This window comes from Triturus cristatus, chromosome 1_2 (genome assembly GCF_964204655.1).
Source record: "Triturus cristatus chromosome 1_2, aTriCri1.1, whole genome shotgun sequence".
In the NCBI taxonomy this organism is placed as follows: domain Eukaryota; kingdom Metazoa; phylum Chordata; class Amphibia; order Caudata; family Salamandridae; genus Triturus; species Triturus cristatus.
The window spans coordinates 1,041,223,707-1,041,295,795 of record NC_140580.1 but is presented as its reverse complement, the minus strand read 5'-3'; positions in this window follow the sequence as shown (position 1 = coordinate 1,041,295,795).

Genomic DNA, 72,089 nt, shown 5'->3' with positions numbered 1-72,089 from the left:
GTGCAGAGTCCCGGCGGTGTGAGCGCGCTAAGGTTCACCCTACCGTGGACTACTGTGTGAAAAATATGTATACAGTGAAAATCAGCCAGGAGATATCATGGTGGAGAGAAACGAGTTTATTTAAGAGGCATATCCTTTTGAAGCCTCAGGGATCCCGGGAGGGGGTGGGAGCAATATGGCACACCGCCCTCGCTGCTCGGCACCCGTAGTGAACCTACAGCGCCTCTTGCACCCGGGTCCAAGAGGCGCTGTAGGTTCACTACGGGTGCCGAGCAGCGAGGGCGGTGTGCCATATTGCTCCCACCCCCTCCCGGGATCCCTGAGGCTTCAAAAGGATATGCCTCTTAAATAAACTCGTTTCTCTCCACCATGATATCTCCTGGCGGATTTTCACTGTATACATATTTTTCACACAGTAGTCCACGGTAGGGTGAACCTTAGCGCGCTCACACCGCCGGGACTCTGCACGTCCACTCTGGTCCTGATGAAAGCCTGTTGAACATACATTTAGGTAGAAACATGTTGACCGCCAATGAGTGAAACCGGTCTTCTATTTTTTGACCTTCACTCTGTTTTTTAATAATTCCAATTAGCAAAACTAATAAATTCACTTTTTGACTCAATTGGAAGTTTTTAAATTCACTGTCACCTCACACGAACCCCGCTCCGCAGTAACCTGGCGTTGCAGCACACTGGGATGGCATTCGGCCATACCCAGTGGAGCCCGATGATGAAGCATGTCACCAACCAGGTTGGCGAGTGAGGGCTTTATACAAAACCTGCATAATCTGTGTAGATGTTTTTTTTTTTTTTTTTTTTCTCAACAACATAAGTGTTTGTTTTGAGCTTGTAGATCTATGCTCTTCTGACCTAAAAAAAGCCCCTTGTGTTTTCTACACTGACTTTGTTGTTTCTGAGTCCATTCCCTTGAGGGGAGTAGTCGTGTTGTTTTCCCTTGCTCTCTCGTTGTTTTCTTAACTAATTGGTACTAAACAAGTCAATTAACAAAATATATGGGGGCGTGGCTTGGAGTCCGACAGGCATGGCGGTGCTCCGATGAGGCTCCCGGACCGGAGCAGGTGAAATGCGCACAGGGGGACTCTTGCGCGAAGCTGCCTGGATGACCCGACGGCGGAATGATGCCTCACCACATTGCGCCTTCTCCGACCGTATATCCGGCAATTTAGACGCCAATGTCTTCACTTTAAACGCGTCTGGGAGGTCGTGTTTTGACGGCCGCCATTTTGTTTTTTCAAACGCTACGCAAGCGTTTTTCTTCTTTCAGAAGCGGCGATTTTATCATTTAATATCAACCACTTTTGACCCCCTCTTGCTCTGGAAGTGTAATTACTTTTATCAGCTGGGGTCTGTAAGGCGCTATAACCCAGTTTTACCTCATTCTCTCATAAGCACTGAGGTGATGTGGTTTCTGCCGCTATTTTGTGCCCAGCTTTCAATCTATGGGAGATAATTTTTTCTCAGCATTACTAAGAGGCGTACCAGCTCTATTGTCAAAGCATTAAGAGGTCCTGCATAATTTACCTCTACTTTGCACTGCTTTCACGCTCTTTGACTAGGATTTAGGTATCACGCATTACCTCTTCAAACAGTTTAATTGCTCATTTTGTGATGGTGTCTGAACTGGCTCTAGGTATTCCAAGGATCCTATTAATTTTTTAACAGTTTTTTCCTCATCATTCACTTTGAAGGCGCTGTCTCATTTAGCTGCACAGTTTCTCATTTTGGTCCTTTCCTCCTCTTTGCTAACTCTTTCATTGTTAATATTATTTATGCTCTCTGGACTTTGGATGTTGCAGTTTGATGGACAGAACAAAAGGTAACCTCTCTGTGAATCCGAAATCAAAGCGTATTTTCATTAAAAACTCAAAAAAAAATTCTGAGCTATCTAATTTGGAAGATTTGGGGGTTCTCAGCATAGATCAGTGTAACACAGGTATGGAGCCCACACAGGTACCAACAGGAAAGTCCAATGCCAAACGCTTAAAAAAAGACCCTCCCTCACCAACTAAACCGGCTTCCCCAGTCTCGATGGAACTTCTACTCCAGGAAATAAGGGCCCTAAGACCCTTTGTAGAAGAAACAAACGCCAAACTACAAATCCTCTCAGATAATTGGATGCAGCTGGACACTAGACTCACAACAGTGGAACAGAATGTGCCCTCTTTTCAAGATACTACTAAATGCGTTACCTTCTTACATGCTCAAGTTTCAACATTACAAAAACAAGTCGAGGACCTTGAAAATAGGAATAGGAGAAATAACTTGTGCATCTTTAATCTGGCTGAAGGAGTTGAAGGTACAGATCCTATTGCTTTCTTTCAATCCTTTCTACCCAAGATTCTTCATTTACCAGAAGGTACCACACTGAATATACAGCGCGCTCACAGATTGGGTCGTATTCACACTAATTTCTTATCTTCACAGAGACCGAGAGGTGTCATTTTGTACTTCTTAGAGTACACTGATTTATTAAAAGTTTTTTGACAGCTGCCAAGGCTATTCAAAAAATCTCTTGGTCTGGTGCTACTTTATTTTTTGCACAAGATTACTCAAAACCTACTGCTTTAAGACGTAAAGCCTTCCTCAACATGAGACCAGCCCTTCGTTCCATGGGTGCCAGATATGGACTTTTCCATCCGTGCCTTTTTAAAGTAACCTATAATAATAAGACTACTTCATACAAGGACCCAGTACGTCTGCAAAGCTTCATCAATGCGAATCAGATGGACCACATGGACTCTTCAAGACCATCCTCATCACATGTTACCTGACTGGCCTACGTTTCTTATTTGAGCTGTCATTTTCTCGTTGAATGCAGGATCTGTGTTGTTATATATTTTTACTGGTTATGCATTCTAGTATTTCCATGACAATGCTACTTAATGCTATAAGATTTTACCTTTTTCATGTTTTTGGGCCCGATTCACAGAACTAACTTAAGACAAAGTCCTAAACTTACTACCATTTTCATATTCACAGAAGGCACTTACTCATTTTGGTATTCACAGAAGACACTTACTCACTTCGGTATTCACAGAAGTTAGGAGTCCTAACTTTAGGACTCCTAAACGCCTTCTGTGAATACCAAAAGTATTAAAATTAGGATTTTTCTCAGTTTAGGAGTCCTAAAGTTAGGAGTCCTAACTTTCCTACTACTAAACTGAGAAAAATCCTAATTTTAAGGCTTTCGGTATTCACAGAAGGCATTTAGGAGTCCTAAAGTTAGGAGTCCTAACTATACTACTACTAAACTGAGAAAAATCCTAATTTTAAGGCTTTCAGTATTCACAGAAGGCATTTAGGTGTCCTAAAGTTAGGACTCTTAACTTCTGTGAATACCGAAATGAGTAAGTGCCTTCTGTGAATACCAAAATGAGTAAGTGCTTTCTGTGAATACCAAAATGGTAGTAAGTTTAGGATTTTGTCTTAAGTTAGTTCTGTGAATCGGGCCCTATGTCTTAACATATAAGCTAAAGTTAATCCTTACATCTTATTTCTCTTTTGCTTCCACAGTTGCGTCTATGTTTTGGCGTGTTCCCTCCCCGGTCCGGTCCAGTTCTCACTGGACGTCTCGTCTGCTTCATGTGGTTTCACCTACCCCTACCTTCTTGTTCCCTTAGAGTAGGTATGTTGTTCGTTTTGTTTTTGGTTTTATGTTTCGTCTTACAATTCTTCTCTCTGTTTAAATCTTTGGATGTCTGTTTTCTCTTCATTCTTGCCTTTACTCTTTTATTAACAATTCTTTCTGTTTACATATTTCTGATTCCTCTTTTACCAATATTTTCCTACTATTTGATTTCTAACCTTGTCTATCTTTTCAATGCCTCACCTAAGTCCTGTTTCTGGCTTCAGATATCTGTTCCTCTTAATGTTCTTTGGCTTAGGTTCTACCTATCTAATCACTTATCTTATTTCCACCTATGAATTATCATACTTGATTGTTTTGCATCGGACTTTTGTTATGATTTCATGTACCATTTCATAGTTGAACTTCCATGTCACTAAAACTAATTTCTTGGAATGTAAGGGGATTCAATTCTCCCATTAAGAGACAGAGAGTTTTAACTCATCTTGCCAAACTGAGTGCTGATATCGTTTTTCTTCAAGAAACTCACCTTACGGAGGCTGAATCCTTGAAATTAAAAAAAAGGGTGGGTAGGGGAATTTTTTTTTTCTCAAGGAGATGATAAACGAAACAGAGTTATGATATTATGTCATAAATCCATTCCAGTTATGTTTATTTCACAAAATTCAGATGAGGAAGGCAGATAGTTAATTGTTAAACTGTTATTGAGAGGTGCTCCAGTCTCTTTTCTTAATGTCTATGCTCCCACTGGAGGAGATGCTTCCTTTTGGCCTACTTTAGCTAAACATATTTCTCAATGCATTGAGGATAATTTTATTTTAGCAGGTGACTGTAATCAAGTGCTAGACCCTTTCCTAGATAGGAATTCCAAAGTATCTTTTGTTCCCAATAGACCCCACAAATCCTTCGTTCACACTATTAACTAATATAAACTTATAGATGCTTGGTGCCTATGTAATCCAGTCACCAGAGAATATACTTTTTATTCCCCAGCCCATCAAACTCAGTCAAGGATTGATTATATATTTGTCTCCCACAATATATCACAATCTCTTTCGTATGCTGATATAGGCCCCATTCTTTTATCCGACCATGCCCCTGTCTCAATTGGCCTAGATATATTACTCAAGATTAATTCTCCCAAAAGATGGCGATTTAATAATACTCTTCTCTTAGACCCAAAATTCACAACCTCTTTTGCTGCATTTTTTGACGACTACTTTGCAATAAACCAGGATGAGTCCTTGTTTTTCTCTACTATTTGGTACGCTTTTAAGGCTTCAGCTAGAGACTTCATCATTAGATTTGTTGCAAAGAAATGGAAAAATGCGCTTAAACTCACTAATGATCTCCTCAATGACATTAAGAAACTGGAGCACTCTTACTATATTTCACAATCACAAGAAAATTTAACAGCTCTTATAAAGGCTAAGTTACAATTTAACAAAAGCTCAACTAACAATGCCTCTTTGTATCTTTTAAAGTCTAGCGCAAAATTCTATGGTGGCAAGAACAAGGCAGGGAAAATATTAGCTAATTATTTAAAAGTTCAACAAAACAAATTGAATATTGATTCTGTTTATGATTATCAATCTGTTTTAAAATTCAAGGACACCGAAATTTTAAATGAATTTTCTCTCTTTTACCAATCATAGTACACTTCTGAAACTCAGCCATCTGATCAATTACTGTCATAGTTTTTCTCAACTATCCAAAATCCCCAGCACGATCCACCGGATTTGTCTTCCCTAGAAGCTGAATTAACACAACAAGAACTCTTAAAAGCCCTCTGAACCCTTAAGAAAGAGAAAGCACCAGGCCCATATGGTTTTACTGTTGAGTTTTATCTTTATTTTTCTAAACTTCTTTTACCCAAATTGTACACCCTATTACACTTTTTTTACTATGCAAACAGTTCTATAGGTTCCTTCTCAGAAGCCCACATTTGCTTTATTCCTAAGGAAGGTAAAGACCCCAAATATTGTAAAAACTACAGACCCATCTCCCTGGTTAACATTGATTACAAAATATTTTCTAAAGCACTAGCCTTACGTTTGGATTCCCATTTACCCTCTTTGCTGGGGAAAGAACAGTCTGGCTTTGTTAACCCCTTCCCTGCTCATGACGGAACCACTCCGTCATGCTGCGGCCGTTGGCCACCGCTCCGCCCACGCGGCGCTAATTCCCCGCCTGTGCGGGCAATTAGCGCAGTGGGCGGAGACGTGACGGAACCACTCCATCATGAGCACAGCTCAACCGTGGCTCGTGACGGAGCGGTTCCGTCACGAGCACAGCGCCACCGCGCTGCCCCCAAACCCCCCCCAGTGCCGCGGCGGAATTCCTGCCGCGACGAAGGGGTTAAAGGACGGGTTATAACAGATAATACACGCTTGTTCTTCAATGTCTTATCCAAGTCTTCTCATCTAAAACACTTGCTAGCAGCAATAGCTTTGGATGCAGAAAAAGCTTTTGATAGAGTTGAATGGAAATATCTGTTCTATACTCTTAGATGGTTTGGTTTTGGTCCGAATTTGATAACTTTAGTATCTCTCCTTTACTCCAATCCTTGTGTAGCAGTTTGTGCTAATGGCTTGATTTCACCCTTTTTCAAATTAGGTAGGGGTGTGCGCCAAGGATGCCACCTTTCTCCATTTTTATTCAATTTGGCCTTAGAACCTTTCTTATCTAAATTACGTATCAGTTCCTGCTTTTTTAGCAGAAGTACAGTCATACTCCCTTATATCTGGTTATAAATTGAACCAATGATAAGTGCGAAATTCTACCCTTGACCAAATACACTTTTAAAATGGAGTTCTCTGCTTCTAAATTCATTTGGAGTTCCCATCATATTAAGTATCTAGCTTTACACTTTACTTCCTCAGTATCAGATACAATAACACTATGCATGAATAAATGTATTCAAAAACTTTCAGAGTTAACTGCTAAATGGCACCCCTTATATCTATCCTGGTGGGGCCGTTTAGACACCATAAAGATGACGCTAACACCCATAGTACTATACACGATTTCCAATATTCCAATCCTTATCACTGCTAAGCTTTTTAAGAAAGTTAATTCTATTCTTTCCTCTTTTTTGTGGAGTAATAAGAAACCTCGAAAGTCTATTTTTAAGTTATCATGCCCCAAGATAGAAGGTGGAGTCAATTATCCTGATTTTCAAGCCTCCCAGAAGGCTTTCCTTTTGCGCCAAGCTTCACTTTGGTTGCTTGACTCCACGGACGACTGCCCTTTATGGACCGCTATTGAACAACTCTTTCTATCCCCCTTTTCCTTTCATGAATACCTTTCCTTCTCATGTAAGCCACAATCTCTCTCTACCCCTATAATAAAACATACCTCCAAACTTCACAACTCCCCCTATTCACCTTACCAGAGACTTTTTCCTTGCATCAACGATTTGGCATAATAGGAATTTAACTATCCGAGGTAAGCCTTTTTATTGGAAGACATGGAGACAAAAAGGACTAATATGGATTCGCCAGTTATTTTCGAATTCAAATTTTATACCTTTCCACATACTTAGCCAATCTTTTAGTTTACCCTCCTCCTTCATTCACAAATATAACCTGCTTAGGTTAACGATTATGGAGGTATTCACTAAACTTCCCATTGCACATGACACTCCTGTCATTCTAGACTCCTCTTCACGACTCTGTACTTTATTAAAAACATCACCTAAAGCATCTATCATCTATAGATATTTACAAGATTCAGCTGTTGATAGATAAAAATCCAAAATAGAAGAGGGCTGGGAACGAGACTTTACAACTGAATGGCCATTATCCCTTTGGAAAAAAATATGGATTAAGATACGCAAGTCATCAAGGGCAGCCAACACAACGCAAACACTGTTCTTTGTTTATTACAGGCTCCTACTAACACCGGCTATTTTGAATAAAAGATTTCCAAATACACCAGATACGTGTTGGACGTCTATGGAATCAAAGGCTGATCTATTTCACATGTTAATTTCTTGTTCACATGTTTGTACTTTCTGGCAATGAGTATGGTCTCAAATTAATCTCATCTTTGATACTAAGTTTTCTTTTTCCTTTACTCATGTTTTCTTGGGAAGTCTTTCTTCTGTTTGGGAGAATGCTACATTCAATGTCAAGATTATCGATTTATTGTTAACAATTGCTTTTCAGCAAATCACTGTTAATTTGCAAGACTCTAAAAAATTTCCTATAAAGCATGGTGGTATGCGGTCTGCCATAATCATAGATTGGATACCACTTTTGTATACCCCCTACGTATGGCAATGAAACGTTTGGACGTGTGGTTACCAGTTACATTGTACTTCGATGCATGTGCCAAAAAAGCTTCTAAACCTATGCCATCCCAACAGGAAGTTTTGAAACCACCTTGACACCCCTAACATGTTCCTAATTTGCTTGTACTCTATTGGCGCTCATATTTTATTTAGTTTGTTTGATTTTTTCTCTCTTATTGAAAGTCTGTTTCATATACTTTTATTGTACTAGATTTGTGACGTATTGTTATGATCTTAATGCTTTGTATCGCATACAGACATCTTTTATTTCTTTAATAAAAATGTCTGAACTTAAAAAAAAATATATATTTATGATCTTCTCGAAGGGGAATTCCAAGCCCTCAAAAAGGTGAATGTATGTAGGAAACAGCCCCCTAGAGCAAGCCCATGCCTTCGACTGTCTGGGTAGTCACTTAACTTCAAAACTAAACTGGGTGCCACATATCGAAAAGGCTAAAATATCATTCGAATAACAAACGGCCCACCTAACCACAATTCACAAAAAAACAGTGACAAGGAAAGTGGCCCCAGCACTAGAAATTTACAACAGCAAAATACTGGGTGGAGCCATCTATGGTGCCGAATTATGGGGTATTGGAAATACAAATTCACTCGCGGTTGGAGAGAATCGATTTCTTTGCCCAATGTTGAACCTTCCCTCTAGAACCCCCTTGGCTCCCATGCTCCTGGACCTGGGCCGAAAACTGCTATTGCATAAGTTGGGCTATAAGCAGTTCAGTTTTTTGCACTGCCTGTGGTTGGTAAATGAGCTCACTCCATATAGAGCAGAGGCGATCGATCTCCTGAAGCGACCCCAGGTTAACTTTATCCTGTGGTTCAGCTCTCTGAAGAATTTACTGGAGAGTATTGGGATGGAGGAATTTTGGTACACTCCCGAAAGATTGTGTCTTATCCCAATGTGTAGGGTCAAAGAGATATATTGGGATAATATTATGGTGAAGGAGATGGCCAAACCAGTGGGCACCTTGAGCCTGGATTTTATCAATTTTAAATTTGCCCCATTTTACGAGGAAACAATTGACACAATTGTACCACAACTGGCATGTAAATTGTTATCCAATTTCGTTTTAAAACCCTACCCACCAAACTGTTTTGTAAAAAGTGGAGTAACAAAGCCACCACAGATAATCAGTGTCCTGCATGTAAGACATGCCCAGAATCAATAGTCCACTTGCTATTTTTTTGCCCCCAATATAGAGCTTGCAGGGCAAATGGAATGTGCCATTGTGTAAACTGATTGGACCTGGTCATTACCTAGAGGTTATGAGAATCTTAGCTACCGACACTCGCAGGGTGGTTGTTTTTGGCATGGCCAAACTTTGAAATGCAATATGTATCCAACATTCTAAATGTATTACAAAGTTTTTTATCTCTGTACAACATACTTTGGGCCATTTTATGGAAACTGTTTTTTTCCCTTTAAATTGTTTTTAATCATTGTTTTATATTGCACTTAGTAAATTGTCTCTTTTATTGCTTGTACTGTTTTTTATATCGTATGGCACCTTGCATTTTATAAGATCCGTGTGATCAAAAATAAAGTTGATGATGATGATTTGGTACACCTGGGCCAATCTGAGTTCATACCCCACACGGTCACTCGTCATAACATTCAGCGAATGTATAATGCATTGGCTAAGGCTGGGGGAGCTGGAGATGCTTCTTCTTTCAGCTGACATAGACAAAGCCTTCGATTCTGTTAATTGGACATATTTATTTCTTCTCCTACGTGCCTTCATTTTGGCCCACTTACTGTAAACATCCCTAAAGGCATCAGTACGGTTAGCCAAGGCTAGGTTTAGTACTTTCCCCATATGACGGGGAATAAGACAGGGTTGCCCCCTGTCTCCCTTGCTATTCGCTGTCGCTATAGAACCTCTGCCAGTAAAGGTGAGGATGGACACACTCGTCCGGTAATTTGAGTTGGGTTGCGGTCAGTCACACAGAATTACTTTATGTGCATCTTGTACTTTGTTAAAAGATCAGACATGACAGATCCTCAACTGTTACAGATAATGAGGGTTTTTGGGGAGGACTGGAGAACTCAAACCTTTATTTCAATTCCGCTAAATCCACCATCTACACAGCAGGGCCAGGTCTACAAAGACTTGACTGGGCAACAGATATTTGAGTGTTCTCAGATGGATTATGATACCTTGGGGTCTATGCCTCAAAAAAACCTACGTTAGCTTGGAATTCAAATATAAAACCACGTATCACGCATCTGAAAAGAATACATCTCTTTACATCAAATGCACTACAATGCATTCCATTACAACGCGGTTGTTACAATGACCGCGTTATTACAACGCAAACCATTACATCGCAAGCCGTTACAATGACTTGCTGTAGGGGGGCGCGCTGGACTTAGGAATAGTATCATTTACTATTCCTCCTCCAGTTTGTGCATCAGCAGGGAAGGTGCTGGATTTATAATCCCCCTGCAGCATGTCGTTGTAACGACTTGCGATGAGATGGTTCGCGTTGTAACAGCATGGTCGTTGTAACAACCGCGTTGTAATGGAATGCGTTGTAGCGCATTCGATGTAAACGATGTCTCTGATCTGAAAGATGACATCAAAATTTGAACCGGTCTTCCACTGTCACTGGCAGTATGATCGGCAATCTTCAAAATAATCTCATTGCCCATGTTTCTTTATCAGTTGCAAAATTTCTCACTCACCACTCCACGGCAGCGGTTTCCGAGCCTGAATTTAATTCTTAGCTCTTTCTTGTGGGACATGCGGCAGGGGGGCTCTTTGTAAATGTTTTCAGTCCACATACTGTGGGAGCATTGCAGCAACAGATGTCAAGTCCTTTTATTAGGAGCCCCACCTTAAAAAATGAGTGGTGGTCAGATACCCTTGGAGACCCCGCTTATGCTCTAGACAGTGTGGCAATGGGAAAAGACTTCATTACAAACTTACTTATATGGAGGGGGAAAGGTGTTTCTCTCCCCCCAGTGACGAAAGTGGTCTTGGATATGTGATGACTGACTCTCCGACAAATTAAATGGGTGGCAGATTAACGGCGCTGAGTCCGCTTTGGTGTGGAAATATGCTCCCCCAGGTGGTATCTTATCGGGATATCATCATTGGGAGATATTATGTGGGGTAAAACCATGTAGTCCTAACAGATGCTTCAGACCAAGTTCCAGCTGCATTGTAGCCAGTTTCATAAGTTTCGCCAACTCCGTCATGCGCTAGGCCCTTATCAAAAAACCTTAACAGACCTTCCTGAATTTAATTAGTAGAAGGTAAATTACTTATTAGGGTGACCACAAAATCTCTAAGATCTACCAGACCCTGATTTCTAACAAACCAGGTATCTTTGGGGCCCTGCGGGTGGCATGGGAAGCTGATGTAGGTGAATCAGACCACAAGGACTGGACTGGGGCGCTGGACTCTTCCAGGGGAGCGGCAATTGCAGCAAGACTCTGATTCATTCAATTCAATACTTCCACAGGGCTTACTTGACATGACAACGGCTGTGGTGAATGGGGGTGATCGCCCCCCAAAATGCCTCTGCTGTGGAGAAGAGGAAGGTACATTTGTCCATACAGTGTAGAGCTGTTTCGAGTTGGAGAGATTCGGGCGGGGGTTGGGCCTGGCCCACAAATTCTGTTTAACCCATGATTGGCCCTTCTCCAGCTTATGGATGATATGGATGGGGATAGATAAGGGACCTCTCTTCTGTTCCTGGGACTGACACTCGATAAACACGATATAGCAAAAGAGTGGAATTCAGTTGCCCCTCTGTCCTTATCGGTTTGGAAGAAGGGTATGGACCACTGTATGGGACTGGAGAGAGCGGTCTACACGGCCAGGGGCTGCACCCAACACCCCAAGATGTGGAATAAATGGGAATTGAATTGGCATCAATTCACAAAAACCGCCAGCTTCTGTATGATGAAATGTGAACATTTCCCAGCCTGAAATAATCCGTACTATACCGTTATATCGATAATTGCAGATGCTGTATCTGGGATGTGCTTCATTTACCTTCTGTACTGTTCTTGTGCAGGATGGGGTGGGTGGGCTGAAACCAAAAGGACTGTTATATTTTATCTTGATGGGCCTCATATTTTATCTTGATGGGCCTCATCAGCCATGTTGTACTATATACCTATATTTCAATAACCTTTGTTTACAAAAAAAAAGAGAGGAAAAAAGTCACTACCTGTGGAGTTCTGTAAGCACAAGATGTCCACTAATTTATGTGTTGAGACTAAATTGAGCATTGCCTTGTAAGCAATTGGAGACCTATAAAAAAGCTGATTGTCTATCAAGAATAATGTCCATGGGAAAATTTAAGTCATGCACTAAACATGTTTCACCGACTGAGGTAAGGCGTTACATTTGGAGCTGATGTTATGTCAAAATCGGGGATTGTCATTGTTAGGCGCATAGATAATAACAGGGTAGAGCTTGCCGTCACCATGAGAAAGCTTGGTTATAGTTCACCTGCCTTTGTTGTCCTGTTCTACTGAGATAATTTAAAAATCAGACAATTTTGTGAAGAGTGTAATTACACTATTCTGTCTTTTAACTTGCGGGGGAACAAGCTAAACCAGAGATCAGCCAGAACGCTGGGAAAGGGAATGTTTGTGACCAATTTTGATTTCTTGTAGTAATTCTCTCCTGAGGCTCAGCTGGGAGTATTCTATCTTTTGCTGCTATTTGCGATGTTTGCACCGATTTCTTGTTTTTTAAAATAAACGAAGGCGTTTTTAACTTAGTGAACTTACTTTGTTTATGCTCTCCTGTGCTTGCTGTATCTTCCCGCAATCGCGAGTGCTGCCTTGGCCTTCCCGTGGTGTGAGCGCGGGTCCGCCATCTTGGGCAGGCTCGGGGTTGGCGGGCTGGTCTTCTGGCACTCAAAGATTATTTAATCATGCACTGGCGCGAGCGCGCTCAGTGTGATTCTCTCCTGAGGCTCAGCCGGGAGTATACTATCTTTTGCTGCTATTTGCGATGTTTGCACCGATTTCTTGTTTTTTAAAATAAACTAAGGCGTTTTTAACTTAGTGAACTTACTTTGTTTATGCTCTCCTGTGCTTGCTGTATCTTCCCGCAATCGCAAGTGCTGCCTTGGCCTTCCCGTGGTGTGAGCGCGGGTCCGCCATCTTGGGCAGGCTCGGGGTTGGCGGGCTAGTCTTCTGGCACTCAAAGATTATTTAATCACGCACTGGCGCGTGCACGCTCAGTGTGATTCCCTCCTGAGGCTCAGCAGGGAGTATTGTATCTTTTGCTGCTATTTGCGATGTTTGCACCGATTTCTTGTTTTTTAAAATAAACGAAGGCGTTTTTAACTAGTGAACTTACTTTGTTTATGCTCTCCTGTGCTTGCTGTATCTTCCCGCAATCGCGAGTGCTGCCTTGGCCTTCCCGTGATGTGAGCGCGGGTCTGCCATCTTGGGCAAGCTCGGGGTTGGCGGGCTAGTCTTCTGGCACTCAAAGATTATTTAATCACGCACTGGCGCGAGCGCGTTCAGTGTGATTCTCTCCTGAGTCTCAGCTGGGAGTATTCTATCTTTTGCTGCTATTTGTGATGTTTGCACCGATTTCTTGTTTTTTAAAATAAACGAAGGCGTTTTTAACTTAGTGAACTTACTTTGTTTATGCTCTCCTGTGCTTGCTGTATCTTCCCGCAATCGCGAGTGCTGCCTTGGCCTTCCCGTGGTGTGAGCGCAGGTCCGCCATCTTGGGCAGGCTCAGGGTTGGCGGGCTAGTCTTCTGGCACTCAAAGATTATTTAATCACGCAGTGACGCGAGCGCTCTCAGTATGATTCTCTCCTTAGGCTCAGCCGGGAGTATTCTATCTTTTGCTGCTATTTGCGATGTTTGCACCGATTTCTTGTTTTTTAAAATAAACGAAGGCGTTTTTAACTTAGTGAACTTACTTTGTTTATGCTCTCCTGTGCTTGCTGTATCTTCCCGCAATCACGAGTGCTGCCTTGGCCTTCCCGTGGAGTGATTGCGGGTCCGCCATCTTGGGCAGGCTCGGGGTTGGTGGGCTAGTCCTCTGGCACTCAAAGATTATTTAATCACGCAATGGAGCGAGCGCGCCGGCGGCACGCCGAAGGCACGCCAAAGGCAAGCCCGTCTGCGCCCATCCGCGATTCGTCTGCGATCAGCGCCAGCCCCCCTGGTCAAGGAAAGTCAGGTATTCCTTTTCAATTACAATATGATAGTACTTTTTAAAAAGGGTCAACTTCCAAACCAATCCTACTAATGGGGCTTATCCCTGCCTCTGTATTAATCTTGAGGGTGAGCCTACGAAGCATCTTAAGGGATGCCCAGGTTGTGGTACTAAAATTCCAGAGCTTTTGTATTAAACCATAGACCCTTTCAAAACACAAGTAAAACCAAATAGGGAGTTGAATACGTCTATTTGGAAATGCGTCCTAATGAATGTGAGATCACTAACCAAACATAGTTTGGAGTGTGCATCATTTATAGAGGATGAATGCATAAAGATTGCTTTCATCACAGAATCTTGGACAGATAGTGCTTCAGGCCCGGATCTAGTTAAAGCCACGCCGCTTAACTATGTATGTTATACCTTAAATATGGAAGAGGAGGTGGTTTAGCTGTCATTTACGATTCTTCGTTGGCAGCTACTTTTAATCCAGGAGGGGTGGAGGGCTGCGAGGTTTTGGACTTCTCCTTTCACCTCTCACCTCAGTACATCTTCCAAGGCTCTTTGATTTATAGACCACAAGGCCCTAGAAGTGGTTTTTGTATCCAGGCAGGAAAACTGGCGGAAAGTAGTATTACCGCTAGCTCTTACACTATTTTAGGTGATTTTAACTTTCATCTGGAAGCCTCCTCAGACTAAGATACAGCCAAATTGCTAGATCTAATGAACGGCAACAATTTAGTGCAAATGATGATTGGTGCGACCCATCAGGCAGGACCCATACTTGATGGTATCTTTTCCAACAACTCACAATTGCAGGTTTCGTCTATTCTCCTGTTACTTTGGTCTGACCATAAGGCGGTTCTTTTTAACTTTATTATTTCCGAGCGACACTTACAAAAACCAATGGAAAAAAAACTGATGATAAGAGCATGGAATAAGGTATCAGCTGGAGATCTCTCTAAGGTCCTTAATAATACCTTAGTTACGCCTCCTAGTATTCTTGACAAGGCCACACGTTTTTACTCTAGCCGGTTAGAAGATGCTGGTCAAAAACTAGCTCCGAATAAAATGTGTCATTTTACAAGACAAGCGCCATCCGCCCCTTGGTATTCACAGGATTTGAGGGACCAAAAACTGATCTGTAAGCATCTTGAGAGAAAATGGAGAAAGAACTATACAGATCGAGACAAGGAGGAATATAAACATGGACTTGCTAAGTACAAACAGCTGATCCACAATGCTAAGGCAATTTTCTTCTCTACGAAGATTAATACAGCTAAAAACTCAGCAAGGGAATTATTTAACACAGTTACTAACCTGGCTAATCCGGGGGCCACTATTATTACACCTAGTCAGGGACTTTGTGACAAATTGGCAAACTTTTTTTATGAGAAAGTGAATGTCATTTTCTCCTCCTTCTCTCATGTCAAACCTGTGATGACACTGAACAATGTGGAGGACTTTATACTAGAAAACAAGGTTCATCTGGATCAATTTGTTCAGCTTACAACTACTGACACTCTTAATCTTATGATGTGGGTCAAATCCGGCTCCCCTTTAGATCCCTGCCCTACATCTATAATAAAACTAGCGGCAGAACCGATTTCTCAAGTCCTTACTCCCATCTTTAATACTATGTACAAAGAAGGTTACTTCCCATTAGAATGGAAAAAAACCTCCATCCTGCCTCTTTAAAAAAAAACAAATTTAGATGTAAAAGATTCCAACAGATCCAGGCCTATATCTAGACTACCGATACCGGCCAAAATTGTTGAGAGAAATCTAAATATGCAACTTAGTTTGTATCTGGAGGCAGTACAAGCTCTGGATCCCACTCAGCAAGGCTTCAGAAGCGGCCATAGCACGGAATCGGCTCTTCTTAAATCTACTGAAGAGATCCGAACCATTTTAGATAAAGGAGGCAAGGCTGCTCTCATCATGTTAGATCTTTCAGCAGCATTTGACACGGTCCACCACGATTTGCTGATGGACCGGCTGCAGGAGATCGGAGTTCAGGGCTCTGCTTGGAGACTCCTGAAATCCTTTCTCACTAATCGGAGTCAGTCAGTGTCTGTAGGGGAATTCTCATCTGAATCCTTTTCTCTACCTTGTGGGGTCCCACAGGGATCATCTTTAAGCCCGACCCTGTTTAATGTAAATGTGTCCTCCCTGGCGCCACTCATTCAATCTTTTGGGTTCAGTTTGACTAGTTATGCTGACGACACTCAAATTGTGGTTTCTCTACAAACTGATGAGTGGCGTAGTACGGCCAGTCGATTTAGGGACTTTATGAGCGCCGTAGGGAATTGGATGGCCAGAAACTACCTTAAATTGAACTCCAGTAAGACGGAAGTGGTCTGCTTTGGCAATGGCCCTACGTTTTGGACCCCTGATTGGTGGCCAGACACCTTGGGCCCGCTTCCCGCACATAGCAAGAAGGTAGAAAACCTGGGAGTTTGGGTGGATCACAAGCTTAGCTTTAGTGACCAAGTAAATTCAGCGTCTTCTGCCACGTCTTTTGCGTTAAGGTCCTGTAAGACAATTTGCCCGCTCCTACCTGTAGAGTGTCATCAAACAGTAGTCACGGCACTTACTATGTGTAGGCTGGATTATTGTAACAGTCTGTATCTTAATATCCAGGAGGGAATAATGAATAGATTACAACTCTTGCAGAATGCCGCCACTAGGCTACTATCAGGTATCCCTAAATATGCTTCAATCTCCAAGGAGATACGGAGACTTCATTGGCTACCAGTTAGAAAGCGTACTCAGTTTAAGGCCTTGTGTTTGGTCCACAAGGCGATTCATGGATCAGCGTATTTAAAAAAGCAGCTATTCTGGTGCACTCCCGCTAGATCGCTTAGGTCATCGGCAGCTAAACAGGTTTATGTTTCTTTGGTAAAAAAAGCCTCTTGGGGTGGCAGAAGCTTTGTAGTTAATGCAGCCAAAGGCTGGAATAATCTCCCTCCACACATTAGAGGACTGGCCAATCTGTCGGCTTTTCGCAAAGCTCTAAAAACGTGGCTGTTTACAGAATAATTCTCCTCTTTGATGTTGAGTCTCTGGGAGATTTCACATAGCGCCAGGACACCCTCGGGTAACAGCAGCGCTTAATAAATGTTATAAATAAATAGATTATATATAAATTAAATAAATAAAATGATTTCCCCTTTAAGTCCAGTACAGTAGTCTAGTATCTTTTACATTTTACTGAGTGGTTTAAGCCCTTGACATTAAGAGAAACAACCTCAGGGCACCGTTTTAAAGAGAAATATTGATTCCAAGTATTAATTGGGTAACTGTCACCCACAAAAAAGGGCCATGTAGAGGAAGCGTCAATGCTGAAAAAAGAAAGGCCCATGTCGCAAAGGGTAAACTAAAAAAGTGAAGAAAAAAAGAGTAGAGAAACAACAGGAGCATAAAGGAAAACACAAACAAGAACACACACCCAGAGGTCACCTCTGAAAACAGAGATAACATTTCACGAAGACGAAGTACTAAGCTAGGAGGCTGGGGGACCATGCACGTAGCGGATGCGGCGCAGAGCGAGCCACCGTGCCAAAAATCTATTAAAGACAAATTAAAACTTGAACTCACCAATAAATTGGGGGCAGGATAAAGGATAGAGAGGCTCAGCACCTATACAGCAATACTCTGCCACTGCAAACATGAAACATACAGAAGGCATCAAAGAGCTACAAAGGAGTAGCGAAAATAACAGACAAGCATGGGTAGGGTCATCTATACACAAACCCTTAGTGCACAAAAGAAAATTACATGAATATGGGCATCCAATTTTTCCACATTCAATTACAAAAGAGAGCGGTAACCAACTAGAATTCACCATATAAAACATACATCACACAAAAAGACAACGAGCTAATCATTAAACTACACATAGCTTATCTCCAAACCATAACAGATTTATGATATCCCCACAAATGACAAATTAAAGAAAAGAAATCACAGCATTAATGAGTGCAAAGGCAATGACCCTTGCACAAATAAAAACTATACACTAGTAAAACCCAGCAAGTGTCAAAGTTGAGGGAAATGCACAGAGCCAGCAGTGCCATTCTTCTCCATTTGACTCTCAGAGGTATTGTCCAAGAAGGTGACAAGTTCTGCTGGCTCATCAAAGATTTGCAATTTGCCTTTGATGATGATCCTGCAATGGGAGGGACCAGCAAATGAAAATGGGATATTCCTTTCAGTGCTAGAAAGCTCTTTCTCCTTATCACCTTGTCTTTTGGGAGGTCTTGAGAAATAGAGATCTTAGGGGCATATTTACAAGGGATTTATCTCTGCTTTTTTGGCTTACAATCAGCGCCTTATTTACAAGAGGGTGCTAACATGGATAATCGCATGTTAGCACCTTTTTTTCCAACGCCTTACTTTGTATCTCCAATGAGATGCAAAGTGGGCATTACTGGGCGTATCCAAGATGGATTACCTTGCAAATATCGCTGATGTTTACATTGCGATATTTACAAGGCAACCCACATGATTTTAGCACATATTAAATTTTGGCGAAAACTGCAGTTTTTGCCAAAATCTAACGCCTGCTAAAATCCTGACTGAGCCATCCCTAACATAGGGGGTGGATTATGCTGATACGACCCTGTGGGTCGTATCAGCAAGGTTATCGCCCTTTTGCAGTGAACATCGCTGGAAAGCCAGCGATGTTCCCTGCAAAAGGGCGATAACCTCGCTATCTTTGGAATTTTTATCGCCCTGGAGTAACGCGTTGTTAATAACGTGCTACCAGGGCGATAAATACCAGAGATAGCCTGCGTTAATATAATTATCGCTAAGTACGGCCAGCGATAATTATCGCTGGCCGTTGTTAATATGCCCCCTAGTCCCTTGCTATAAGATCCCCCTGGATTTCCTCACATGTGCAAGAATGAAGTCCTCATGCTGGACACTTAAAGGTTTAAAGACTACTGGGTGTGGGGTTATAGATTGTTTACATTGGAAGGGAGTTATCTGGCAGGCGCGTTCTATTTCAAAGTCTTTATGAAATGATATTTTGAGAGTATTTGGGGCCCGGGAATCCAAGAACTCAATCATAGATGGAGCTTTGTCCTCCACTCCTTCAGGAAGGCCCATTACTATAAGAAAACCACATCTATTACGATCTTCCATGTCGGAGACGTCTATCTTGAGAGAGGATACAACCTGATCAACCCTTTGGAGTTGTTTTCCATGAGCCATTGCACGATCCTCTGTATTGCCTATTCTGCACTCAGCATAGTTAAGCCTGAAAGTAAGGTCTTTCATGTCCATACTGATAGCCACCACCTCCTCTTGCAGAAGTTCCGTAATAGTTTTAGTACTTTGCACAATATCATGCACTGCATTAAGTTTAGATAGGATGGCATCCATTGTTGCAGAGTCTCCAGCTTTACCCTTGATAATGGCTTCAGGGAGTGGAGGGACCTGTTTAGTGCATTTTAATTTCCCCTTAATGTCTTTGTCTTTATGGTCTCTAGACTCAGCCATGATGTTTAATTGGAGTGAAAGGAAGAGATACATATAGTAGATAGGATTATAATGGGGGAACACCGGTGCACTGCCCTGGGTACGAGACACAATGGAGTAGCTGTAGTTTATATCATACCATGTTCGCAAATCATGTGTAACTCATACCCTTCATTTGTAAGCCATCAAAGAGGGTATATGTTGATTGATAAGTCAGATAGGGCCAAGTGTACAAAAAAGTCAGTTTGCGATTTCCTAATTGTGACTTTTTGCAATTCGCAATTAGGAAATTAGACCCATGTTAAAATGTGGCTGAGACACATTTTGCAATTCCCAGTGGGTCGCAAATAGACCTACCTCATTACTATTCATTAGGTATGTCTAGCTTTCTGATCCATTGTGAATAACCTGCACTCACAGGGATGGTGGCCAGCAGACCACCATGTCTGTGATGGCTTCTTAAATAAAGATAATTTTTGTAATGCAGCCCATTTTTCTTAAAGGAAAATGGGATGCATTTCAGAAATGAAAATGAAAAGCTACCTTTTCACTTTTTAGGAGTAGGCAGTGGTCTGTGGGACCACTGATAGCTCTTACAAATAGTTGGTGCCCCCATTCACAAAAGACAAGGGGTCCCTTGGGGAGCCCTTCCAATTTCCAAATGATATACCTTCAACTTTAAGTTTGGCAACCATATTCCCAGTCGCAAAACATTTCTGCATACCAGTGTGACTCGCTATTGGGAAGGGATGCCATTAACACACCTCTTCCTGATAGCGACTCGCAAAACCTATATTGCAAGTCGGTAATGGTTTACCGACTCACAAAATAGGGTCGGTACATGGGAAAAAAGCATTGGCTGTTTGCGACCGGTGCTTTGTACACCCGGCCCATAGTGTGCTCACAAAAGAAAAAAGCACTCCTGAAAGACACGTGGCATGTGGGAGCAATATTGGTGGCTTCTATAGACAGAGTCCAAAGGCATCAAACATGAGGGGCATGAGGTATATTAAAAATTCCTCTTGGACTTGTTTTGAGTCCAAATGCATCAAATGTGAGCGGCATGAGAGGTATTAACAATTCCTCAGAAAGCATGGTCATGAAACAGAGATGTACGTGCAGCTTGTGCGTGGTTAGAGGCAGTCAGCCATGTCAGATAAAGAGTAGCATGCGGTGCATTTTAAGCACTTCAGCGTGAGAGTTTCAGAGATAACAAGGTGGGCATGGGGTGAATCTAGAAAGTCTATGACTCACTCGGTCCAAAAATGAGCAGAAAAACAGCTCATGCGATCTTTCCCACAATCATCGGTAAATGTTGAACCCTGGGCCAGCACAGCACAAATGTCAAGCTCCAATTCAGCTCTCCGATCGATCAGCACCTTCCAAATGACAGCATCGCGGATGTTAGTGGCTCTGGTGTGGTGGTGGCTCTACAGAGCTCACAGGAGAGACGACATGCAGTGTGGCTCTCAAACCCCTCCCCTTTGCAAATCAGCCTTGACTCTGCTGCAGTTCCAGTGGTACAGCCCGAACTGCCAAGCCATGTCCTCCCTGAACTGGCACAAAAGCAATCCTGTGGGCTCATCAGGCGGGTATAGCTAGATTTCAGCGACACAGTGTGCACAGGACCCACATCTTGGAATACCCATCCCACTTGGGGTGACACACTAAAGTATCCAAAAAAATGGTGGATGGAATGCTTGACGTGATCTCAGCCACTGGCAATCACTCTGGCCGAATCCCAATCCATCATTATTTTGCACACCAAATCACCTCAATTTGAACCCATCTATATGCAAATCAGTCTGGACCCTGCTCGAATAGAATCCGTCCTGCCCAAACTGCCACTTAAGATCTTCCCTGAACAGGAACCCAATCAGCCCAGGACCAGTTTCACTATAGTTATGGGCTCATCAGCCAGGTACTGCTTGGTTCCAGTGATATCCCCAGTTGGCGCTTTGTGCTTTTTGGCACTATTTCCACTGAAATCTTTAAACTTGCATATCTCCAGCTCTACTGATTGCATTTGGTCCATTTTATGTATTAAAATATCTCTATTTTTCTGATTCTGGGATAGGGACCTTTTGTTGTATGTTATCACTGTAGTACTGTTTGAAGTGTTGCTCAAATACTTTTACACATTGCCTCTAAGTTAAGCCTGACAGCTCTGTGCCAAGCTAACCGAGAGTTGAGCAGAGGTTAATTTAAGGTTTGCTTGTGGCTTCACCCTAACAAGGAATGTGGTTCTTGCTTGAGTAGGTTTTCACCCCCCTCAACCAGTAACCAATTTTCTTGCAGATTCTAACTAAAGAAAATTTAGTTATAATGAGCCACACCTGCATTAAAATGGATAGAGAAACAGATTAGGATCACAGGGTGTCAAATGTAATATACACAGAATGGCAGTATTAACACAACTATTAACCATCACACGCATACAAGTTTGACTATTCGGCCTATTCCAGGTCCCAAAGCTATAAGAATGGCTTGATCAGCAGTCAAGTCATTTGCAATGGATATTGAATGAATAAATAACTATTGTTGCGCTCATTCTCAAAATTAGACCGACAATGCCACCATATGGCAAAGTGCCAGTGCCAGGCACTGGAAACCAGCGGCTCAAATTAAGCACTGCACAGGACTCCTCGTGAAAATAATGGAAAGAATGTGATTAAGGCAGAGCCAAATAGCTAGAAAGTGTTTCCACTTATTCAGAGGTGCCCACACCACTTACTCATAGTAGAGTCAAGGTGCAAGTTTAAATTATGCATTGTGCACCTGGCATTCTTTGTCTAAATAACTTGCTTTCTCTTTATGATCTGGCACCTCATTACCTCTCGATAGAATCTTATGATTGATCTCCACTTCCTTGAACCACGAAGAAGTCTTCAGAAGAGGACAGTACAGAAGCATATCATGGAGGCCTCAGGCACTATAGTCGCAAACAACCTCAATCCACACATGAGCAGAAACTGCAGCATCAAATTTCAAAACAATATTGAAAGACAGTGGAATTTTTGTTTTTAACTAATATTTGTCCACTGGTGAGCATAATTTTGCCTTTTTTATGTTCTGGGGAGACAGGTATGTATAAAAGCCGTAATGTTACCTAAGTACTGGCTACAGCCGCTGTAACATTTTAACCATTAATGTGCATTGTGTTCAGATTTCTCTATGCAATATGTTTATTGTTATCTTTGTTCTTAGTCCCTGCCCTTTCCTGTAGAAGTCTCATTTCTACTTACATGTTTACAGGTACCGCTTTGCCAACGGTTATAGGTCCGGAATGTTATATTATTTAATGTTATGTCAATCTATCAATATACTTTATTCGGTTAAAATGCATAAATATAAAAGTTGCATGTGCAAAAAAACCCACCAATGTTAAAATACAAGACAGAAATCACAGACTAAACAAAGGTGAGTAATGTCTGAGGCTCGCTGGTATAGCACCAAACACGTCAATTATAGGATGATATGAGCAGAACCTAATATAAAATAAGATGATAAAACAGAAGTATGTTAACATTTATCATATGCATAAGTAGTGAACAGACAACAACTTCAGGGGTCTGCCATGTGAGTCCAGCTAGTTAAGAAGGTCAAATCACTTATGTTTGAATCTCCAGAAATAGCAAGGGATGCATTAAAACAAGGACACTTCTTTGGAATTATAACATTTAAAAATGTTGACCGTAGCAATCAAGAGTCAGTGGTGTAGACAACACCATAAGATAGGTTAACATAGCCCTACGTTGTTTAAATGTGCCATCCTTTGGTAAAATAATAAAGAAGAAGGCGTCTGGACTAAGTATAAGATGTGCAAACAAGCATTAAGGGGCAGAATTACAGGGAACTTGCATCAGTGCCGAATGTCCTTGCGCCACTATGAATGCGCTGTATTTACAATACAGTGCTCCATGGCGCAAGGATTAACAGATGCGACGCATCTGTTGGTGCAAAAGTGACGCATTGCTGGAGTTGCTCATGAAAGTGACGCAACTCCAGCAATGCGCCACAATATATGGGTGAGTCCCATTCAAAAAGCCCTGCATCATTCTTTACACCTGGTTTGAGCAGGCGTAGGGATTTTGACGCAGTGAAGGCATAGAGCGACGCAGTGAAATCTTGTAGATTTCACTGCGTCAGTTCTACATGGCTTTTTGCGTGGGAACGCCCACCCTGCATATATTATACCTGATGCAGGTATAATATGACACAGGGCTTTACAACGTGACGCATCTCTCTACATAAGTCACGTTGTAAATGGGCAGCAACATTTACGCTGCAGCTGCGTCGGCTGTGCAAAAGTCATGCAAGGGGCTTGTAATTCTGCCCCTAAGTGCTTAGGCGGGAAATTATTGCACTTGTAAAAAGTGCCCAGTATTGCAAAATCTATACCTAGCGGATGTGTTCATCATATCCTTTGTTTATAATCATAAAAAAAGGACTCGCTTTTGGGACCTTCTAAGTATTTAGTTATGCAGCACAATATCCTTGGTGCAACCACATCAACTGTTGCGTGGCTAAACACTTATAAGGTCCCAAAGGCGAGACCTATTGGCTATGCCAATGCTTGGTGTGGTTGTGTGTTTGGTTGTGTGTGTGGTTGTGTGTGGTTGTGTGTGTGTGTGTGGTTGTGTGTGTGTGGTTGTGTGTGTGTGGTTGTGTGTGTGTGTTGTTGTGTGTGTGGTTGTGTGTGTTGTATGTGTGGTTGTGGTAGTGAGTGTGGTTGTGTGTGTGGTTGTGGTTGTGTGTGTGGTTGTGTGTGTGTGGTTGTGGTTGTGTGTGTGTGTGGTTGTGTGTGTGTGGTTGTGTGTGTGGTTGTGGGTGTGGTTGGGTGTGGTTGTTTGTGTGTGGTTGTGGGTGTGGTTATGTGTGGGTGGTTGTTTGTGTGGTTGTGTGTGTGTGTGTGTGGTTGTGGTTGTGTGTGTAGTTGTCTGTGTGTGTGTGTGGTTGTGTGTGTTTGTGTGTGGTTGGGTGTGTATGTGTGTGGTTGTATGTGTGGTTGTGTGTGTGTGGTTATGTGTGTGGTTGTGTGTGTGGTTGTGTGTGTGGTTGTGTGTTTGGGTGTGGTTGGGCAGGGTTGTGTGTGTGTGGTTGTGGGTGTGGTTGTGTGGTTGTGTGTGTGGTTGTGTGTGGTTGTGTGTGTGTGTGTGTGGTTGTGTGTGTGGTTGTGTGTGTGGGGTTGTGTGTGGTTGTGTGTGGTTGTGTGTGTGTGGTTGTGTGTGTGTGATTGTGTGTGTGGTTGTGTGTGTGGTTGTGTGTGTGTGGTTGTGGGTGTGGTTGTGTGTGGGTGTGTGTGGTTGTGTGTATGTGTGTGGTTGTGTGTGTGTGGTTGTGTGTGTGTGTGTGGTTGTATGTGTGGTTGTGTGTGGTTGTGTGTGTGTGGTTGTGGTTGTGTGTGTGTGGTTGTGTGTGTTGTTCTGTGTGACAGTACTACTAAAAGCATCTCAAAATAAAGGAAAACAAACATCGAGTTTGTGGAAAGAGAAAGCACGTTGTAAGTCAAACGGGCGCAGCAAAGCATTAACACAACAACAAAACAAACAAAATCACTTAGTGAAGACTGAGTGCTGATAATGGATACACACAGCCCATCATCTTAAGAGTTCGATTGCAGCCAATGTGCACTCAAACCTGCCCCCTCCTTTTGAGTTGCACCCCATATTTCATGAGTTGTAACTGCTGCACCCACCATAGCGCTTTGAGATCTAAAGCGCTACATAGGTCTAATCGATTAACCAGTCACCAACATGCTGTGCTTTTAAAGAGAATGTGCCAAAAGTTTCCGGCTTCCTCATCATATCCTCATGAAAGCGCCAATGAAAGGACTCCCTGAATGGTGCAACGGATATGAAGCAGCCGCTGCAATCAGAAATAAACACTGTGAACGTTATCCAGTTTCACAGTAACATTTCCTTAATGTTCTTTAAGTCACAAAACAGTAATACTAAAAGCATCGAGTTTGTGGAAAGAGAAAGCACATTGTAAGTCAAACGGGCGCAGCAAAGCATTAACACAACAACATGGTCTTTGATGTTTAATGTTCTTTGAATGAAAACATCAAAGGGGCGCCACGAAAGTGATCGCGGGCAAAAGTGAAAGTGATCGCGGGCGCTTAATGAGCATGACGAGGTTTGCCAGCGTCTGTTCCTAAGCGCGCACCCGCGCTCATGCACTGTAGCTCTAGGCTGGCCATGGTAGCATTTTTTGAGCCCTCACAAAAAGTCTCGCCAGACCAGTGGCTGCACTGGTCAGGTGAGACCTGAAAGCCACTGCTCCTATACACACATATGAATGCTATCGGTTACAAAAGAACAAAAACAGTGTTACAGACCTTTGGATAGAGAATGTAGGCATTGTCACCACTCTACCATCTACTACTCTGTTTCTACGTGGAAAGCCTGATTGTTACTGGTGTACTGTGCTCCAGGGATGTTGTCTCTCTGTGGAAGTCTGATTGTTACCGGTGTGCTGTGCTCCAAGGTTGTTGTCTCTCTGCGAAAGCCTGATTGTTACTGGTGTGCTGTGGTCCAGGTTTGTTGTCTCTCTGTGAAAGTCTGATTGTTACTGGTGTGCTGTGCTCCAGGGATGTTGTCTCTCTGCAAAAGCCTCATTGTTACTGGTGTGCTGTGCTCCAGGTTTGTTGTCTCTCTCTGGAAGTCTGATTGTTACTCTTGTACGTTTCTCCAAGTGTGTTGTCTCTCTGTGGAAGTCTGATTGTTACTGGTGTGCTGTGCTCCTGGTTTGTTGTCACTCTGTGGAAGTCAATTTGTTACTGGTGTGCTCTGCTCCAGGGTTGTTGTCTCTCTATGGAAGCCTGATTGTTACTGGTGTGCTGTGCTCCAGGTTTGTTGTTTCTCTGTGAAAGTCTGATTCATACTGGTGTGCTGTGCTCCAGGTTTGCTGTCTCTCTGTGGAAGTCTGATTGTTTATCTTGTACGTTTCTCCAAGTTTGTTGTCTTTCTGTGGAAGTCTGATTGTTACTTGTGTGCTGTGCTCCAGGTTTGTTTTCTCTCTGTGGAGGTCCGATTGTTACTGGTGTGCTGTGCTCCAGGGTTGTTGTGCCTCTGCGGAAGCCTGATTGTTACTGCTGTACCGTGCTCCAAGGTTGTTTTCTCTCTGCGGACGCCTGGTTGTTACTGGTGTACTGTGCTCCAGGTTTGTTGTCTCTCTGCGGAAGCCTGATTGTTACTGGTGTACTGTGCTCCAGGTTTGTTGTATCTCTGTGAACGCCTGATTGTTACTGGTGTACTGTCCTCCAGGTTTGTTGTCTCTCTGCGGAAGCCTGATTGTTACTGGTGTACTGTGCTCCAGGGTTATTGTCTCTCTGCGGTAGCCTGGTTGTTACTGGTGTACTGTGCTCCAGGGTTGTTGTCTCTCTGCGGAAGCCTGATTGTTACTGGTGTGCTGTGCTCCAGGGTTGTTGTCTCTGTGCAGAAGCCTGATTGTTACTGGTGTGCTGTGCTCCAGGGTTGTTGTCTCTCTGTGGAAGCCTGATTGTTACTGGTGTGCTGTGCTCCAGGGTTGTTGTCTCTCTGTGGAAGTCTGATTGTTACTGGTGTGCTGCACTCCAGGTTTGTTGCCTCTCTGTGGAAGTCTGATTGTTACGCTTGTACGTTTCTCCAAGTTTGTTGTCTCTCTGTGGAGGTCCGATTGTTACTGGTGTACTGTTCTCCAGGGTTGTTGTCTCTCTGTGGAAATTTGATAGTTATCGGTGTGCTGTCTTTAAGAACATCTTTTGGTGAGTCTCATTGTTACCAATGTGATGTCACACAGTCCCTCTCATTGTTACTCATGACTTGCCCTCATCCCCTCACAGTAGATGCATCATTTTGAACCTTTCCATGTCTTCTAATTCATCTCCATGGAAGCCCCAATGTTCAATGTACCGTCTCCAAGTCCATCTCTCTGTAGAAGTCTATTGTTACACGCACAGTCTACCCAGATCCTGTTCTAAATCTTTCAGTAGGACTGATTTTTATTTTTATTTTACCAGCTTTTCCTTTCTCATAACTTCTTTTTGCATAATTTGAATATAGAGAGGAATCTATTAAACATAGCTCAGGTTGTTTATTGTAATCAACAATCATAAATATTCTCTCCTGCTGCTGCTTTCCAATTCCTGCTACCTCTGCTGTGGTTCACACTACACCTGAATGTTATATTAATGGGACATGGGTTATTTTACTGTGCATTGCCGGGCCATTAATCTCCAGGACCGAAAAGCCGCTGAAGACTCAGCCATTTTTAATTTCCAGTGTGACATGCAGGAGGAATGGGGACCCACTCTCCCATGTTCTGAAAATGCTCAGATACCACAATGACTTTTGGCCCACCTAACCTCTGTGGCCCATGCCCGATTGATTCTTCATCTACAACCAGTCCTTGATATTAAACCTCTATGACGGGTCAGTGAGCAGACCGTATGCCATTGAAACAGGCATTGATCTGAAGGGCATGAGCTTGAATACCCCAAAGGCTGACTGATAAATGTTCCCCTCCCCTTCACACTCTACGCCATGGAGAGCTCGACCAGCATGGCTGCTGTTTGGTTTTTATCACGCCTCTGTATCACTTGAATAAGTGTTTATTTCAATTTTGCTCTCCGCATCCCCTCGTTGCTAGAAATTAGATGCATGACACTAAGGAACCACTGCATGCACCAAGAGCATATGTTTGGGGAAAGATCGATAGACACAAGAAGCTAGACTGTATACGATTGAGCACATAAATGACCAACCCAAGGGCAATGTCTCACTAATAGTGAGTTGTGATGGCAAGCGATGAAACAGATAGTGTTAGAAACAGTCTTGTTTCAAAGTGGACGCCTCTGAGCTGGTAAATTGTGACTGTGAGGACATAAGGCATCATTGGTGAGAGCACTCAAGAACTGTCCTTGATGGCGTGTCCAGCCCTGTTTTCACCCTGGCGGGCATTTTTAAGTCGAGCCTGGGCAGCACATGCGCTGCTATGCAAGGCACGCTATATTGGAGTATGTACTTGAAGCCCCGCCCACTCCCTGCCCATATTAGTCTTTGGCTTGTGTCATTGTCCTTCACAAATGCTGGACTCTGATTGGTTAATCGGTTTGTTACTCCCTCCTTAATACCGCCTTGTCTTCAATTTTAACCTCCCATGAGAACTGGCCCTTTTACCTCTGTGTTGTTACACTGTATGTCTTATTTAGTCTGCAAGCACTATTTTCTTTAATGCATTTCTCCTACTGCAGGCACGAAATGCTTCCCTGCAACTTTCAGTGTGCCATGCGCTTTACAGTCGGTCACTTGCACAAGTTTTATATACATGGGCACCGCTCCGTGGTTCAGTACAGCACCCACTTTGATGTTTTTTTTAAATGTAATTACTATGGCACCCGCTTCACGTACATTGTGTGTTTATGCAATGCTTGTTTTATTTGTTTCTTGTGAAACCCATTTGTAATGGGCACAAGCAGATCGCCAGACGTGATGCACCAAGGGCTGAGGCTCAGACGTCGGCGTGGGCCTCATCACAGGAACAGTTAGTACATTTTTTTCACTAGGATGCTCCGCTACCAAACCTTGGAGACCACTATTCCACTGCGTCTGCCTCTATCTAGGTAGGTGCAAATTAGCCTGTTCCCAGACTGCTAGATGAAATCTCTGAGACGGGCTAGTCAGAGGTATTTCCTTTCTCCCCCTCTTCCATTTTACTGGCCTCAAGCTCTGGTTGCTTTCATTTAGAGGAGCAGAACTGTATTATACTGTCCTCCTGGACCTTGTATGAACTTAAACTGCGTTTTGTAATCTGCTGAGTTTGGTGTTTGCTGAGGTAAGTCCAGCTAGTGTGGCTTACTTAATGCCTGCACATAACAGGGAGTTACAAACATGGCTTCCTCATTTTCCAGCATTCCTGCTTTGCAATGCAATAGGTCTTGCATCTGCGAAACTTTGAGCTATTGGTGTTGCATATGTTTTTTTGTTTTTTCCCTTTGGTTAAAAATATCCCAGTAGTAGCATAAGTATTAAAGAAAAATCCAATAAGCGATGAAAGGGTGCCACAGGCTGTTACAAGGTGTCCTGTGGAGTTGTAAAGGGCACTCTATTAGCCACATAAGGTATTGCACCCTTAATGCAATTATAAATAGAAGAATTGCAGCTGAGCATAGGTTTCCATTTGTTTTTTATTGGAAGCAAGATTTTTGCTAGCTTGTGTTTCAAAAAGGCAACATTTAAATAAACAACAATGGTGCATTTCTAAACACACGCTAACAAAAATCTCACTTCCAATAAAAATAAATGGAAACGTATGCTGAGCTGCAATATTTCTCTTTATAATTACAGTATCTTGTGTGGCAAATAAAGGTGTCTTTAGAACACCACATGGACACCTAGTAACAGCCTGTGGTACTACACACATTCCTTGCTTCGTGGAAGACATTTTAGCACTTATGCTACTGTTGGGATATTTTTTAACCAAAAAAGTTAAATAACAAAACATTAGCAATTGCAACACCAATAGCTCAATCAGCTTATTAAATTCCCACTGAATCCCAATACATTCATGAATTCCAGGAGTAGGTGGCCCTCTTAAGTGTAGCAAAGACTTACGCATGCCAAAGGAAACACAACCTTCTTAACACAAATGAAATATGACAGCACAGCAGGACTTCTGTGAAGAAGCTACCTGTGATACACATGTATAACACAGAGATTCCGACATAAAGACATGGTGTGTCTGAAAGAATACATTCTTATATTTATCACACAAGAGAGGGGAACGCCAAAAGAATTAAAAGTCTTTTCAAAACACCGTGACATTAATCAGAACAGAGGTCTAAATGGGATCAGGTCTCTTTCACTTTATTTTCAAGAAGAGATACTTGTATACCCTGCTGTGATACATGCACATTACAAAGGAAGAGGAAAAAACACAGAATACAGAATGGTCTCATGACTTATTGCTATTCTGCAGAGTATATGTTCACCACAGGGTGAAAGCTGCTTTCCCGGAACTGACAGCACATGCTAGAAAAAAAAAGAAAAGTAGGTAATTAAGAAGAGAAACTGAATCAAAGTAACATTATAAAACAAAGTAAAGTCCATGAAGATTTACAACATTTCTTTCCACCACCCTTCTTCTTTTAGTCACGAGGTGAACCAAAAAAGTTGAAGAGATGGGTTACGAATTCCACTATTTTGGTAGCCCTTGGAGGTCAGGTATTTTCAGCACAGAACCCATTTGCAATGTTGCTTCATTGGCGACCGAGGGGCAGATTATATTTGACCACCTACCTGAATACGTACATGTATCTGTGGATGGTTCATAATATATTAATACATATGAGCAATAAAAGGACTGGAGAATCATTGTTTATTGCCTCAAACTCCAATTAATATAGTATTGCTGTTATTATCTAAAAGTCATATTTTACATATTTGATCAACTGTTCAGTGGAACCACTATGTCTTTGCATAATCCCTTTCAGTGGCAGTCACCTTAAGGTTGGCTTGTCAAAGCACCTATGTTGTGTGATGCACTGTTCCTCAGATAGCAATAAATAGAGAAGATGAACAGACAATGCTCCAGACAGGGGATGGTTCCTCTCAGTTCCTTATGCTGAGTGTGAGTTTATCAGATACAGTGAACAGTCTGACTCCATTGGATCTACTTTGGCTGCACCCATGAACGTCACAATACTTCAAAATATATGTGCAGAAGCGCCAGCCCAAGCAGTGTCTTACACTTTCAAGGGGCGCTAGTTATTAAAAGGTGAGCAGTACCTTCCCCATTTACCTTTTCCTGCTCCAGGATGTAACTGAATAGGACATCGTTGATGAACAAGCTGCACCTTCCACTGGTGGGTGTAGGCGAAGGAAGCAGGTGGGGCTGTCTTGAGGGGGCATGGAGAATGTAGGTGGTCTGAGTAGGTATGCTGGCGGGCTAGGCAAGAAAAGACTTGTGTGTTGTCAGGCAGACTTGGTCGGTAATGACTCATGCGTGGGAAGTGCAGTGAGGGGATGCTGTGAGCATTCCTGAGGGGCAGCAATAGCAGTTTTAAGTGTTGCAAATTTACACACTGCTCCACAGCAGGTAGAGTATCTCAATATCCTTTAAAGTAAATGAGTGCGATGGCCTCCCCAGCTCTGGTAGAAAGGATCACTCCTTCACGACTTCGTAGAGTATCTCAATATCCATGAAAGTAAATGAGTGCGATGGCCTCCCCAGCTCTGGTAGAAAGGATCACTCCTTCACGACTTAGTAGAGTATCTCAATATACATGAAAGTAAATGAGTGCGATGGCCTCCCCAGCTCTGGTAGAAAGGATCACTCCTTCACGACTTCGTAGAGTATCTCAATATCCATGAAAGTAAATGAGTGTGATGGCCTCCCCAGCTCTGGTAGAAAGGATCACTCCTTCACGACTTCGTAGAGTATCTCAATATACATGAAAGTAAATGAGTGCGATGGCCTCCCCAGCTCTGGTAGAAAGGATCACTCCTTCACGACTTCGTAGAGTATCTCAATATCCATGAAAGTAAATGAGTGCGATGGCTTCCCCAGCTCTGGTAGAAAGGATCACTCCTTCACGACTTCGTAGAGTATCTCAATATCCATGAATGTAAATGAGTGTAATGGCCTCCCCAGCTCTGGTAGAAAGGATCACTCCTTCACGACTTCGTAGAGTATCTCAATATCCATGAAAGTAAATGAGTGCGATGGCTTCCCCAGCTCTGGTAGAAAGGATCACTCCTTCACGACTTCGTAGAGTATCTCAATATCCGTGAAAGTAAATGAGTGCAATGGCCTCCCCAGCTCTGGTAGAAAGGATCACTCCTTCACGACAGAAGGACAATAGTTGTCTCATTTTATTGGTCCTTACAATCAGAATTTGTTTCTAGAGACAATATTACAACAGGGCACATTGAGCCAAGCTCAGCCTTTCATAACCGTAACCTCTAGTCATATTAATCAAATTATTATGACATCAAGCCTCCAACACTAAACTTTTCCTATGCTGATCAACAGCCCATTTTACTTTAGTGTAAAGGGTCCTACATGATATGAAAGTTGACTTAGGGTTGACAAATTCCCACATCACATTTCCTCATAAATCAAAAATGGTGCTGTTCTCTGTATTCTACTAGGGTTTCTCTCTCGCCGTCTAGAAATCCCATCTGCCAGCCAGAATAGTAGCAGCGACTTACTTTTTGGCCTTAGAGCCCTTTGTCCACCATTGTTCCTTCAAGAACAAACTGGACCAGTAGCGGTCCGTGGAGGGAGTTCGGTGGGGCAGAAGGGCGGGGCGGGGGAGGGGCAGGGTGGGGAAATGTAAACACCGGAATATGGATGAACGGAGGTAAGTACACATTTAAATAAATAAAACGAATTCCTTTGCGCGCGCTGCATCGCAAAATGCTCCATCCTGCCCCTCCCCGGCCCCGCCTCTCTGCCTCACCGAACTCCCTTCACGGACCGCTACTGAACTGGACTCATTTTGTTTGGGGCTTCCTGATTGTAGCTCTTGGAGTAAGCGAATCCATATATAGACGTCGCTGTACAGTGGTGGTCCAACCATGGGCGTGAGTAAAGAAACTGGATGAATCAAATTAATTCCAGACTCATCAGCTGCATATTAAGTTACAAATCCCTTTTAATTTAGTTGTAAGTAGGGAAAGATATGGGAAGCTGTAGAATGATACATCTAATACCTTATGGACATTTTACGAATAAGGATTTAATGTATTTGTGTGTCCATACGCTGACAGACCCAGGGAAAACGCAGAACAAGGTACATGGAGTGAAATGGGCATTTTTCTCCTAAGGCTAAGATGCTTACAAAGTGGCATGATATGTTATTGGGCTTAATGTACCCTTCTACTGAAAACACCACCATCAAGTACAAGGAGCATATCTAGCAGTAAGTATCATTCTTGTTATCTGAGAGACTGTTCTGTTTTTTGTTAATTGTAACAGATGTATAAAGGCAAAAATGTGCTCGTAGCTTCACGGTAAGGCTAAAACCAGTTAGAATTTTTTTTTTTCTCTCGAGTAAAGACAGATGGTATTGTTAGGCACTATTTTTTTTATCTCTCTCTGAGCAGTGATTTACTGTGCAAAGCATAAAGGTGAAAATGATGGTTAGGCGGAGTGAAAAAGAAGCTGCAAGCACAGCACTGAAGCTGGACTGGTTTGAAAGACTGGTTGGGCTCTATCAGGAGAGAGGACGTGAGCGCCTTGCCAGGAAACATTCTGCAGGTTTACGAAACCCAAAGCCTACATTGTACCTGCTCTCTAGTTGCAAGCCCAGGCTGTTACAAATTGAAAACCAAAATAAAATTTAGCAAAAGATTCAAATAATCTCTGCACTGCATGAGGCCTCCACTAGGACATGCATGTGAGCATGGGTGAGTCGGGGCAGCCCATTCTGCTCTCAAAGCAGCCCCCAGCATGAAACCCATTGGGGAAACGCCAGATGCCAGAGGGATGGAGTGGCCATCCTCGCCCCGAAACCAGGCTGACCGAAGTCAAGTGAAGTGTTCATGGCCCATCAAGGACAGACTGCACACAGGAAGCTTCACTTTCCTAATTCACCCGGTTGCATCTCGTCTCATCTCATCACCTTGGTGGCAATAGTTGCCTGGGATAAGCTTTCATTGGGTTTGAGCTATTTCCATCAGAAGTGATAGGAACACAACCACCTATGTAGACTGAGAGGCTAAGACAGAAAGTGCAACCCAAAAGGTAACAAAGTAAGGACCGGTTGCACCATACATCTGATTTTCAAACTTTTTTTTTTTTTTTTTTTTAAAGCAATGCAACATTTGCAAGATTACTCCTTCAAACGAGCTTTGGCAAAGCCAGTAGGTCTGAGGTTGGCTGCCATCCTTTTGACTTTGTCAGTGCTGGCTTTGTTTTGTCATGGTATTTGTAAAACTTTGTTTATGGGGAGATGTTGAGCCTGTGTCAATACAAAGAAATTTGGCTAAACGCAGACATATGTTTTTGCTCTCAGAAATTAGGCATTACAATAGACGTCATTGGTCCTGAAGACAACTACTTTATGTGTGGATTGGCTCCTTGTGAAAGAGCAGAATGCCATCACTCGCCGTGATGTTAGCCAGTGAATGAAGTGGGCTCACCCACTTCCCTCTGATGTATGCTGTAGTGGGTGGCACAAAAAAGTGAAGAACACAACAGACCAAGGGGCATATCATCAAGGCCCCGTGATAAAATTATCGCCGCTTTAGCGTCCGTTTTCGGACGAAAAGCATCGATAATTTTATCGCACTATCAGCAAGGACACGCTAACGCGCGTTTCCATGCCTCAACGCCATTTACCTTAACGCCCACCTTTGCATCTCTAATGAGATGCAAAGTGGGCGTTCCTGACCAAAATAACGTGAGAAATGTCGCTAATCGACATTTCTCCAATTATCAAGCTGCACGCTAACCTGCATAGTGATAAGAAAAGTAGCGCTAACCGCGCTTATCGCTACTTTCCTTATGCCTGCTTTCAATCTGACTTAGCCATTATATCCAATGGAAGATGGATATTATGGCTAAGTCTGCCCTGCCCTATCAACAAGCTATCGCCCATGTTTGTGCGATTATCGCTGGATTTCCAGCGATAATAGCACATTTTGCAGCTAGCGCTTGGATTTTTATCACATTGGAGATAAGCGTTGCTGATAGCACGCTATCTCTGCGATAAAATCCAGCGATAGCCGGCGATAATTATCCTCGCGCTAAGCGCGCTTAGCGATAATTATCGCCGGCTGCTGCTGATATGCCCCCAATTGTTGAAGAAGGTTGGCTGAAAGCTCCTATAAGTAAGATTCATTTTAGGTCTGGCCTAAAAATGTGTATTTGAATAAAAGAAACACCTAAACACTTTTATTTGAGTGCAATCCTACAAGCTAAACCCGAATTTAAAGGGTGCTAGAATTTCTGATGCAGTAATATTGTTCCCTGAGTGGAAATGTAATTCTCCCGGCAGATCCAGAGGGGTTTTAGTAATTTCGCATTACTCTTGTAACACGGAATTACTGATAAATTCCGCCACTCGGTTGGTGTGATTAACTACTTTAAACTAAGTAGTAGTTTAAACCACTGCATACTCAGCGCCCTGGCATACTCTGCAGTGATTAACGATCTTAATCACTGCGGGGTATGCAAGGGCCCCATAGTTATGCAGCGGTTTCTCACATGATGGGAAGAGGAAGCAGTCCATCTACGTTTAGAAACCACTGCATATCAATTGGCACCCTAACATACTCTGCAGTGATTAAGAGTTGTATTCACTGCAGAGTGTGCAAGGGTGCCAAGTAATTTTTAGTGGTGTCTAAACAAGGTGGGAAGAGGGAGCAGTCCCTCTACATATAGAAATCACTGCATACCACTTGGCGCCGACAAAAACTCTGCAGTGATCAAAATTTCAACAACTGCAGTTTATACAAGGGACTGAGTGGCATGCAGTGGTTTCTAAACACGGTGAGAACAGGTGCTATTTTCTTAGGCAAAATGATCCTCGCATACGTTTTCGGACACGAGGGTGCATTTTGCACATAGAAAATAGCACCAAAAGCCCAAACTGCTGGTCGTGGAATTCCATGAAATCTTGCAGAATTTTTGGGTAAATCTGCATGATTCGGCTGAATGCAACTCCGCAAATTCCACCCACCCCTAGTAATATTGCATTTGGCTAGGGTGAAGTGTCCATTATCCTTGTTACATGAAATTCTCAAAATTATTTCATTAAGCCACACTGCGTAATTATGCACCATTCACTGCCAAAATGTAACTCAAATGCACCGAAACCTCATGCATGAACACAATGTGAGTGATTGCTTTTTGTGCAATGTGTTTTTTTTTTGCACCTTTCAAGCTAAAACAAAGTGCCCAAGGACAACTTTGAAGTTTGATTAATCATGCATAATTTCACATCATTTTCCTGAAATCTTGATTTATTACATCATAAATGCAAATCCTGCTAGTTTTCCACACGCCTATTGTGCACATGACATTACTGATACCATGAGCATCTGTAATATCAGTTACGGAAACTACCAATGAATTCTAAGATGCCATATTGATAGGAGTTAACTAAAAAATCGGTGTTATTGTACCAATTTCTGTAGGTTATGCTGCATTCTCTGGACAGTTTACCGAGGTACAATATGTCAGGTGACCAAAAAAGAGGTACATTTGAACATAACAATGCTGCATGCAAAACTTCCACGTTACCTGGAATACAGATTCGAGCAGAAACAGAAGTATGACCTTAAATCAGGAATTTTTAGTAACTCAGAATAACAAAATAAATACAAAGTTGCAGTTACATGTTCTGTGTGAGGGAAAATTTCTATTAAGCAAAAACAGAACTATCCATATTTTGGAAATGGTGAGCAGAATGAAGTGCAAACAGCAGGAACACGCCTCGCTAAGGGCATACTGCGTAAATAGCTATTTGTATTATCATGGTGCCATCTTTGAGGCATGCCTATTCAGAAAGAGGATGCAGTATAGACATGAATGAAAGGTCATTAGGGGTCCCAGCCTTCCCTTCGGCCGCTGATGTCAGTGGTTGTTAGACCTGTCAGCCTTAGGGTCGTCAACCCCCAAACTTTTTGCCTTACTCCTCCATATTTTTCTGATTTCGTCTTGGTTGGCCGTAGGACTCTGTGCACTTCACCACTGCTAACCAGTGCTTAAGTGTGTGTGCTGACTCATCAAAACATGGTAACATTAGCTTATCCCAAATTGATACATTTAAAGTAGTTATAAGTCCCTAGTAGAGTGGCAGGCACTACATGTACTCAGGGCATGTAAATTAAATGCTACTAGAGGCTCTGCAGCACTTGTTGTGCCACCCATGTAAGTAGCCTCACAAATCTGGCTCGGGTCTGCCATTGCAGCCAGTGTGAGCAGTTTTAAACTGCCATTCTGACCTGACAAGATAAACCTTTGGCAGGCCCAAACCTTCCTTTTTTAATACATATAAGTCATCCCTAGTGTAAGCCCTGGACAACCAGGGGGCAGAGTGCAATGTATTTAAAAAGTAGGACATGTACTTTTACCTTTTACATGTCTTGATAGTAAAACACTGTTAAATTATAGTTTTTCACTATTGCAAAGCCTACCTCTCCCTTGGGATAATATTGGAGTTACCCTATTATATTTAATAAACTGTAATGTCCAAATAGGAACAGTAAACAGTTCATGTTTGGTATCTTTGGAAATGTAATGAAAAATACTCTTGCCTTTCAATTTTAAAAATGCAACTTTTAGTAAGCTGGCATTTTGTTGACATAGCCATTTAGTGCCAGCAGCTTGTCTCTGGGTCACATGACTGCGCGTATTTGGCAGTTGGACTTTGTGTATTCCTCCTAAACAGCCAGCCATACACAATGGAAAGCTTAGGTGTGCCTGAATGGGCATCACTGTCAGGACGGGAGGGCGGAGTTAGGTACAGCCCCACTTACAATTGAATAGGTTGTGCTCTGAGTTCACTCAAAGGATTGCATACCCCTTTACCTAGCCTAGAGCCAAGGCAGGGGTGGCAGGAAACTGTGCACTTCAAAGGGAAACCTCTAGAAGCTTTTCCCACTTCGGATCAGGCATCAGATATAAAAAGTGGACCTCAGACGCTAACTCTTCAGTGCACTTCTGGACCTGTGGAAGACTCTGCTAGGAAGATGGACTGTTGTGCTGCTGAAAGGACTGCCATTCTGCTGGAATACCGACCTGATGGACTGCTGCCTGCTGTGCTGACCTGTGACCTGCAGTGTTCTTGGCTGGATGAGAAGGTCTAAATCTGCAACCTGAACCCAGGACCACCAGTGTAACTCCAAGGACAAGTCGTTTGTAACAAGCATCTGGACTATACAACTGTGAGTAAGTTCAACTCTGGCAAGTTGTGCCAGCCCAGTTCAGGACCCTTGGAAGTGGGCCTAAAGGTGCTCTGCCCGCCCTTCTGTGAATCCAGCAAAACTGACGCATCACCTGTGCTGTGCAGCTCAACCCCGAGCACAACTGACACATTGCCTCTGCTAGTAGGATCATCTTAACCGCCACTGTGTGACTTGACGACGACGCACAACTAAGCATCTCAATCCTTGCAGTCTCTTTGGAACCAGCCTGTCTGCAACGCTTCCCGGATGCAGGACTGTGCATTGCAAGCTTGCCTCCATGATGCCATTGTCGATGATGACATATCGCAACCTCGCAGCTCCCTTTAAGCAGCCCAATGCAACACCAATGCAAGACCTCGCAACACTCTGCAATTAGGATTTAAGGTACTCTTATTCTGCTGCCTGACTGTGTACCTGTAGCTGGCCTGCGCCCTATTGCGGTTGGACTGAACTTATGATTTTGTCAGAGTCTGGCATGACCAGATATCTACAGTTGGCACTTTTTCGTTTTGGAGCTGTTTTCAATCAAATCTTTAAAACAGTATATATCTGGTTTTACTGATTGGATTTTTGTTTTTTTGGGCGTTTTTTAGTCACTAGAAATTACTCTATTTTCTAATCTTGTGTGGGATCCTTTTCGTGGTGTATTTTCACTTTGTTACTGTTTGACATGTTGCACACATACTTTACACATTGCCTCTAAATTAAGCCTGATTGGTCTGTGCCAAGCTGCCAGAGGTCTGAGTACAACTTAATTTAGGGTTTGCTTGTGACTTCAATCTGACAAGGATTGTCGTCTGTGCTTGAGTAGGGTTTCACCCCCTCAACCAACCACCCAATTTCTTACAGTGTTGAAGAAGGGTGATACAAACTCTCTTTTCTGTCTGAAGTGCCCAGTCCTTGCCTTTTCCTGATTATCTTAGCAACAGATAATATACTGCTGAGGTTTGAAATGTGGCAGTTGTGATTCACCTAGTGATGTCAAATAGTGGATGATGTCACTTCTGCACAAGGGTGCAGTGGCATCCATGGGCTGCACTTATCTGGCAAGCGGAGGAATCTGTGTATCTCTTATTTAGTGAGACGCTTTGAAACCTAGACTGAAAGAATGCTAATGCTTTTTCTTGGCAGTGCTGGAGAGACATTACTTGGAAGCATCCCCTCAGGGTGTTATCTGTGAATCTTGCATTCATGTTCGCATCTTTTCATTGGGAACAATTTGACTTTTGTCTCAGTGGAGGTAGTAAATATTGCCTTTGTCATTTTTCTTTTCTGCCTATTTCTGTATCGTATTTTTTCACTTGTCCCAGACACGATCATCGTTCACCTTCTGCTATCACTGCAGAGCTTTATTCGAATGTGTGAGGAAGGATGTGGGAGGATACACGGGATACATTCAGAGTACGCCACGAAGGTCACTGACAGAACCTGTTCATGAAAGGCAACTAATAAAGCTTTTTTTTCTTTATTTTCTTTTTTAGATGTTTGCAAAAAAGAATTTCTTATGGACGAGCCACAGAGTAAATAAAAACTTGACCGAAAGGTATCAGAGCATTTTGCATGAGGACAGTTACTACTGCATGCAAGCAGTTTACATGAGAACACTAAGGGGTATATTCACAAGAACGTGTGATAACTACCACAAGAGTAGCTTAATGCAACTCTCAACATCGCAGCCCATCACGGGAAAATAACCCAGTGACAACGTGAAATTCACAAGAAGGCGGTACCATGCAATAGTCTGCCTAAACTGCGGATACAACCACCTCGATGGAGATAAAAACACAAACCACCACACACAAAAAACCTGCGATGGGCCAAAGCACGATGAGGAAATCAGCGATAAGCAGCGCCAGGCCTGCAACACACACCTGGCAGGTGGGACAAATCACCATAAAAGTAGAAAAAACACCCAAACACAAACTGACCAACACCCAAGCACCATGGAGGCAGCGGAGCAGGTGCAGAGGACAAGCGCAACACCACAAGCACTCCGGACGACCAGCCAGGGACCTCATGGAAGGGCAAGGACAAGAAGAAGAGGAAGACGAAGTTCAGTCCGCAGGCGAACAGGATCATAGTCACGGAGGTGATGGAACACCATCAACAACTGTTCGTCACCTCCAATGTGTCATTGGGCACCAAAACTGGAATATGGCGGGACATCGTGGACAAGGTGAATGTCATCGGAGAGCGCAAGAGGACAATGGACGAGGTCAAGAGTCGATGGAATTACATCAAGAGAAAGAACAAGAAGAAACTCACAGCCAGCCAGAAGGCAGCAATGCAGAATGGAGGTGGGGGCCCAGCACCACAGCTCGTGCTGGATGACATGGAGGAGCTGGTGTCAATAGTCATCAGTGTAGATACTGTGGCTGCAGTTGGGAGACTGGACACTGCTCGACAGGACACAACGCAACACAACCGCAACAGGGTGACTGACCACCAGGTACTGGGGGGACGGGTGGAGATGGCCACAATGGCACACATGCACAATTAAGCAGAGCAAAGTGCACACCCTCAAGGACTCTGGCTCATTGCCCAGATCTATAGACTGTCACAATGTACAATGCCATGCTGTATGAATGTCAACATGTACCATGCGGCTACATACATGTGGACACATTTCAACACACCTTCTCCCCTTAACATTACAGGGCCACCGTCAACACCCCCTGCAGAGCAGTCCCTGCCACTCTTCACTGATGATGAGGAGGACAACCCCAGCATCAACGCACAAGCCCTCCTAGACATCATTGACATCATCCACAACACACCTCCAGGATCAGGGCTGACCAGCTGCATCGAGGAGACCCCACCCACCACCCAACCCACCCAGCAGGAGGCACTCACGGCCCCAGCAGTCTCCCAAGACCCCCAGGAACAACATACGGCCTTCCAACGCCGTGTGCTGGAGGCCCAGAGGGCCGCAGGTGCGGGTGAGGTTCGACCTCATGGCCACCAAACTGGACGCCATCCATGGGTGTCTAGGCCCACTCCATGGTCTCCAACAAGCCCTGACTGACATCGCTCCAGTTCTGACGTGGAGAAAAGTACACCTGTCTGCTCAGAGGGGCAACAGAGATACCAGTCGTGAGCTGGCACACATGTGGAGTCTCATGGAGGACATGGTGCGGATGGAGGAGGAAAGGATGGCAGCCACCGCTGTACATCATTGAAATGTAGCTGTGATCTACCATGCCCTGCAGATCATCATCATGGTATTGCTACCACAAGGCGTGGTGCAGATGAATGCTACTGCGCCCACACCATCCACATTTCCTCCCCCTGGTGTGCCAATGCCTCACAGTGCGGTTGACGTATCCACTCAGGCACCTGATGTGTCAGTGGCACACAGTGCCTCAGCCGGTACTGCAACACTCACAGGTGGGGCAGAGCACACACCCAGGGATGAGGACGTGGATGGGTTTGTGATCAAGAGGCACTAGCATTAATTTCCACCACCCGGCCTGTTTCTGCTTGGTGCAGCACATGGCCTCATGACCGTCCACTGACCCCCGATACACTCCGATGCACTCACCTTGGACAGCGACATGGACTGCCATATCCTGTTTGATGACCAATAACACGGTGACCAGACTGAGGACTGTACCCTTCCTCTTCTGCAGTACTTGCCATCCCCGGACCGACTCTGGCTGGCCCTCCATGGGCCCATGTTGTGTAGTGTTCTCGGCATTGCCCTTGACCGCTCCAGCTGCAGAACTGCACTGGATGTGCAATAAACATCCAGTGACGCACTGCTGTGTCATCTCTTTCATCATTCATGTATGAATGTGTGGATGAATGTAGGGACAGTGATTTCCCTTGTGTCAATGATGCTCATCCTGTGGGATGCAAGTCAGAGCGTGCTACATTGCTTATTGTGTACCGGGTCCCATGAACAATACAACAGGGACACACGCATCAGTCACTTCCATGTCCGGACATGGACTGAACCACGCCCAGAGCCCACGAGTCATTTTTGCAGGCCCTGCGCTGGTCCGGCATACAGCAGGCCAGACCACTCCACTTACACTCCAAGGAGGGCCCTCATTGCTACCCGTCGCAGGCGTACACGCTGGTGGTGAGCAGGTCACTGGTCTAGCTGTCCACATGTTACAGCCACCCCCTGAGGGCAGGTTTGCACGCACACCACACCCATCCAGCACAGGCGTCACAGGCCATGTGACTCTGCCAACATCAGGGGCCGATGATGTCACATTCTCCTCTGCCGGTGGTGACTGGATGACGGACGCTCCACGGTTCTCAATCATAAAGGGCACATGAGTTGTTGAACACAGGGTTAGTGGCACCCGAGGCCTTGCGGCCATCATGGGCCTACCACCACATGGCGTTGACTGGCGTTGCACAGGGTTAGTGACACCCAGAGCATTGCAGCCGACACAGGCACCCCACCACGGGACGATGACTTTGGGTGCACTTTGGGTGCACAGTGGCACCTTAAGCTGCTGAGCGGGTGTGCAGCCTGCGATGATGCCCCGTCCCAGCGGTCCGGACAGCTCAGGTTTTGTGTGCCCTGCTGGACTGTAGTGTAGGTTAGAGCCAGCTGGCAGCGCGGGCCTATCGCCATGTGGCTTCGCTTCCAGGATCCCAGAGTTAGTGGCACCCATTGGGCTGAGCGGGTGTGCAGCCTGCGATGATGCCGGGTGCAATGGTATGTCGTATTCCATGAGTAATGAAGACCGGGCACCAAACATGAGACCTGGTGGCCTGCGGAGCGGGGCTGCATGGTGTTGAGGGTGCCATGTCCATGGTCCCTGGGCTTGTGGCTTGCAGCGGCATGTGGTGGGACCGCCTGTCTACACGCTGGTGGCAGAAGGTGAGCAGTGAGGCCTGGGTGTGCATGGGCGGGCATGCTCTGTGGTCGGCGGAAGGGGCTGGGGTGCCTCTGCCTGGGTGTGCATGGGCAGGCATGCTCCGATGGGCAGAGGGAGGGGCTGGGGTGCCTCTGCCTGGGTGTGCATGGGCGGGCAGGCAATGTTGTCTTGTGCAATTGTGTGTACTGTGCCAATCATGTATCTGGACTCTGTTTCAGATGACGGGTCTGTCTCAGATGTGTGACCTGGTGGACTGCTATACATACTGGCAAGTGGTTGGAGACACACCGGTGGCAGCAGGTGAGCAGTGTGGCCTGGGTGAGCAGGGGCGGCACTCTCTCTCGCTCTCCCCCTCTCTTCTTCTCTCTCTGTCTCTCCCCCTCTCTTCTTCTCTCTCTCTCTCTCCCTCCCCCTCTCTTCTTATCTCTCTCTCTCCCTCTCTTCCTCTCTCTCTCCTTCGCTCTCTCTCTGAACCTTTAATGTGCGGAGGACACACCTTCTCATCATGATTTTTGTCTTGCAGGCTGTGACCTATGGATTGACCCGAGGGGAGCCGCCATGTTTCTTCATTTCATTTCAGTGTTCATGTTAATAAAGTTTCATTTGTTGCTTCGAAAGTGAATGTGCGATGCTCATTTTTGTGTTGACACATGCATGTCACCAGTTGTGATTGTGCAACATAAAGTGGATTATTTTGGACGTGTTTAGGTGTAGCTGATTTGCAATGCCTTTTGTCGGGGGTGCTAGGGAGGGGGGATCCTGGGGGTGGTGGCGGCAGTGGTTGTTGCCCGGGTGCATCTGTTGCCCTCCCGATGTGGCTGTGGGCTATGCTCCTCTTTAGTGGTGCAGGCTGTGGTCCGACTTTGCACCAGGTCAGAGCAGGTGTTATTTTCCTGCTGCTAACGTGCCTTATCGCCTGTTTTGTGTTCTTATCGCAGTTCTGGTTGGTCGTTGTGAATGTTGTGGAGTGGTGTTATCGTGGCTTTTGGCACTGTAAAGTCTACTCTGCATCTCATTAGCGATAGTTGCGGGGGGTCATCGGTGGCGATGTTTTTTGCGGCTGCTATCGCAGGTAAACTGGTGATGTGGGCAGTTTACACCAGCTTCTGATTGGGGCGATAAGTTTATCGCTACTTTGGCTGCGATAAAGTGCTGATAACTCGGCGATAGATCCTTGTGAATATCCCCCTTAATAGTTTACATTTACAAGCTAACATGAGAACGATTCAAATGTTTCGTGAGACCAGAATAAAAACTAGCACAAATACATGCATTAAGAAGAATAGAGAATGAAGAATAAGGACAACCCAAATACATTCGAGACAAGAATCATCAAGGAGTGACTGTATCCCGAACAAGTAACCATACCTCCAAAGTGGCGCTAATGTGGCCGAGGTACACAAAGCACAGCCTAAAATATGAGGCCCTTGGTTTCTTGGGAGCAGTACCCTTAATATGCCCAGCTTACAGCAGAAAAGACTTGGTAGTTTTAAAAGACAAGAAGGGTGGTGTGGACAGATGAGGTGAAGGGTTTTTTGGGAGGGTATTGTGGGGAGGGAGACCTGGAACAAGATGATGGCATTGGTTAGAAGATGCTGGGTGAGTTGGTTTTAGATGTCTGTCTAACATAGTTTAATACCTCGATATCAGCTGCTTGGTCTGTTGACTATTTCCTGTAGGCAAGAAATCATGTTAACAAGCATCACTTGAACATTTTTTAATAGTGGTGAATCCAGAGGGTTGCCAAGAATGTCAAATTTACACATTTTAACTGTACCTTCCCTTTGGCTTTTGCTGATAGTTATTCTAAGAATGTTTTTTTTAATTACACACTAATCTTAATGAGTTTTATAAATAACTATAATTCTACAATTTTGGTCATCACTAAATATGAATGAATGAATGAGGGAATTCATGAATGAATAATTTACAGTGTGCACAGCTGTCTAACCAATGTACTGGTGCTACATATGCTGTATAAGGAGACAGATACAACGCTAGTTACCGTTGCTGGAATAACAAGGTTTTCAGTTGTTTGTTAAAGGTCTGTTCTTAGGGGGAACATACAAATTTCAAGTGGAAGGGTGTTCCCGGGTCTAGAGACAAAGAGAAGAAAGACTCCCCCCACACCCCTAGCCAAGCTCGTCGTATTGTCAGGACTAACAGTAACCACTCATTAGAGGATCTGATTGATCTTGTGGGATGGTATGCTCGAATTTTGTCGACGGGTACGGTCTGCTCCAGATTCTCGCTATGGCAAGGATCAGTTCTCTTCTGCAATATTGTACCTTTGCATGAATGTGTCACAATTTTTCGATTGAAAGTCTTACCGTTGCTCAGATGCTTGCTTGCTTTTTTATGCGTTCAATGGTTTTTACCTGTCCGGTGATGTAGAGAATACTCAACGAGAGACCTGGATTGCTTCTCTCTCTGAGGAAATATGCTGGCCTCTACTGGGGACGATCAGAAGACTTTCAGAAAGATAGGAAGCAAATCGAAACACAAGGATAACAAGCGATTGGTTCAGAGAGTGACCGCTGTTTAAAAATGTGCATATCCAAGATGGCGGCCGAGATTTGGACACATGCTCAAGATCTTGCTCCAAACTTTCTCAGATGAGATGTCGCTTCAACAAAAGAAAATGTGCTTATCAGCGAGCGCCCTGTGTAAGAGAAGAACTTTATTGTAACAATATTTACTTACCTTGAGTGTCTTTAAAAGTAAAAAAATAACCAAGTTGGTTCCACTTAGGCTTTTACTAAATGGTTCGCAAGTAAGGGCTGAGCACATGCTTACCAGAGACTTATGTGTGCCAATTGTAATCATATACCTTTATCGGTCTAGCTGTAGCGATCTTGTGAGATGGACCATTCCTTCTAATATCTTCAAGATCTAAGGCCCAGATTTACTAACATTTGTCGCAACACAGCGAGACCACTTGTTACACTACGCTTTATGAAATGGAGACAGCAGGAATGCACCATACTTGCTAAAATATGGCGCATTTCTGCTCTCGCTCTTTTTTCTGGTGCATTGAGTGCTGCCTAGCTCCAATGCAGGCACCCTTGTGCCAAAGTGCAAGGATGTCTGCGTTACAGGTACAGTTGTTTGTGTGCAGGAAGGGGCACCTTCTTTCACAAAAACAATCCACAGAGGCATTTTCCTCTTTTATGTGTACTGCAGAATGCAGTACACGTAGAAAGAGGCACTTACCAGGAGAAATTATATTTCTCCTTGTTACGGCTCTGTTGGGATGGTGGACCATTTTAATGCATTCCCAGCTTTACTATGCTTAGTAAATCTATAAATGCACAAAAATCAATGGGTGGATGCGTGGGAACGCCCACACTCCACCCATGCAATACCTTCTCAACACAGAGGAATGCAAGGCTGCAACCTGCACTGCCTTGCATTACTCTAGATATAACCTAAGCCATACTTTTCCTGGTTTAGTAAATCTGATTTAAGGGCTTGAGTTGCCTTACATCGCCTTGCATGACGCAAGGGCAACACAAGCCCTTAGTAAATCTCGCCTCAGTGTCTCGGACTGCAGATTAACAAGTGTGCATCACGTTGAAATATTTAGTGGCATATTTACTAGGCTTTGAAGCAGGGCAGCACAGCAAGTCACTTTGCCTGCGCTGCCCTGCATCAAAAGAAAAGGGCAGGAATGCACCATATCTGTGCGAGATGGTGCATTTCTGCCCTCTTCAACTGCACTGGTGCAGAATTGACTGTTTTTTTCAAATGCAGGCACCTTTGCACCATGGTGCAACGGTGTCTGCATTGTAGGAATGATTGTTTTTGTGCAGGAAGGGACAACTTCCTGCACAAAAACAATTAATGGAGGCATTTTCGGTCTTCTATGTTTGCTTCAGATTGCTGCACACAATGGAAGAGGTAAAAACTAGGAGAAAGTAAATTCTTCTCATTGTTATGCTTCTCATAGGCTTTTGATGCATTCCCTGGTTTACAAGTCCTTGTAAACTGGGAAGGCTTCAAAATCCATGGGTTTTGCGTGGAAACACCAACTGCAACACCCATGGAACGCCTCTTTGATGCAGAGTTAGGCAACGCAGAGACTTTTGTTGAGTTGCCTTACTCCATATCTAAGAGGCCATGAAAAGCCATGCAGGATGGCTTTGGGTGGCCTTATAGATATGGGTCTGCAATGTGCACCGCTGCATCAAAAAAAGTGATGCAAAGGCGGCACAATGGGCTTGTAAATAAGCCCTAAGGACCTCATTTACAACAATTTGACTCAGGGCAGCACTGCATCAAAACAAAAGGACAGAAATGCGCTGTATCTGAAAGATATGGTACATTCCTGTCCTCTTACACTGTGCTGGGGCACAAATGGCTGCCTAGCACCCACGCAGGCACTCTTGCACCATGGAGCAACAGTGCCTGCATTGAAATCAGGCTGTTCTTGTGCAGGAAAGGACACCTTCCTTCACAACTGTTACACAGCTCCGGGAGAGGAGCAGGATCTTGAAACATTCCCAAGCTTACACTATTTTGTAAATCTGGGAATGTGTCAAAAACCCTGGGAGTTGTGGTGAGTGTTCTCCCCAAGGCTGTGTGAGGCAATGCAGCAACTTGTGCTTCATTGCCTTCCACCATATCTGTGAGGTTATGAAAAGCCATGCATGGTGGCTTTCTGCCAGCTCGTAGATATGGGTCTGCACTGCACTGTTGGAACCGCGAAAAAAGTGACGTTCCAGTAGTGCACAGGGCTTGTAAATACGCCATTAAGGGCCATATTTACAATGACTTGGCATTGGGCAGCGCTGTAAGTCTTTTTGCTGCGTTGCCCCACGCCAATTTAAAAGGACAGGAATGACCTGAATTTACAAGATCCAGTGAATTCCTGTTATTACTGCCTGAGCTGGCGCACAATTTGGTGCCCAGCACCAACGTAGGCACCCATGCACCAGGTGCAATAGTGTCTGCGTTGTTGGCAGCATTGTTTTTGTGCAGGAAGGGACATTTTCCTGCAGAAAAACAATCCATGGAGGCTTTTTCCTCTTTCAATGTGTGCTGCAGAATGCAGCACACATAGAAAGAGGAAAATACGAGGCGAAATAGAGACACTTCTCCTCGTTACGCCTCCCCTGGGGAGGAGTACAGTTTTGATGCATTACCAAATTTAGGGATCCTTGTAAATCTAGGAATGTGTCAAATCTCATGGGTGTTTCATGGGAAAACCCATCGCAACGCCCATGGAATGCCTCCCCTGATGCAGTGCAAGGAAACGCAGCAACTTGCACTGCATTGCCTTTCACCATCTCTAGGAGGACATGAAAAGCCACACAAAGCAGCTTTGCATGGCATCATAGATATGGGTCTGCACTCGGTGCCACCGGAGTATCATAAAAAGTGACGCATCGGTGGCGCAAGGGGCTTGCAGATAAGCCCCATAGTCTCAAGGTGTCTCTATCACAATTGGAGCATCAGTCTGAGTAGGGGATGTGCAGAGCATGACCCATATAATGCTGGTAATCCCCATAGTAAAATGTCCACCTCCTGTGAAAAGGAACATAGGCTCCTCAAAAGTCTCATGTATATTGTAAAAATTGGGGGAGAAACAGAATCATATTGACGTGTGCAGTGGCCACCAGCCGTGCGCCAATGCTGCCCTGGATAAACATGACAGCACTAAAGCAATGCAATGGGAATGTATCCTAAAGTGACGGTGAGCAGCACATCCAGCCCTCCAGTCTCTTGATGAGAGCCAGCGAGTCACAGCTAATCCATTAAAAACTTTGCAGTCAAGAAATGGGTTCCGCTGAAAGGAAATATCTTCACAGCCCTTTAAGATGGACTTGCCCCTTCTTTGCGTGGCCTCTGGAGTCAGAGCTGGCAGCCTTGTGCAAATCCCCTGTTTTGTCACATACACTCTTCTTTACTTGGGATGAAGATGAAGTCTCCAGTCTGTGCACACTAACAGACACATGGGGCCTAGATCATGTCTTGAGTGTTTCTTCTTTACGTTTACTTGCTGCCAATTTAGTTATTGTCGCTCAGTGCAGCCTCTTCTCAAGTGATTCGTTTGCTGGAAGAGGCACCTGGCTGCCCTGGAGAACAGATGCAGGGGATGGCACTATACCGACCTCCCATGCCATGGAAGTCATCTCTACTGCCCCCTGGAAGACTTTCCGGGAATCACTGTGGCTGCGATAGATAGATAGCCAGCCAGCCACAGACACAGACACAGGCATAGGCACAGGCACAGGCACAGGCATAGGGACAGACAGACAGACAGACAGACAGACAGACAGACAGACAGGCAGGCAGGCAGGCAGACAGACAGACAGACAGACAGACAGATAGATAGATAGATAGATAGATAGATAGATAGATAGATAGATAGATAGATAGATAGATAGATAGATAGATAGATAGATAGATAGATAGATAGATAGATAGATAGATAGATAGATAGATAGATAGATAGACAATAGATAGATATGATAGATAGATAGATAGACAGACAGACAGACAGACAGACAGACAGACAGACAGACAGACAGACAGACAGACAGACAGACAGACAGATAGATAGATAGATAGATAGATAGATAGATAGATAGATAGATAGATAGATAGATAGATAGATAGATAGATAGATAGATAGATAGATATTCTCTGTAATCATGGAATGCTTTTTCACATTGCAATCAATTACCTTCTTTTCTTCTCCTGCTCAGAAACATACACTCTTTCTTTGTCTGGCAATTATTGTGCACAATTAAAAAACACAAACCAGCTAGATCTGGCCAGAGTGTGAGACTGTAATTGGCTATGACCGTGAAACCTGGCTTCAGAAGAGCTTTTTGCGCACAGTACATTGGAAGCTGAACACCAGCATCTCAGGTTATACATTTACATAATATATTTTTACCTGTCTATCTATATCTGTAGCAATTGAAAGTGCCTGCTGTAAATTGGAAAATGAGACCCGTGTGTCATTACATCTATTGCTTCCCCTTCATTGTCCTCTATGCCCTTTAAGAGTTTGTGTAAATTGCTAAGTAGGAATTAATGTAATAATAATAATAGTAATAATAACAATAAAGTGATTAATAAAGCATTTAATGACTTTTGATGAAGTGTCCCAGTGCTGAGGAATAGCTCCCGAATACAAGTCGAGACTACAATATTCCTAATCAGATCGATCTAAATAATCAAGTGCCTCATTTACAAGACCATTGCCCTGCCGGTGCATCACTGTTTTTCACGCACCAGCAGGGCAGTGTGCCTGCCCATATTTACAAGGCCACATTAAGGCCCCTTTCGCGCATTACTCTGCGTTAAAGGGGCATTCCATGGGTTTTGCTGTGGGTGGTCCCATGCAACATCCCCAGAACCTGACACATTCCCAGCATTCTGCAGCACACATCGGAAAAGGGAAATTCCATCAATTATTGTTTTTGTGTAGGAAGGTGTCCCTTCCTGCATGAAATCATTCATCCGCTCAACCAGGCACCCTTGTAACATGGCGCAAGGGTGCTGGCGCATGGCAGCCAATTGTTCGCCAGCGCAGGGCAAAGAACATGGATGCATCATATTGTTGTTAAAATGTTGCATCCCTGTGCTTTTAAAATGACGCAGCTTGGCGCAGCAAAATGGCTTTTGGCGCCGCGCTGCGTAATTTATTTGTAAATGAGGCCCAGGATTCTTTGTGTGATATCAATAGTGCTTTTACAGGAAACGCATGTATGGAGGGACTGCATAGGACAGCTTTGGCGAAGGTGGAGAAGGCAAAAATGTGTGACCTATTATTCGGAGTATGCATGGAGGCATTGATGTGGGTGGCTCTGGGAGTGCCGTTTTGAACAATAGTAGTGAAAGTGGACATGGAGGGACGTTATGTGGTTCTCTTGACAAGTCAATCACATTGACGGATGCTAAGCCTACCTTTGACTTATGTGCAGGGCAATTCTTAACATTTGCCCAGAAAGCAGCCACTGCAAGAGGTATATGGCCCATATTCCCAGAGGCATCACAGGTGTTTCATATACTAGTGGCCTTACTTAACCTGGAAGGGCACGGAGCTGGTATCACAGGCTTATGGGGAGCTGTGGCCTGCACTGGTGCTTGAAAATAAATGGCATGAGGCTTTGGGGAGCAACTGACAGACGTGGAAGGGGATGCTCTACACCAAAGGGTGAGAGGTGACTTTTACCGATGCCCGCTTTAAGCTGGACCAGTATAATTTTGTGCAACAAATGTATTTGAACCCAAAACTGCTACACACTATATATTTGAGGAGCTCATACTCCTGTCCACGCTGTTCCATGGCTGACACTGATTTTATGCACATGGTATGGGGATAGCCAGTAGTCGAGGTTTACTATCATGGAGTGGTGGCTGGGCTTGAGAGGTCCCCTGGATGCTTGCTCTCTTTGGGTATTAAGTTATGCTGCTTGGGAATGATCCCAAATCACAAGAAGAGAGGACTCAGCAGGCGGTTCTTGCTGCTAGGGATAGAGCTGGCAAAACACAGGATTGCCATAAAGTGGATGTCAAGGGATGTGCCAATGCTTACGGACTGGTTGCGAGATATGGTAGAGTGGGAAGCGGCTGAGGAAAGGCGCATGTGCAAGACTCATTGAGATAACAAGTTAGTATGCTTGCTGAGCTGCTTGAACTGGGGGATGTGAGGCCCCCCTGAGGAGATGAGTTCTAGGGGTATGATTGCGATGATTGGAACTGTGGTGTTAGACCCTAGCCAGGGGGGTGGGGCTGTTTATGGATTACAAAGCAACTGGGGAGCTGCCTGCCACAAGCGCTATAATTCACGTTGAAATTCATCATAATTGAATTGGTTTTGTAAATTGATGTCATCTTGGTAATATAACCTATGTAGAGCATAAAGGGGTGGGGGTGAGGTGGATGGGCTTTCTTATTTTTGGGGTTGTTTTTAGACTGTACTATGGAATCTTGTGTTGAAGGTTGGAAAATTGTACTAGTATCGGTAATAAATGCCAATAAAAAAACAATGGAATCAAAAAAGTTTGTTCGTAGTAAGAAGGAACCATTTTTTGTTGTTGTTGAAGCAAGTTCCATTTGGGTAACAGTAGAAATTGTCGGGCAGTTCATGTTTCAAGTGTGGTAGAAAAGGGCATTATACCCGTGTATGTAAATCTGGTATGAGTCAGAAAGGTACAATTTGAACTGTAAACATTTTGGATGATGATGTGGCTGCTATAGAAGAAAATGTGGTGTTAGCATTATCTGCACTTGAAATGGAAGATGGAAAAGTTGTGGAAATTGTGCCAGCAAATTCCACTAGAAAGAGAAAACCACCTCACTGTGAAGTATATGTTAATGGTAGGAAGGTCAGAAACATGGCTGATGATTCTGGCTCCCCTTATACTTTGATGAGTGTGGCTGAATTTAAGGTATTTCCAAATCTTCATCTTGAGGAATCTTGAATAAAACATGTTTCTGTGGGGGAAAAAGAGTGGAAGTAATGGGTTAGTTGGAGATTGAATTAGAGTTTGAAAACACTGTTACTAATGGCACAATTTATTTAGAAAAGAATGGTTCAAACCTGTTAGGTTGGGATGAGCAAGGGGACCTCAACATAGTGCTGGATCCCAATCACCCAGATCAAGTAATATCTAAGAAAAGGCTCATTTATGAGATTGAGTCTGAAGTGTGCCGACTGGATGATTGCAAGTGTGTTAATCAGTATTCTGGTGTGTTTAAGGTTGAATTGGGAAGGTTGAAAGGTTTTTAACATTGTAAAGTCTTGAAGAAGAATGCCTTCCAGTAGTACATAAAGTACGCTGGAAAGAATTGAAAGCTTAGCTAGTCAATGTTAGACCTGACAGCCTTAGGGTGGTCTACCCCAAACTTTTGGCCTGCTTGCCTCTAATTTTGCTGAATTGCTAAAGGAGTCGTCAGTCAGTCAAAGGCTTTATTTCGATAAATCAAATCATAAAAGCATCACATTAACACAAAAAGACATTTATACAAAAACAAATTTAAATTAACCGTTAATTATGGACATTTTTTCCAAAACATATCAAAGAAAATAAAAACAAAATTAAAAATTTAAGATTTAAAGTTGATCCTTCAATTAAAAAGCAAATTAAACATTAGATGCTAGCCTTTTGGCTCTAATGGACCATGTCCACGATCAAAATTTTGAAAGACCACAAACGTACAATGTCCGGGTGTCCGATGTTAGAATACGGAGTGCCTCGCTTGAGTGCCTAGTGCCCATACACCGACATATAGGTTTGAGCCACGCTTGCCTTGGGCGCACATAGGCCGGACAGACAAACAGAATATGCGGTACAGTCTCTACACTAATTTGACAAAAGGGACAAAAAGGACTTGTCTGGGACGGGGGCTTCCAATGGGCAGGTAAAGCGCGCATTGGAAGAGACCCTACCCTAAATCTAAAATCTAGGGCCCTATCATGGGATTTCCATACCAGGTCTAGGTAGAGTTCCCGAGATGGAACATCCTTATGTTTTAGGAACTCTTCCGTTAGCCTGCCAAGAGTTGGATCAGTACTAACTCTATTGGTAACCCAGTTCCAATAGAGGGTCTTTATAGTCGCTTTCGGGGGAGAGGACCGACTATCCCAGGCTTCACTAAGACCTAGCTTACCAAGGAGATGTTTAACATCTTTAAGCCATTTTATTTTATGCCATCCCACTATTGACATTACTTCCGCTAGGCCCTTCGCATACTTGGCAAGTTCTGGGACTCGCCACAGTCTAGCCCATAGAAGCAACGGCCGGAGTTTTGCCAGATCATTGATGGGTTGGCAACCTAGGTCAAGCAACAGGGGTATCATTGGGGTACTCTGCGGAAGTGACATAATGCCCCTCAAAAATTTATTCTCAGACCTTGTCAATAGATCTGTGTTAGATGTGCCCCAAAGCTCTGCACCGTAGAGGGCAGAACTAACACCCTTAGCCTTATAAATGTCAATAACAGGTGCAATAGGTCGGGTCGTGGCAGATCGTTGCTCCTTAAACAGCGCCCCTGTAACCCTCTTATGTTTTAGCAGCATTTTATGGAGATGAGGGGTCCACTGCATGGTATCTGAGATACGGATACCTAAGTAATCGAATACAGTGACCCTCTCCAGGGATACATTGTTAAGTACGGGGGTCGCCCAAGTTTTTTTGGGGGATTTAGCACTAGAAACTTGGTCTTGTCAGTATTTATGACTAGGCCACGTTGGTCACAAAAGGCCTGAAAATGATCTAGGAGGCCTTGGAGGCCTACCGGAGTCTTTGATATTAGGAGCGTGTCATCGGCGAATAAGAGGGTGGGGATTCGCTCCCCTGCCAGGGATGGTGCATCTGATGGTTTTTCGAGTAGATGTTCAACAACCCCATTCATATATAGTGAGAAAAGGGTTGGAGCAAGAACACATCCCTGGCGGACCCCTCTCCCCACCGGTATCCTGTTCGTTTTCTGCCCCTCGGTGTCCCACCTCACTTGCGCGAAGTTACCTTCATGTAGCCTCACTAGAATAGACAAGATATTAGGTGGAATCCCCATATCTGCCAGCACACTCCATAGTTGTCCTCTGGGCACAAGGTCAAAGGCAGTCTTTAAGTCGATGACTGCAAGATAAAGACTGCCTTTGCCTATGACAACCACTTTCCAATAAATCGACAATAACCTGAAAGCCTGCTCTATAGTGCCGGTGCCAGCCCTAAAACCCGCTTGATAATCAGAGAGAATCTCATTATCATTAGCCCATTGAAGGATTCTCTCAAGCAGCACCTTCCCCACAACCTTCTGGGTCGAATCTAATAAGCTTTTAGGGTGATAATTGGCTGGGTCCTCCCTTGGGCCCTTTTTAATAATGGGGACGACCTCAGCCCCCTTCCAGGATTCGGGGATAGCGGCACCTTTATCAATTGCAGTGAGTAGGGTATGAATAAGCTTCCCCCATTCCGGCAGATTAGATCGAAGCAGATCCCCAGGAATGCCATCAGGGCCAGCTGCCTTTTGGGGGACAATGCAGCTAATCGCGTATTCAACCTCCTTAACTGTAAATGGGAATGAGGTGTTTTCTTCAGGTAGTATTAGAGAGCTGCAAAGAGCGGAAGTAATAGCGATTCCTAGCTGACAAGAATACAGGCTTGAAAAATGATCAAACCAGGTCTGCCCAGTAATATTACAAGTAATGAGCTCGCTATCGGGCCTGTTCCTTGCCCTTATAGTGCTCCAAAAGCGACCAGCATCCCGCCCAGCACTGGCCTCTCTAAGTGTATGCCAATATGCATCCTCCAACTCTTTTTTGGCTTTTGCAACCACCCAGTTATATTCTTTCCTGGCTTTCTGGATCAGGGGTTGTGACTTCGCCTTGACAGCCTCAATAAGGGCAGATTTCTTCTGTCTCCATTTGAATGTATACCATCCCTGCTTCACATTGGGCCTCTGGCGCCCTGTTACCCTACCCCCATGTATATGCGCCACTAATTGATTACCTACCGATTTTAGGGTCTCCTGGAACAGTGACGTAACTCTAGAGGGATCAGAATGTTCTAAAGAGTACATCTCCATCTCACTTAGCGAGGCATCCACAAGTTGTCCTATTACCCAAACTTTTGCCTCATCTAGGGCAACTTTACACCATTTGAGGCACCTTCCACAATTAGATGTAATAATTACAGATGTGGACTTTAGGTTGCATGGTGAAGCTAAACTATTTTGTTTTACCCAAAGATGCTTTAGGGTTAAAGACAGGAAGTTGTGATCGCTGTCTACAGTGGGTATTACTACCATATCTAGGACAAATCGCCAAAGAGATAATTCAAGGAGAATGTAATCAATCCTAGACGTATGATTTGCCCTATTGTATGTGTGGGCGCCCAAAGGATCTGAAGTAGTTCTGCCATTTAGTGCTCAAAAGCCATACTCCAGAGTCATAGCGTTCAACTGAATCGCCCTCTGTGTCCATCTTTTGATTGGTTGGATCGCTAGTATAGGTATACCCCTCTTGGAATCATCCTCAGTGACATCTAAGATGTCTTCAGCCGCAAGGGGCTCAAACGTACAGTTAAAGTCCCCCGCGATCAATACTTGTGTACCATCACAGGTATCACCAAGAGCTTTTTCCAGCAGTGCTACTCTGGGGGATAAAGAGCTACCTTTGGTGCCCCTGGCAAAAAATATGTCAAGAGACCTCCCGTTGTCTAATCCTCTCAGTGAAATCCTAAGGATATCAGGTGAGATACTAAAGGAGTAGTTCCCCTCATGTTTCATATCACTGGAATGGTCATGATAAATCCTCTTAAATGGAAAAGTCAAATTTATCATCACCCTTTTAAAAGCTAGATCGCAACCTCCCCAACATAAATGTAAGTCTGAATAAAGTTGCCTATCCTCATCACTACTGAAAGGATGAGGAAACTATGAAGGAAAGGAGCCAACTTTATTCAGGCCATCGATGCCGGAGTGTAGGTGGCAACTGACATCCTGAAACCTCACCTCACCCAATATTTTACATTTAATCCAGCCCCATGCCCAACATGATCCCATAGGCACAAGGACAAAAATTGGGGCCACATAGGGCCCTCTCAGAATTTCCATGTCCAACTGGGTAAAAGGCCCTGGTCAGCGATAACTAAAGAATAAAAGGGGGTGCAAGGGAGTGTGCTTGACAGGTTGAGTCCCACTCAGCTTACCTGCACTTGTAGATGTTGACTCTTGGTGTAGTCCTCCTAGGATCAGGGGAAAAGAAGAGGAAAGAGAGGCGAAAGAAGGGCACTGCCTTTCCATCTCTGTTTATTTTGGGTTGACTGAAGGATTCAAGGTTGCAGGAGAGCATGTCTGCATGGTGTTGGCAGGAGAGCATTCCTGCATGGTTTTAGCAGGTTAATAGAAGTTGCCAGACACGTCTTTGTCTGTAGTTTTTTTCAATCTAGGATGGGACCCCAGTTGATATGCCCAGGCAATTGTTAAGCAGCCTCATGCCAATCAGTGATAGTCTACCAAGTTTGTAATCAAAATCAGCCAGGGCAATGGGGCATTTTTGTGTCACAAGTGTTGGTTCAGAGACACACCCTCCTCTCCGGAACACAATGTGGTGTGAGGTGCCTATATGCCTAGCCATGTACAATCTTCTGAGGACCGTGCTAGTGGTAAAAAAATTATTCCACTCTACCCCCAACAGAACCTGGAAGCAAGGGAACCAGGGAGGAAGATGTGGGGGATGGGGCTGTAATTGTTGTCCTCTTTTCCATTTGTGAAAATAAGAAGATGTTCTCACTCAGCTATAATGTTAATTCTACAATTGTTCCAATGTTTTTGCTTTTTATTGAGAAGCTAATTCACATTAAGTACACAAACATCAACATTCATTAAAGAATAAGCATGAAAGGACTCCATTTGAAAATGTCACTGAGAATGCCTAAAGAAATATCCTAGGCTGCAGCTGCTGCAACAAATAAAGGCTATAAATGCTGCCACCACCATGGACTTAGTAAAATGGGATTGGGCACATACTCCCTTATTCCACTGAGACTATCAGGTGTGGCAGTATTTGTGGGTCCCCCCCCTTTGTTAGGCTACATTTTGGATATCCAAAAAATCAGCATTTTTACTGGTCCCTCAGGATCTCAGGTCCACAAACTGCAGAAATTAGACAAAGCAAACAATAGAAAGGTTTGGAATTTCTCACAAGTAGACTGGAGACTTTTCCCCTTACATGCACAGTTCTTGGGAGGGTGATGAATGTACATTTGATTTATCTCCCTAAGAAAAATGATATATCACCTGTACAGAGCCTGACTAGACAGTGGAAAACAAAAAAGCAACAAAATGTGTGGTTCAGAATAAAAAGACTTGCACATGCTATTGATGGTAAGGGAAGGTTGCATAACATGATAGAAAACATAATGTATTAAAAATAATGTGACCTAAATATTAAGAATGAAAATATTGTGACAGTAAGTATATAACGGTGTCAATTTATGATTCTTAGCTCTATGCCCAGGTACCTTAAAGATGTATATAATATGTTTATTTGCAAAGTGCACTATTACCCATGAGGTTATCTGCAGGAAATTGGGTTACTGTTGAGGAAGGTGAAACCCTATTCAAGGAGGAACCACAATTCTTGTCAGGGTGATGTCACAAGCTAACTCCAAATTAACCTGTGCTCAACCCTCTAGTAGCTTGGTACAAAAGAGTCAGGCTAAACTAAGAGGCAGTGAATAAAGCATTTATGCACCACTTCAAACAGTAATAAAGTAGAAACATCACACAAGGAAAATCCCACACCAATTTAAATACATAGAGTAAAATGTAATATATATTTTGACACCAGATTGACAAAACTCCAATCAGTAGAACCAGAGATATGCAGTTTCAAGGTTTTCAGTGAATATAGCACCAAAAAGTATGTTACATCTGTAGTTGTCTAGTCACGCTGGACTGGGACAAGGTCACAAGTTCAGGCAGACTGCAATGGAACAGAGGCCAGCTACAGGGACGCAGTCAATCCCACTGAACAAGAACACCTTAAATCCTGGTTCTTGAGTGATGCGAACTCCTTGTGCTGAGTTGTGCTGGCCATCGCTGTGAAACCGTCGATGTGGAGCTCGTGATGTGATGTGAGGTCTTGTACCAAGATAAATTGTGCAGCGAAGCCAGTGACCATCCATGAGAGCTTCTGATGTAAGGTCCAACATCATCGTTGAGGAAGCCGCTGCGGCATGCAAAGACTTAAGTAACAATGCATCGGCGCTGAAGTCAAGGTGTGTTGCACAGGGTTGGTGCTGGTGAAGCTGTAGGGGCTTGTGAGGACTTGCATCGAGATGCACCGCGTCAAGCTGGGCTAGTTGACGGTGTTGAGATGCACTATTCTGGGTCAAGCTGGTGGAGTTGCCAAGGCAATGCGTGGTTCTGCGTCAGAGCTGCAAGGAGCCGTGGGGCACTGGGCCAGTTGCATGGTGCATAGAAGCCTGTTATGTCCATGTGGCTTGAAAACAGGAATTCAGCTGACTGACTCTTGGAGATCTTGAGGTCCTGGGACACACAGGGAGGCTGGCTTCAGCAGGACAACTCATAGCAGAAGAGTGATGGTGCTGCAACAGCAGTCCTTGGGCAGCAGAGTAGTCCTTGGGCAGCAAAGCAGGTCAGCAGGGTAGGCCTTCTTGGCTGAGTCAACAGGTCAAGAGGTGATCTGAAGAACATTTATACATGGTGCCCACTTAGAAGTAGTAGAAATGTCTAGAGGTTTCGTCCCCCCATGCCCCAGATGTGCTTGGAATTTTCTGCCTCCCTGCCCTGCTCCCAGACTGTTTGGGGACACAATAGACTAGTGTCAAACTCCTTTGTGAGAGTGCTCAGGCAGGGCCTCAGTGATGTGCAAGTGTGGTAGGTGACAGCCCCTCCCCTTTATCAACTCAGAGATGCCCATCCTGCCAACACTTAGCTCCCCTTTGTCTCATTGGCTCAGAGCAATACACAAAGACCAATCCTTACAGTAGTGAAACATGAGTTTTTCCACTACCAGGACCTGTAAAACCTAAATGTACTTGTCCAATTTTTTTAATATACTGCACCCTGCCCTGTGTTCTGTTGGGGCCTACCTTAAGGTGATTTATATGTATTAAAAATGGAAGGTTGAGCCTTGCAAAAGGTTTATTTGTTTAGGCTGACGTGGCAGCTTAAACACTGCACAAACAGGCTACAATGGCAGATCTCAGACATGTTTAAACCTATGTGGGTTACATTAGTCCTGCAGGACCACTAGTAGCATTTAATTTACAGACCCTGGGCACATGTAGTATCACTTTAGTAGGTGCTTACAAATAAATTAAGGGGCATATTTATCAAACAGTTGAGTTGCCCTTGCGCCACACAAGGGGCAAAAGAGAGACGCAACTGCTAAATCAGATTTATCAACCTAGGCAAGGCCACCTTGTATGGCCCTGCATGGCTTGATAAATCACAACACAACACAAATTACTGCATTTCGTTACTCTGTCCCAGAGAGGCAACCCATGGGTGGAGCGTGGGTGTTCCCATGCATCCACCCATGGATTTGGGCACATCCCTATGTTTACCATTACTGGTAGACCTGGGAGTTTTAAAATGCTACGCCTCCCCAGGTGAGGCACAACAAGGGGAAATATCTTTTTTCTCCTATTTTTTTCATCTTTCTATATGTGCTGCATTCTTTAGCACAAAAAGAAAGAGGAAAATACCTGTTGCAGTGCATGCACTCTTGCACCATGATGCAACGGTGCCTGAGTTGGCAATAGACAGCACATTTTGCACCAGTGCAAGGAAAGGACTGGCTTGCTGCACTTTGTGAAATATTGATAAATATGCCCCAAATATGTGCCAATTGAGTATAGCCAATTTTACTATGTTTAGAGGAGAGTAGAAACATTTTATCACTGGCTAGCAGTGGTAAAGTGCGCATAGTCCTTAAGGCCAAAAAAAATGGATTCAGAAAACTGGAAGGGGAAGAAAAATGTTTGGAGATGACCCTGCAGAAAGGGCCAAGTCTTACAGTTTGATGGTGCTGAGCAGGTGTGTGTCCCTAGCTCTGACCTTTGTAAGTTAGTTAATTGAAAAGAGAGGTCTTCAGATTCTTGCTGAATGCAAGAAGTGAGGAAGAGATGGTTTTGATCTTAAATGGGAGGCCGTTCCGTGCTTTAGGAGTGATGTAGGAACAGTCATGTCCTTCTTAACTGGTCCTCTGCATGTGTGGTATGTATGCGAGTAGGTGTCCTGCAGAACAGAGGTGTCTGGGTGGTTGGTGGGAGGAGATGCAACTGTTCAAGTAGATAGGGCCTAAGTTGAGTATTGTTGTGAATGTGTGTGTGAGGATTTTGAAATTAGAACATTTATGTACCGGGAGCCATCCTCGAGGTGTGGTGTGATGTGAGTTCTGTGTGGGAGGTTGAGGATGACCTTAGAAGCCAAGCTCTGGATGGTTTATAGTCTTCTAGTGATCCAGACACAGGGGGTCTTCCCATAGGGGGTCTTCCCATAGTCCAAATTTATGGTGGCTTGGGCTTGAGTGACAGTTATTCTAGTATTCCTTGGGAGCCATTTGAAGATCTTAATTAGCATCTTCAGGGTGTGGAAGCAGGATGGCAGGATGTAGTGACGAAGTTGACTTGTGCAGACATGTCCGCTTTGCTGTCAATGACTATTCTGAGGTTCTTGGTTTGGTTGCTGGATGCTGGGTGTGTGTCCGAGTTTGGCCAGTCGCCAGGTGGAGTCCCATAGTGAGGTCATCTTGCCAAAGATTACTACTTCTGTATTGTTGGTGTTGAGCTTGAGACAGTTGGTTTCATCCAGTTAGCGGCTTCAGTCATGCAGCAAATGTCTTTGTTTCTTGTGTTGGGGTTCTTATCTGAGAGGGAGAGTATGAGTTGCGTGTCGTTGACTAAAGGATGACGTTGAAGAGGATTTGGCTAAGCAATGAACCTTAAGGCGCTCTGCAGATGAGTTTGCAGGTTGCTGATAATTCAAGTGCCAGGTTGGCAGTCTGGGTTTTATCAGTGAAGAAGGAACAATCTTGTGTTGGCTCCTGATGATAATGGGGTGTGAGAATGTGTCAAATATGGCCGAGAGGCCCAGGAGAATGAGGGTACCATGTCTTCTCTGTCAAGGATCATGTGGATGTCATAGGTATTGTTTCTATCCTGTGGCTGCGCCTGAATACTGACTGTGTGGTGTCGAAGAGTTGGTGGTTGCTGAGGTTGTTGGTGAGGCATCAGTTGATAAGTTTCTATAAGACAGTTGCTGGATATGGTAGGAGGGAGATAGGTCTGTAGTTGGATAGAGTGTCTAGGTCAGTGGATGTTTTCTTGAGCAGGGGCCTGACTGTGGCATCTTTCCAGGAGTCCAGGTATGTGACTGAGTCTTATGAGGCATTGACAATGGGTGTTAGTGATTCACTAACCAGTAACAAGTCTCTTGTGAACGTGTGGTGGGGGCAAGGGACCAATGGGACCCCTAGATGGATGGTTTTTACAGTAGCAGCCATTTTGACGATGATGATGGCGGGCTGCTAGGTCAGGGTTTGTTCTTCAGCCGTGATGGAAAGTTGATTAAATTGTGGACAAGAAAGACATGGTTTCTGTGCTGGATTTAAATGGCAGTCTGTACCATCACTAAGTATACCTGAAAATTAACTCTTCATGACAAAGTTTCTTGGATATATCTAAGTATGGATGATCCTAGGGGGCGTGGCCGAACCGCAGACCAAGATGGCTGCGTAGTGTCAGAGCTCCGCTGCAATCCCCGGGAAAAACAGCCATCCCTGAGCCCACATGCTGAAATGCAGAACTGCAGCAGCATGAACACACTCCCCGAGTCACCCTGACTGCAGCGATCCCACTCTATAGGGTATTGGAGGTCGTGAACTGCTGCGCCTTTGAGGTGCATAGTGAGGCCTGCAACGCACTGCCAAGCCGAGGACTTGATTGAGGTTTGGGCACCATCTAGGGCCGCGGGCGGTTCTCCCTTGACTTCGGCGCGAACGAGCTCCATCGGAAACGGGCAACATTGCTACACAACCCCAAGGCTTGTTGTACCTCGACTGGCATAGGCACCACGGAGCGGTCAAGATTTATGTGGGCTGTGCCTTCAGCAGGAAGTAAGCCCCCCTCCCTCCTCTGAGGCCCGGTACATTTACTAGACTCATGCTGGGGCCAGGTGATCATCCGTGTACCAGCCTTTGATGTTCCCCCCTTGCGGGTTAGAGCCCTTGCCAAAACCTTGAGGGTCGCTGCGACATTTCTGTTACTCTCCAGGCAGCAAGAAACGTATAGAGGTGATCCAGGTCCCCATAGCAGAGGTGTGCCACTCCGATCATACTGGTACACCTGTTGGGAGACGAAACCCTTCTCTGTGAGTCCCCAGTTGCGGCGCGTACCCCACGTTGTTGACAGCGCAACCTGATAGGCTCTGCTGATACCTGCTACGTGGCGCCATTGGGGACGACAGCACTTGATGGAGGCAGGAGGTGGAACAAGCAAATTTTTATCTTCGGCACGGATCGGTCCTTGGTAGGTGTACTTGTGGAACAACTGGATCGATTGCACCAGGTCAATCGTGACACCAAGGGGATCAAGGGGGATACAAAACAGCAGAAATTACACTTTGAAAAGGCCAGCGGCGGCACAAATTCTACGAGCACCACGATGGCAGAAGGAGGAGATCATGCTACAGCCCCACCACAACCCGCCACACAAGGCACTGAGGCACTCATGCCAGAACTTAAGGTGGGCTTTAGGGCACTGGATACTCGCTTTGACGCGCTTGTCAAATGGCTGGACAAGATGGGGGCCAGACTGGATCAGCATGATAAGAGACTTGACACCGCTGAAGGCAGAATCCCAGACTTGGAGGATAGCTTGGCCCAGGCTACTAAGCGTTTGGAGAGGATGGAAGGCCTTCTAAAGAATATCGCCATAAAGAACAAAGACCTTGAAGCCAGGGTGAGATGCAACAACATTCGCATTATGGGAGTGCCTGAGTCAACGAATACAGGTCGACTGGATGGTTTTGTAGAAAGCCTTTTAATTGACTTGTTTGGCTGCCACCTTTGTTGTCTAAAGGGCGCACAGGTCCCACGGTCCACGACCTAACCCTGGCTATCCACCCCGCCCCATCATGGCATGGCTTCTGAACTTTAAGGACAGGGACACTGCCTTGTGGATGGCATGAGAACGGGGTTGACTGGACTGGCAGGGTTCCTCCATCTCCCTGTACCCTGACTTCACAGCAATGGTTCAAGAGGCCAGTCGAAAATTCGCAACGATCAAAACCACACCACGCAAGGCTGGACTAACATACGGAATGCTATATCCAGCGTGACTGAAGGTGGATGTCGACGGCAGGTCAAGGATTTTCGATACACCAGCGGAGGCACAAGAATTCCCCAAAATCTGAGCAAACTCTGGGCCGCCAAGGGTGTTGCCCATGCCGGAGCGTTCACCCCAGATGGTGGACTCCGGCTCCAGTATGGAACTGTTTTCTGCGAGCTGAAAGACTCTGCCATTGAAACCAGTTGATAAGTATTGAGTGTATTTACTTAATTTTTCCCCTTTTCCTCCGATAGTTAAAGTATTGGACTCATGTTGATGACATGTTTAAGTTCAGGGGATAAGGTGGGGCGTTTCGTCTCCCCCAGTGCGTTTGAACATCTCTTGGTATGTTCACACTTGGTAATAGTGATGTTTGCTCTAGACTACTATTGGAATTTTAGGATTTCCTCTAGGCCGAGAATGAGGGGATGGATTACGGGTGTTTCTTCAGTTGTATGGTATTATCTGTTCCTGACACTATTGGTTCACTATTATGTACCATGTGCTATTATTGACATATTCATGCAATTTGTAGCTAAGATCACTTGTGATGATGACGGGTAGGCTCTCCCCAGTCTCAGACATTAATGTCCTTACATGGAATGTACGGGGTTTGAACAATACCAGAAAAGGGAAACATGTGTTAAATTATCTGCAGTGCCATAAGGCCGACATTCTGTTTTTACAGGAAACTCATTTGTCCCCCACATCACCTAACACATTTGCCTCTAGCTGGGGTGTGCACCGCTACTTCGCGAACTACAGTACTTATTCCAGGGCAACTGCCATCCTTATACATAAACGGTTGCCCTTCCAACTATAGAATGCACATAACGATAGGGCAGGCCGCTTCACTTTAGTGACTGGGAAACTTATGGGTTATAACATCGCTCGAATGTGTGTCTATGCGCCAAATGTGGATGACCCCAAGTTTTTCCACTCTCTGCATGCCCTGCTGCTTCCCTTAGGCGCTGATTACATTTGTTTTGGGGGGGGGGGGCATCAACCTTCTTCTGCTGCCAGAAAGGATAGTATGGCAGATTCCCCAGCCACAAAGCCCCGAGCCAGCTGGGTACTTGGTGACATTTGCGACTCTCTTGGACTGGTGGATGTATGGCATGCACATAGCTCGACCGAAAATACATACACTCATTATTCGGCACCGCACAACACTTGGATGCGTCTGGTCTTCTGACTTATCTCGCACACACTGGCTGCCTAGTTCCAGTCTATGACCCATTTACCTAGAACATATTCTGACCACTCACTGGTTGCCATGCATATCCAACTCCCCACCCAGACCAGAGGGTAGTGAAAGACAGTGGAGGTTCCCGGGGCAGGCTCTAAACGATGCAGTATTCTCTGCAGAAATTTTGGAATCAATAGCGACATACTTTGATCAAGGTGTAAGCTCGGTCAGTACATGGGCGACCGTGTGGGAGGCATTCAAGGCTTACATAAGGGGGGAATGCATTGCCAAAAAAGCTGGGGCACTGAAGTCATTGAAAGGCACCATTGCTCGCATAGAGGACCGATTAAGGTATTAGACGAAGAACAACTCAAACATCCAGACCCTGCTAATCGCCTGTTGCTACTGACAGAATTCAGGGAAGCTGCTGAAAGCTAAACAGATTTTGGGGGGAAATACGCCACCGCCAGATGGTATGGTGAGGGGAATAAACCAGGATGCACACTGGTGCAACTGTTGAGGCCTTGCGTGGGGAAAGCTTACACTACATCTATCCGCTCTGACGACAGGCAAGTGCACACGGACACAGCTGAGATCAGGGATGAGTTCCTTTGGTACTACACAAGTTTATATAAAGCACACACGCGCAATGTATGATGATGAAGACTGCAGGACCTGCTTGAATGAGATAGCTATAGTATGGCTAGAATACTATATGCAGAAGGTCTTAGCAGTGCCATTTTCTAAAGAGGAAATAGTTAACGCCATAGAGGCCTTAAATGGTACTGCAGCACCAGGGCTCAATGGCTTAACAGGCATATTTTACAAGCACTACAAAGATATACTTGCCCCGTTCCTCCTTGAGGTATATAATGAAGCCCTGGAAAATAAATCATTACCTCCCACACTCCGTGAGGCAGTAAATGTCTTGCTTCCCAAACCTGGCAAGGCCCCAATGAGCTGCGGCTCGTATAGGCCACTATCGCTTTTGAATTTGGACTATAACATTTTGGCTAAAATGATTGCGTTGAGACTAGCGTTATTCTTAGACCGCATCATATTCCCGATGCAGTCTGGCTTCGTACCCCACAATCCACAGCGCTAAAATTGCGCACATTGTTTGCAGTGTTGCACAGAATTGCACCAGAGTTGCCGGCAGCTACGGCCCTGCTAGATTCCAAAAAGGCATTCAACTCCTTGGAATGGCCTTTCATATGGGCTGTGATGAGGAAACTAGGCATCCCTAAGGAATTGTTTGACCTCACGGCATTGCTTTACGCCTTTCCCACTGCGAGACTCCGCTTGAATGGCACGCTATCCACCCCGTTTGCTCTCACACGTGGCATCACACAGGGATGTCCTTTAGCTCCTTTACTTTTCTGGCACTTGACCCTCTGGTTCGAAATTTTCAGGAAAGACACCTTCACAGAGGCATCCAGTTCAATACGGGCCCCTCCTCATCTCGCTATATGTGGACGACATTGTACTGTATGTCCGCCGCCCGCATGACAATTTAGACCTCCTTTTCAGAGAGACTCTTCGCTTTGGTGGATATTCGGGTCTGGGTATAAACTGGAACAAGTCCGATCTACTCCCTTTAATGATGGGCACTGCCAAATGGGAGTGCGAATTTCCGTTGAAATGGTGCCACGACTCGGTCAGGAATCTGGGTATCCAGATTCATAGCGACGCAGAACAAATGGTGAGGCTGAATTACGGTTCAGTTATACACAACCTTGAAGCTCAGATTGAACGTTGGATAAGGCTCCTGCTCTCCATGTCCGGTAGAATTGCGCTGATGAAGATGATTGTTCTTCCGAAGTTCTTATACATGTTCCATAACATCCCCATCCGGCTCCCAGACACATTCTTTTAGACCCTCAGGTCACACCTTATCAGGCTAGCATGGGGTGGCAAAAGACCTAGAATATGATGGGGAGCCATGACTCTGCCATATGAAAGGAGGGGTTGGGGGCCCCGGATTTTAGAATGTATTACCTAGTGTCACAGGGCAGCTTTGCTTATTCATGGTATCATCCAGAAGCGCGTATCCCCTTCAGTAAGCCTGAAGCTGACCTGGTGTTCCCGACTCCGCTCGACCCCATTTTCCCTCAGGGATTTCCTCCCCACCCGAGGGACATTCAGACAGTGTCCACCTCGAGCTGGGCGTGGCGCAAACTCTCGCGGGTAACAGGAAGCAGTTCCCTACACTCCCCAGAAATTCCCATTGCAAGTAACCCGTGGCTTCCTATTACAGAAGTGAAATTAGTTCTGCGAGTGCTTCGATCTCACTCCTTGTCAAAGTTTGGCAACCTGTTCCCGGGCGGGCATGTATTTGATAGTACTGGAGGGGGCATGGGAGACGGATTGGCCTTCGTGGACCAGTTTGTTTTCAGTAGGGTTCGCAGGGCACTGTGTGCCAATATATCAGATTACCCACTAGAACCACAGTATTTCACGCCTTTAACTCTTTTAACATCTAACTCTGACGGGGAGTCAATTGATTTCGTGGTTATACAAGGCCAACATGACTCTGGTCCCGAGCCACGACACCAAATTCGAGGAGCCTGGGAGCGAGAACTGGGGCACCCCATGCTGGATGATCAGTGGGCTTTCTGCTGTTCGCAGATTAGGGAGATCTTCCTTAACAGCAGGCATGAGCTGATACATTTTAAATATCTACGGTGGGCATACCTGATGCCGGCCAAGCTTCACGCTATTGACCCAACCCCGGTCTCACAATTGCTGGAAGTGTGGAAGCCCATATGCTGATTTTTAGGTCTCGCCTTGCTATCGCGTAAGCGATTACAAAGCGAGACTATTGTGGGTTTTAAAAGTGCTCCCAAAAAGCGGATTGCATGGCTAGCACGCGCACAATCACGCGCATCGTGCCGCCATGCAATATGCTTTTTGGGAGCACTTCAAAGGGTCCGCTCCCCCGCCCCCTAGCGCGAGCGTGCCACGCTCCGCCGGGCTTGTCTTGTTGTTTTGCATGCCATCTTCTCTCCTTGCCAGCGTTTTAACCAAGCATCTGACAACGCTGTTTTTAACAAATCATTCCCCCCCTTGTTTTAACCCACCATGTCCTCCTTCCTGATCGCTGTTGATTTAAATCCCTCCCGCCCCACTTCAGCCACTTCCCGCACTATCACTCGAATCCCCGCAGGTATCGGAGTGCTTTATAAAAGCACCATTTACATTACAAAGACACTTTCAGTTTGAGGTTTTTTTTCTATTACACACACAGGCATTAAGTGATTTGCCCAGGATCATAGAATGTTGAGCCAACGCAGAGACTCGAACCCGCTTCCTTAGGTCGAAGGAGGAGGCACGAATGAGAACCATCCTAAAATTAAAGGGTCGGTCAGCTTTCTTTTAATACATTTTCCATGTGTATAATGTCCATTCCCGTCCCACATGCATGACGCTCACCACGCCTGCAAACACTTCTCCACCCATTAATCATGTCTACTTGTCACTCAGGCCTGCAATAAAGCTTCCACTTTGAGATTGGTTGACAACGCTTTGCCAAGTACTTGCTATCTTTTACCAGCCCACTCCATGGTTAGTACTCTTATCGGGGTTGCAGACCATAAACAAATCGCCTGGAATGCGCTCCTCCCGCCCCCGCCAAGCGCGCGCGCCACGCTCCGCCGGGCCTGTCTTGTTTTGCATGCCATGCCAAAATAAAAAACATCACCAAATATTGGTCATAACGTGCTGGCAATATTAGACTTTTGAAAGTATGGAAGGTCTATTGCTGCGCAAAATTTCTCAAAGGTACCCACCGCAGCACTCAAGAGGATACACAACTTGCCGTCAGCCAGCTTTGCCTTTGACATGCATTGGTTGTGTTAACTCACCCTCCCAGCCCCCGCCATTGTTTTTAACAACTCCTCCTGCTTTTAAAACACCACCTCCTCCTCCCGCTCTCTGCTGATTAACCCACCCCACTTCTTCAGCCACCTCCTGTGCCCTCATTTGTGTCCCCAAATGTATTGGAGTGCTTCCTGCAAACTATTTACTTCACGCACAAAAATCTGAGGTTTCCACAATTCACAGCTACTTTTCAGTATTAAGACACTAATCCCACTGCTGCGCCGGATAGTGCCCCGTCACCAGGCACCTTAATTCCACATGAAAACACACTTACAAACACAGGGCAAAATGCAAAGTACTGTGGTGGGGGAGGGAGGGGAGCACGCACAAGCCCAAAGACGTGCCAGCCCGCTCCATTCATCAGCTTTTGGATGTGTTAAAATCCACAGTAGTTTAATACACCATAACATAACAAAACATAGCCTAGCCTAACATAAAATAACAGCATAACATAACAGAACATAGCCTAACATAACAAAACATACCATTACATAACATAATAAAACATAGCCTAGCGCTGCATACCATTGCATAGCATACCATAACTTAACAAAACATAACACATAACAAAACATAGCCTAGCCTAACATAACAGAACAAATCATAACGTAGCATAACAAAACATAACATAGTATAGCATAACATAGTATAGCATAACAAAACAAAGCATAGCATAACAAAACACAACAAAACATAGCATAGCATCACAAAACATAGCATAACAAAACAAAGCATAGCATAGCAAAACACAACACAACATAGCATAGCATAACAAAACATAGTATAGCATAACAAAACACAACAAAAAATTGCATAGCATAACAAAAAATATCAAAACAAAACATAGCATAGCATAGCATAACAAAACACAGCATAGCATAACAAAAAATAGCATAACAAAACAAAGCATAGCATAGCAAAACAAAGCATAACATAGCATAGCATAACAAAATAAAACATAGCATAGCATAAGAAAACACAAAACATAGCATAACAAAACATAGTATAGCATAACAAAACACAACAAAACACAACAAAACATACCATAGCATAACAAAGCATAGAATAGCAAAACAAAACATAGCATAGCATAACAAAACAAAACATAGCATAACAAAACATAGCATAGCATACACAAAACATAGCATAGCATAATAAAACATAGCATTGCATAGCATAACATAAGAAAACATAGCATTAAGTTTGATAAACTCATAGTAGCGGGCTAGCTAGCTTTAACGGCCAGTGAGTGTAAGCAACTCCGTCAACCCAGAAGCAGTCACTCGGTCACCTTTGCTCTTGTATTGCAGTGGCTTCGTTTATTAAACAGTGCCCATATTTATACTGTTAGCACTTTACTTGTGCAAATTTCAGGGCTCACAAAACTTTGATGAATCGAAATTCACAACTGAGGCTGTTAAGTTCGTGCTATATAAAACCCTAAGGATAAATAAAAAACATTGCCATTTACAATGTGAATAGCTCCAACAAACACAAGACCTTTTTCAAAGTACAAAACATTGCCATTTACAATACCAATAGCTCCAGCTCCAACAAATGCGAGACCTATTGCATTTCCAATGCTTGTTCCCATTTGAGTTGTGGACAACAATTTTCAGAATAATATCCCGGATGACATTGTTGGAAATTGACCCCCACCCCTGAGGTTGCACTCCTGGGATATGTATACAATATGCCAAAGAAACTACGCAAGTTCATTGCGCTGGCGCTGCTCTTGGCCAAGCGCGAGATAGTTATAAGTTGCGGCAGCAGAATTCTCCCTACAACAGATGTATGGCTTGCAAGTCTTACTTTTTTCAACATGAGCTGTGAACTGTGGTCCTGACCCAGGTCCCGACCGAAAGATATATGGGGTCAGCTTAAGACATACCTGCAGAACCTGGAACCCGTCACCCCTAGCCACACACCTGATGAGATTGTTCCAGCCGGAGTGGGTTGAAATGGAAGATGTAATACAGTACTATACATAGACTTCAGGCTAATAATGAGGATGCGGTCAGGGACATTGTAGGATGATGTGTCAAAGGAAGAGTATCATGTAATGGTCAGACATTGTATATTTTATTTAACTCCTTTGCATATTCTGTATATGACTTGGCACGATGGTACCATTCTGTTAAAATGTTAATGTTTGTGAAAATGACATTTTGATATGTAGATGTCGGAAAATGATAAATAAAGTGTTAAAAAAAATAAAAAATATGGATGGTGCTATGTATTATCACTTGGGATGAATGTGTTCAAAGTGTCGCTCTATAAAGTTGATGACAACCATCTCATCACTCAGCATACACGTCTTTTTAAAATGTCACTGAGCATGCCAAGTGCTTCGACACCACTCACCATGCACGAGTACCTTGAACTTCTTCTCATAGTTGTGATTTGACCAAGCATTCATGTACCTACAGAGCATGAATCAGTTATCATGATCCCCTATGACACCACTTAGTAATAAATCATTCAATTTCACACATCTGTGATTTTACTCATCATACATAGATCCATATAATGAGATAGCATGCTTAGTTTCATCTGGCATTGCGGAACATGCACGAGCCCCTGCATATTCACAAGGCATATGGTTTCACTTAACATGCATAGGTTGCTAAAACATTGCTATCCATGCTGGGTGTCTTCTGAAAGCAATTGTAATGGATGAATTCTTGTATTCTCACACAGGTGTGACTTTTCAAATGCAGGCATGTGTCCGTATATTATACCTCTGAGGGCATAACCCACCGTGCTATCGTCCAGATTGGAGGAGCTCCTGAAGTTTTACTCAGCTATAATTTCACTCAGCATGCTAAGTGCCCATACAACATGACTCATCATACCTGTCCCATTTCAGTCTCTCAGCATGCTGATTGCTCGAAATTTAATTCAGGCGT